The sequence below is a fragment of the Magnolia sinica genome, chromosome 12, assembly GCF_029962835.1.
Source record: "Magnolia sinica isolate HGM2019 chromosome 12, MsV1, whole genome shotgun sequence".
In the NCBI taxonomy this organism is placed as follows: Eukaryota; Viridiplantae; Streptophyta; class Magnoliopsida; order Magnoliales; family Magnoliaceae; genus Magnolia; species Magnolia sinica.
In genome coordinates this window covers 768,665-840,753 of record NC_080584.1, presented here as the reverse complement: position 1 = coordinate 840,753, position 72,089 = coordinate 768,665, and the positions used below count along the sequence as shown (strand labels likewise).

Sequence of the window (72,089 nt, the reverse complement as noted above, 5' to 3'; positions counted from 1 at the left end):
TGACCTTCTTGACACTTCATCCAAGAATCTTTGAAGTCCTCATCCTTGGCATACAGCTCCTTGAGATAGTCGAAGCCGACTACTTCGTTGTTCATTGTAACTAGTAGTGATGCACGACGGCTAAGTGCATCAGCCAGCTTGTTCTGCTGCCCTGACTTGTGCTTCAGAACGAACGTGAATTCCTGTAAAAACGCAACCCATCTAGCATGCACACGATTCACGTTAGTCTGACTATTAATAAACTTTAATGCTTGATGGTCAGTGTACAAAACAAACTCTCTTTGAATCAGATAATGCCGCCAATGTCGCAGCGCCTGAACAACTGCGTACAACTCAAGCTCATAAGTCGACCACTTCTTTCGGGCTTCGCTGAGCTTCTCGCTGTAGAAGGCTACCGGCCTGCCTTCCTGTGATAATACTCCTCCAATTCCGACGTATGAAGCGTCACACTCAACCTCAAACAATTTGTCGAAATTAGGAAGCACCAAGACCGGTGTTGTAGACAAACGATGCTTGATCTCATGAAAGCTCTTATCAGCTTTATCGGTCCACTGAAACGGGCCTTTTTTCATGCAATCTGTTATAGGCGCGACTATGGTGCTAAAATCTCGCACAAATCGACGATAAAAAGTCGCCAACCCATGAAAACTCCTCACCTCATGAATGTTTGTCGGGATCGGCCATTCCCTAATAGCTCGCACCTTTTCATCATCCACACGAATGCCTGTGGATGTAACAACAAATCCTAAAAACAACAGGCTGTCAGTTAAAAAACTACACTTCTTCAAGTTGAGATACAACTTGTTAATTTGTAGGACCTGTAGCACCTGCCTGAGATGTTTCCTGTGCTCCGCCTCATCTTGACTATATATCAATATGTCATCAAAATATACTACCACAAATCGGCCAGTGAATGGTTTTAGAACTTGATTCATTAAACGCATAAAAGTACTTGGTGCGTTCGATAGGCCGAAGGGCATGACCAGCCACTCATACAACCCTTCCTTGGTCTTGAATGCCGTTTTCCACTCATCACCGGGTCGAATACGAATCTGATGGTACCCGCTCCTTAGATCTAGTTTAGAGAACACCTTGGCCCCTTCTAACATATCGAGCATGTCGTCCAACCGTGGTATTGGAAACCGATATTTGATGGTAATTTTGTTGATTGCTCGGCTGTCGACACACATGCGCCAGCTTCCATCTCTCTTTGGCGTTAATAATGCTGGTACGGCACATGGGCTCATGCTCTCTTTCAAGAGACCCTTACGGATCAATTCCTCCACTTGCCCCTGAAGTATCTCACACTCCTTCGGACTCATCCGATAATGAGGGCGATTGGGCAGGCTAGCCCCAGGAACGAGGTCTATATGATCTTGGATGTCACTCATGGGGGGTAATCCATCAAGTAAATCTTCAGGCCAGACTTCTTTGAATTCGTTTAGTAATAGTCTTAAACTTGGAGGAATGTTCGAGGGTTTCGATTCCTCACCCTTCACCACTACGGCGTATAACTCGCCAGATTCCTTGAATTCCTCCATAAAATTTCGAATGGTCAAAATGGAACTCCCCTCCACTTTAGAGGCTTCAGGGTAATTCGATGGTGCCATAGAGGCAAGGATTATTTTTCGACTATCCTTAACGAATATGTAGACATTGTCTCGTCCCCGATGGGTCGCATCACGGTCCGACTGCCAGGGTCGACCGAGTAACATATGACAAGCTTCCATATCGACCACGTCACAAAGTATTTGATCCTTATAATTTTTGCCAATTGAAAACGAGATAGTGCATTGTTCAGTTACCTTGGTCTCATTCACCTTTTTTATCCAGCCAATAGAGTACGGGGAAGGATGCTTCATCGTTGGTAACCGCAACTTGTTCACCATTACTCTCGAGACGATATTTTCGCTACTACCACTGTCTATGATCACATCACAGACCTTTCCGTTGACGGTGCACCGAGTACGAAATATATTGTGTCGCTGTGGATGTAATTCCTTTCGTGGGGTATACAGTAATCGCCTCACAACTAGAAATTGGCCACGATCCTCGCCCGTCACTTCATCGCCACCTACTATTTCTTCAGTAGTTTGTTCATGTTCATCAAAGCGATGGTCTTCTTCTGCGGCCTCATCTTCAGTGCCCCCTTCGTTTATAGTCAAGTGCGCTGCGGGACGTTGAGGACAAGTGTTTGATAAGTGGCCTGGTTGGCCACAGCGGTAACAATTGTTCGACCTTGGCCGAGTATAAGGATTTGGAATCCTACTCGGACCTGCTGTTGTGGGTGCTGCACGTTGAGGTCTGGATGAGCTGCTCCCCATGTCACGGTTTGCGGTTGTAGGAAGTTGAGGTACTGGATCTTTTCCTCGTGGCAGCACTGGATCCTGCGTGGGACCCGTCATGGGGGGTCGATTTGAAGAATATGGACGAGCAGGAGCTCTTGCAAGTTGTGTTTCTGCCCTACCCGCCAATTGAACTGCTTCATCCACAGTCCCGACTGGGTACATCTGAACTCGGTCCTGAATTGTCGGTCGCAACCCACCTATAAATCGTGCCACCTTCTGTGATTCAGATTCTGATAGATCGTTTCGTGTAGCCAGCTGTTGGAATTCTTCAGTGTAATCTGTGACTGTTCGATTTCATTACCTGGAATTTTGATATTGCTGGAATAATATCTGCTCATAATCATCGGGGAGAAATCGAGATCGAAGAAGACGTCTCATCCGTGGCCATGATGAGATGGGCGCCTTGTTCTGGCGAGCTCGTGAGAGTTGTAATTGTTCCCACCATGCAAAAGCACCAGATTTTAATTTAAACGCTACCAATTTTACCCTTTTTTTATGATCTCGCACGTCCATGTAATCAAAATATCTCTACTTCGTCTACCAATCGAGAAAATCTTCTATACGTAATAAACCGTTAAAACTAGGAAGTTCACTTACCTCGATAGTCTCTTTCAAGGACGATCTAGATGATCACCTCCATGGATTGGTCGCCGAGCAAAACCCTCATTAAGGTCCTCGCCGCTAGAACTGAATCATCTGGTATAGCCCTACGGTTTGCCACCGGTAGTGCTCTACGAAAATCGGGATTGTGTCGTGCAACAGCAACCATGGGTGGTGGAGCCACCATGGGTGGTGGAGCACCGCCAGGCTCGGGGCGGAAGTAGCGCATTCGCAAGACGGTCGAGAGTTGCCTGCAGCCCTTGCATGGTCAATCGACTCTCCGGTGGAAAGCTTCCATTCTTTCCGAAAGATAACGAATCCTGGATCACCGTCCACAGATTTTGATTCATACCTTCGTTGTTTGCCATCGGCCCGAGGAAAATCCTCTCCGATACCAATTGACGCAGGGATGAACGTGATGAGGATAACTACCCGAATCCACGGAGCTTCTCTTGACTCCTCATAGAGACTTCTCGAATCCACGAGGAAAGAAAGCAGAAAATAGAAATAAATTCTAATAAATTCGAAATTGATTAATTGATTGATAAAAACGAGTTTACAACCCTTTAAATAGGGCTACCAAGCAATGGGAAAGAAATTAGAATCAAACTACAACTCAAACTCTTAGAATCCATGACTTACTATAAATAGTAAACTTACTATTTATAGACGGTCGTGATGTCTACTAGTGCGCAAGGTTTTCGGCCAAAAATAGTAAGTGTCCTATTTGGCTTCACCAAACCGTTCTCCTAATTATTCTAAGCTCTTTTCACGTTGGGCGCAACTCCTAAGGCCCGACGGATGAAGAGTTATAATCAAACTAAAACTTACTATTTATAGTAAAAACGAAATTAAAATAGGGAAACGACCGTCAATCCAGGGGTTTTTCGCAATTCCGGGCTGCGTAACCCGGCGTAGCTGGGTTGGTTGGCTTCAGTAGCTCGTTCTACCCCAAAATCATATATTTTACGTCAGATAACTCATTCCGGATTGCAAGATACGCCCGATTTAAGGTTCGATGGTCTGGATCACTTCTGTCGTCGACCGGGCCTTTTCTGATCCATCTTGGCCATGTAATTGTCTGCGACCCGCTCTACATCAAAAACATGGCTGCAGCTCTGTAGAACTTTTTCTGTTGTTGAATATCAAAGTTCTTGAGATTAAAGGGCGACTTGCTGGTGTTGTCAACCTGAATAAAGGCATGTCGATGCCGTCACGGCATGAGTGAAATGCATGCCAACATGCTGCAAAAAATTTTAAGAAGACTGGAAGCCCGGGAGATTAACCACATTTACAGGGAAGGAAATGTTATGGTGTGTAGTAAGGCCTATTATAGAGTCATGAACACCCTTATTAAAGGCACGGATGACAATCATTACACGGTCGTAATGACCACAACAGCTTTATATATATGAAAAATAAAAATAAAAATTAACGGTAACAGCCATTGCAACCTTCATATTAGCCCATTATGTCTTCCATGAAAGTTCTAACGGCTTTATAACTGCTTATTAAAGAGCTAATACTAGTGTCTCGGATTTTTTATTTTTTTAAAATAAATCATAACGCCAGTTATAAAAGCCGTTACACCTGCCACTGTAAACCTAAGAAGTCAGATTCCCTGCTTGCTACCAATAAAAATTTCCTGATTCCTGATTAGACCATGTTATCACCTCAGCACTGCTGCATTAAATGCGTGTGATGATGTGGCGCAGTTAAATTGCAACAATAGGATATTATCTATTTGTAGCAAGCAATGATCTGCATTACTACGTTACCGTTACGGCTTACTTTGGTAATGCAGCTGCTGATGCTGTAGCTAGTAGGCTTTAATTCCATATCTCTTGGACTTCTATCCTTCCCCTTTCATTTTAGATAGCTCATATATTGATGCTTTCGGGCATAGTCTATCTTTCACTCCTATTTTTCGTTGGCTTTTGGGCATAATCTATCTTTCACTCCTACTTATCGATGATGGCAACGACAAGAACGATGATGGTAATTACTCAATCAATCAAGGAACACATAATTCAAGAGCCGTGATGCGAATGATAACTGATTATTAATCTTATCTAACTAAACATGTAAAACCAACGACGAGAATTTGCAAAAGTTGATTACAAGGCTCAAATCTACACAGATCGATACAATTAATTACATGCAAAAAAGAAAAAAAATACAAAAACAAAAACAAAGAAGAAAAAAAGGCATAACGTAGAGAAAATTCTCGTTCCATCCAAATGCGAGGAAACTAGATTGCTTCCATCATGGATTGTTGGGTAGATTTCAAAATTCCATTACTTTGGCAACTGAGCCTGGATTATGGACTGGGGAAGTTATATAACTGGGTGCAACCTGGTCCATGGACGGAAAACGATCTCTCAACCTCTATCAAGAAGCCCGAAGCAGAACCTTTTGAAGACATTGCAATAGCTTCACATGCATCTCCTTTCTCTTCTTCCATGATCGTATCTAAGATCTTTGATACTCTCCGTCTAATGACACAGACGAATTTTGGTGGGGCCACCTCTGTAACGAACCTCGAAATGCAAGAACTCGCCATCACTACTGTGGGGAAGAGATAAAAGCAGAATGGAAGACGCAGAAAGATTGGCAATAGCCCAACAAAAAGGGAGAGGGGAATTGCAAATGGAGAATGAAAGCTAGAAAGCCCAAAAGGGTGATAGAAAAAGCTTAGTGTGTAGAACGGAAAGGAGCCCAATGCAAGTAGGTGGGTGAAAAGGAACGAAAGCAGGACACCCCAGAAGAGATTTTGAAAATCCCAATGATAAGAGGAGATTGAAATGAAGGAATTGAAATCTAGAAAGTATAAAAGGAGAAACGGAAAAAACCCCTAATAAGGAGAAGAGATTGAAAAGGGGAAGAACGGTAGAAAACCCTCAAAAGGAAGAGGGAAAATACCCAGAAGAGAGATGGATGGCTAACACCAAGTGCTACATGAGATTTATAGTGTTTCTGTTTTGGGTGGTGTTTGGTTGTCCTATTAAGAAATTTTACAAGGTTTCAACTGTATGGAGGCATCTTGCTTTTGGTAGTAAATGCTGGGATTGGCTTTTATTAAAGTCTAAAAGGTACGAGACACGTGTAGGATTCAAATGGGGCGACGTGGCCGGATTTGGGTGGAGCGATATCTTGTAGGATTGGGTTGGATGGGATGTTTTTGTCCTTGAAAAGACTACTGGATTTTGTAAGTTTATAGTACCATGTGAAAAAAAGAAAAAATTATCTTTAGAAAATTCGGTTATTTCCCGCGTCTTGAACTCCTTGTAAGATGGAAATCATGAGTTCACAACTCATCTGAGTCAACTTAGAACTCAATGAGTTGATTCAGTTCTATTGTTCTATTGAAATTTGTTATAACACTACGTAGATGCCTAAAAATGAGTTAAATCTTTTTAGTTAAAAGTTAATCTCTCATATGCAATTATTGTTAGCATGAATTCATTATATATTAGAGATGTTGATCTGTTATATATAATTACTGCTAAGAAAAATGAGATGAAGCAAAGAGGTTTTGGTAAAATGGAAGCCGTACATCATAGCTACCATGCGAGTCCTTGTCCATATCATTCGATGTAGGCGATTCAGGCCATTCATCAAGTAGCATACATTGTAAACTTACCTACACCAAAAGATCAGGCAAGCATAAAAACTCTAATTATTTAAATTTACTATGCATGTTTGACTCACCTGACGAACGTATAACTACCTTGATTCTTAGTACATGTCATGTTCATAATATAGCCTACCTAATGAATTATATAAATTAATAAAACTTGTGCCATTTAGTAGAATGAATTTTGTCAAACCCTTATAATTAATTATGCAAAATTTCAGGATGTCTACCACAAAATTCCTTGAGTTCTGATTTTAACAAATAATTTCTAGACTTTTATAAACCCCCATTGATCGCACTTCTTGGTGTGTGTTAAAAACCACAGGGAGCCTGGGAATGTGAGACAAGGTTGCCCGTTATCCTGTGGGCTGCATCACAAAAATAATGCGAAGTTAAACCATGCGAAGTTAAACAATTTTGGAGAGTATAGTTTCATTTATTTTTGTGTTGCAGCTCACATAATAATTGAATCAGATCATCTTCTTTTCTTTTTCTTTTTTTTCTTATTAATGTCTAAGCATCATGGTGCAACGTACTTGTTGGATGGGTGAGATGCCATGCACACCCCTTGCTGCCCGTCCTACTATGATTATCATTTTAGAAAAAATAGACGACATTTTGATCATTTTTCATCTTAAGTGGGTATCTATTAGGGTTTAGAAAAGTCAAGACATTGTCTGATAAAATGAAATTTATTGCAGAATTCTACCGAAAAATCCCTATTTCTTTATTTTTCGCTCTAAATTTGTTGACTATCTCGATTCGGCCGCTTTCCTATGCCGTATAGGATAATATGCAAATACATGCTGTTAAGTGTACACAACATAGTTGTATATACCTTTGATTGGCAACTTGCATGAGTAGAATGGCACTTCGCAGAGTCGACTCGGGGTAGGTTGTATGACTCGGTTCACCCAAATACATGCTGTTGAGTATATGCAATATATAGTTATGTAACTCATACAAGTAGGATGCCACTTCACCTAGTCGACTCGAAGTAGGTTGAGTCAAACTCAGTTCACCCGAGCATATGCCCCACTTAAGGAGGCTGTCAATGGGCCAAACTCGGGTCGAATCCGATAAATATACCCGACTCGGGTGAATCGTGAGTTGACTCAGGGCCAAATGAGTGAGTATACTAATTCATGTATGAAATGGTGAATTTTACTATTCTAGATCCACATGAATGGTGCGATTGAGCAAGACTATGGTGATAGTTGTCCACAGCTTTCAAAATGATGGTGTCCAATGGAATGGACGGATGATATATAACTAAGTCAGTTTAGATGGTGAGAATGTGGGCGTACATTGACATGGAGCATTGCCCTAAAATAAATCTGACCATCGTAGTCGTTGATTTCTGATCAGCGACAGTTTTATTCTGCATAGTCCATTTCAAATCAACGAATTGGATGGATGTGATTTCTGCTCATTGTGATCTTTGTATAGAGTTCTGCTCATGTTAGGGGACACAATTTGGACGGTCATGATTTGAATAAGTATATGCCACGTGAACACCAGATGAGATCACCACCATTTTAATATTGGTGGTGAACCATCACCGAATCTTTGAAAGGGATACGGTCACGCGCATGACCGTGCGCCTTCAAAGAGGCATTTTCTTCAGGTTGTCGGCACGTGCGTACACGCGACGAAAGCTTCTGTGGATGGCATCTGTTTACGTGGATCGCAAGACACCGTTGGCTGTGGGTTTTGTCTACTTAACTTTGCTAAGCTCACACGCGTGTAGAAAGTAGTTGTGCACACGCCACTACAGGTGCGAGAACGGATGTAAGATACGGCATCTTAGCCGTCCATCATCTAGGTCTCGTCTTGTTAGTGTTCTCACCCAAAGATAAGGATGATCGATTCAGCAGGTGGACCACAGACGTGAATTTCTTTATTTAGCTGTGGCCTATACGATGAATGGACCGACTTGATTCTTGGGAATTAATATCTATATACTCTTACCCCTTTGATGAATGGATTGGATTTAGTGTTGATGTGTCTTGGTAGAACGTGTAGCGTGTGAATGACCTGCCTCACACACGGGTGTGGACAGTTAGTTACCTACCGCCATCTTCGCCAAGAGAACTGGTGTTATAGAGCAGCTGTACCAGTAGTTGTGGTACAGTACCATCTTTTCCTCCAGCATGCCACGTTTCGGAAATCAATACCATGAAATCGATAGGTCAGGCTTATACGCTCACTGAAAGCGGATTGGCTGGTGTACCACACACCACCGATCTTGCTGATGTGCTGACGTCACCAAGTTCTGTGGGTCCCATCATGAGGTATGTGTTATATCCCAACCGTCCATCCATTTGGTGGGCTCGTAATAAGGCTTGAGACAAAAAATAAGACAGATCAAAAGATCAACTGGACCACACTGCAAAAAGCGGTGGGGGATTGAAAGTCTACCATTGAGACCTTTTTGGGGTCAAAGAAGTTTTGAATCAATATAATATTTGTTCCTCCTCTTCGTACAGGTGTGTGTGACCTTATAAAAAAATTGGATGGAAAATAATGATGAGTCGTAGGAATGTCTTAATGGTGAAAATTATCGTACCTACTTCTATATGTGATGTCGTCCACTTAAGCTTTGGATATAAATAATTTTTGGGTGCATGCTCTAAAATGATCTCTAAAAATGGATGAACGGTGTGGATATAATAAATACATCATTTTGGGCCCACGTAACTTTGATCTCCTTTGAACAGTTTGTACAACTCGGAGTTCCAGGAGCGACAGCGCTCGTCTTCGCACGACACGTACCCACACCAGTTAGATCGGTGGTGTGTGGCACACCAGCCAATCCGCTTCCGCGCTCCCTAGCTGGGACAACCCTGAAACCACCACCAGGTTGATTCTCATTGTGTGGCCCACCTGATAAGAGGATAATACTGATTTTTGTGCCATGTGATCTTCAAGGTGGGCCCTAGATATTTAACGGTATAGATGCCGTACATAAATGGTATCCTTGAGGGAAAGAAGGTATGGCACCATAAGTCATGGTATGTGCTTGTAGGTGGTCTTTACCATCAGATCATCCGACCCATGAAACATGTGAGCCCCAACATGTTGATAATCTGGACCGAGAAATGGGCGGTTCCTAAAGTTTTGGAACCGTACCTTTGTGGGGGCCACTGATGGGACAATTAGGATAATCTGGTCGGTTGATCTTGACATACGAACCATTTGGATTATCAAAAACGAGTCACTGAAATGCATAAACCATGACTAACGGTATCAGAATAATCCTCAAAATATCCTGCTGAGAAGGCTAGCTTGATCCCAATTGGAAAATCTTCACGTTGATTTGGTGGACCTACACAAACCCATTTGATGATAAGAAAAACTAAAAGGGCAATTGTCCGCCATTGTCTTTTTCTTTTCTTTTTTGTTTTTTTTTTAGGTACCACGTTACTACACGTAGGGGCGTACACTAACCGAGTACTCAACTCAAAAAAGCTCCATCCGGCTTAGTTCCAAACTAAGCTCGAGCTGAATCGGGTTGATTTTTTGAGGCCAGAAATATTTCGAACCCAACTTGAATCCATCCTAACTCGAATTAAACTCATTTTGAATAAGTTCGATGACACGGTTACTTTGATATTGATGTTGCTCACCAGTGTTTGATGAAATAACTCAACAAAGTGTGGATGGTGGCAAGGAATGTATGTATATAAAACAACTACTTTTTTTATTTTTTGATTTTTATGTTGTTTACAAATTGTTTGATGAAATACATGTAAAATCACTGCTGTTATTTTATGTATGGTGAGATTTTGAAGGTACAGTCCATGTCTTTGTGAAAATACTACACAAATGAACTCAACTCGATCTTGGCTCGAACTTGACTCGAATTGGCCCAATCTACTAACTGAACCGAGCCGAGCTAGCTAGTCAGGCTTGAGGACCAAGCCGATGGGGTTGACTCGTGCACACTTCTAACTACATGCCCCACTGTTAGTGCACACCCCAATATCAGTCACACCTTACCGAGAATCGATACCAAGACCTCAATGATGGCACAAGGTTATTTTCACTCAATCTACTAGAGCCATGGATCGGTGTGTTATGCCTGGTTTGTTAAGCTAGGGCTGATCTTACCACCATCTAATCACTTAAGATTAGATGGTGATGGGATAAAATTGGTGACCAATCTCTACATGGACTTTATTAGCCAATATATGTGGCCCACTTAATAAAGTATTATGTAAAGATTGAATGGGAATGACGTAATTGGAAGCTTTCCTACAGCGAACTCCCACTCTAGCTTTCCTATAGCGAACTCCCACTCTAGGTAGTGATCTTAGAGCTGACCAATAAAAGATGGAACACAGATAGAAATGGGCTACACTTGCAGCCATATTTACAAACCATTTGGAGCATGAACAGTGGTAATTAGTATATTTGGGACCAAAAAAACAAAAACCAAAAAAACATATTACTTTATTTCATATGGATTCTAATTAACATCAATTTATAAGTCATGGTCATCTCTAAGGGTGTAGACCGAGTTGAACCAAGTTGAGCTGGCCTCAGCTCGACTCGGCTCGGCTCGATCCTTGAGCCTGACTAGCCAATTCAGCTCGACTCGGCTCGGCTCGATCCTTGAGCCTGACTAGCCAACTCAGCTCAGCTCAGTTAGCATATTGGGCTAGTTCAAGCTGAGTTCAAGTCAAAATCGAGCCTCTGCGACATTTTCACAAAAACATGCAGTGCACTTTCAATTTCTCAATGTATGTAAAACAACAGTAGTTGTTTACAAGTATTTCATCAAACACCTTATAGGCAACATCAAAATCAAAGGAAAATGGTATTTGTTTCGTATACATACCTTCATTGCCACTAGTCGACACTTCGTTGAGTCATTTCATTAAACACTTGGTGAGCAACATCCATATCAAAGTAACTAAGTCACCCAACTAGTTTGATCCGAGTTCAATTCGCGTTGGGGTTTAATTCGAGTCAAGTCGACCTCAGGCAAGCTCGAACTCAACTGGAAATTTTTTCAAGCTCAAAAAATCAGCTCAACTCGGCTTGAACCTAACTTTGAACTGAGTCGATTCGAGCTTTTACGAGTCGAGTTGAGCGAGCTAACCAAGCTAACTCGGTTCGTGTACACCCCCAGTCATCTCTCTCACTTTCTCTTCTAAATATGGACCGCTAAATTCATTTTGGCAATTCTGATTACTGGATTAATTATGTTGAATTTTAATTACAAGCTGCCAATTATAACCAATAATTTGAAATCATATGGATTCTATACTAATTATAAATACATATCAAATGCAAGCTGTACTAAAGCATGTAATCAATAATAATTAAAGTAAATTAGAATCCAATTCTCTTTGCATTCCAAACGCATGGTGCTAAATACAAATTGTCAGCTTTCAACATATTTTAATTATTGGCTGCCAAACACAATAATTGATTCAAATTCATAGGATTTTCCATGCTAATCATCAATACCAATCAAATACAACCTACCAAAGCAGCCCATTCACCCTTAATGAAGGTTTGTTATGGGTGCTGGGATGATGATGTCGTCACATCGTCATGCACTCGTCCAAAATAGGCAACATGGTATGTAAGCTGGTCTGTCCAATCTAAACAGGGCTTTCTGTACAGACAGGTGGGGCCCATGAGTCAGTAATCCAGACCATTGGTATGTTGTGTCCCATCGTAATCAATAACACCCAAAAATATCCGAGACTGGATGGTTCCAATGACCATTCCATTATGTTTCTTTTCTTAACCGTATAACCATAGGAGACTGATCGCAAGGGATGAAACTACTGTCTTGCAATCGTTTTGATACAGAGCCCATATCCACAGCGTAATTCGAAAGATCAATGGTATGGATGACTCGAAAGTGGACCCCATTTGTCAAAATTGAAATATTTCTAGAAGAACGTGTAAAATGCAGACACACGCGGTCTTGTACCGTATAATTCGTCAATCCAAACCGACCTTTCTTGACTAATTAAGACACGTAAGGCTATCATGAGCCCTCGTGTTAAGGTGGACCCCACTTATAGTACGTCCACATCACCTTAACCTCTTATCCAGGGCATGGACACTGATCTCTCTCTCTCTCTTAGAAAAGGTAGGTTTGTCGTGATTGACCTTTGTTTTACGGCTTTCTTTTTCTCACATGTTCCATTCACAGCTCACCACCATTTGAAAATAGTGGTCAGTCGTCCACAATGCACATGGAATTGTTGTGCAAAAATCTGGACCGTTCAAATAGCTGACCAGAATGTGGATGACGTAGATCACACCAATCATGGTGATCAGTTGCTGATAACTCTCTTAGTTTACACGTTGAATTTCGGCCACTCATTACTTTCCATTGAACCATCAGTTTGATGGTCCACCAAGTGGACAGTTAGTTCTACTCAAATAGTAAGATTTTCTAGATATCTTACATCCACTATTGGAAGGTCCTGATCTCTACAAATGCACACGATCTGCACGGTAGTTGAGTCTCCATCATTTTAAGTATGGTGGTAAACGAGGACTATGCACTTTCAGTTATTTTTCTGTGCACTTTCGTGAGGAGATAAGGGCTGATTTGGTAGGTTGAATTTGATACGTGCGGATTGGAATCGTCGGTGGTATTTGGCAGCATATAATTAATATCTGCATCATTTGTATTTTGAAGGTTGTGTTTGGCAACGTGGAATTGGAATAAGATCGAATATGATTAATTCTATACTGTAGCAGGAGGAGGTAAGAGAGAGCACTATGAATTACATATCTATAGTAATCAAGAATCCATGTAAAAGAATTATATTTTCTTTCGGTGTATTTGATGTGAATTAAATGTTGGTACTCACGGAAGTACACAAGTAAAATCAACTAATCACAATCACATAGTCAAACCCAACAAGAAAGATATTTAAATTTTATTTGAAAAAACTTTTGAGAGAAAAAACCACAGTATAAAATGACAAGTAATACACTATAAAAGTAATATTATAAGAGATAAGTAAATTTTACCCATTTGAACAACCCTCAAATCTCTTGAAATTCCTATCTATGCCTTTAAACCTTTTAAAATACTTTAAAAAGCCCTGATTATCTCTAATCCTCGTCCTAATCCTAATTACATATGGTATATATACTACTGAATTGGAATAGGAAACAAATCGTGCAATTATATAAAACTATTATAGCCTTCGATGAGTCCTTCGATGGCATTGACAAACATCGAAGAGCACTCGATGAAATCAAATATGCTTCGATGCCATTGAATAACAACTTTCAAAACTGTCTAACAATCGACTATGATTTTTCTGAATTTTCTTGATGGGATTGAGCGGTTTGTCAATGGCATCAACAAACCCTATGTTACAGCCAAATTAAGACATCCGACAACATTAAATTTTAATTCACATCAAATATACTCTCTCAAATACACCAATTACCACCAATTCACACTACCAACACCTCTAATTACAAGCTCCTAAACCTAAGATAGTTTGTATTTGATATGCATTAGTAATTATAATGGAATCGATTTGATTTGGAATCATTTGTTGCGTTTGATAACTTGTAATTAGAATCATTAGATTGTGTTGATCAAGTTGTATTAAGAAGATAGAGTGAGAGAGATGATCATGACTAACAAATAAGTGGTAATCAAAGTCCAAGTGAAATGGAATGGCATGATTTTGTCGCCACAAACACACCAATTACCACCTATATATCCATGCTCCCAACGACACTTAAGGAGAAAATCTGCAAGAGTGAAGATCTGAGAGGCGATTCACTTGCACCCACTAGTCAATATACCAAATGTGTGAATCTTCCTAATAGCTTGTCCTGTGATGGAAACGTGAATTCTATCATGAAAGCATATGGTATATGCCTACTCATCGGGTGGGCCATGCATCCCAAGGAAAAATAAACCCTTCAAAAAAAAAAAAAAAAGGACCAAAACTACGCATCATGCATACCTACATAAGTACACGGAAACACACTCCATCTATGCATCCACATATTCATATATACATACATATGAACGTAGAGTATCCATAGGTGGTAGACTCTTGGGAGTTTCAACACCTGGTCAAGGGTTCAAGTATCCATAGGTGGTGAAATCCCACTACAGCGTGAGTGTGTATGTATGTGCATGTGTAACACACACACACACACACACACACACACACACACACACACACAGAAACATATGAACGTAGAGCAACATGTTCGCTAGCTATGTGGGGCAAACTATGATATTTGTGAGAAATCCACACACACACATGAACGTAGAGTAACATGTTCGCTTGCTATGTGGAGCACACTATGATATTTGTGAGAAATCCAACCCATGAATCTGAAATTGCAGGCTCATATTAGGACATGAGCTGAAAACTCAAGTGGGCCACGTAACAGAGAGTGGATATTGAATGCCTATCATCGAAACATTTGTGGGACCACGGAAGTTTTAAATCAATTTTGTATTTCAGTTCATCTTAGTGTGAATGACCTTATGGATGGTTTTGATTGCATATAATCATCATTGTGGACTCCTGTGAGATTTCAACTGTAGGCATTTCCCTCCCACCATTTTTAGGGCGTGTTTGGTTCGTGAAAGTGTTTGGTTCGTGAAATTGAATGGTATCGAGTTGTATTAGATGGGATTAACATTATTATTGCTCATTGATTGCATGTTGGGAAATACCAAGTATTGTAGCCATCCAATCCCATGTTTGGGATAAAAATTTTGCTATGGGAAAGGATGGGATTAAGTAAAATTATGTTTGGTGGACCATAGAATTATAATTAACAGACCAAATTCACAACGGATGTCATTTAGTTGTACACATATATAACCAGAATGTTAGGTGTAAACAGTATATATGGATGGACAAACATGGATAAACACATGCATCAATGTGGGGCCCACATGTGTAGTGGATTTCAAAATCCACTGAAATACTGCATGGGACTAAATGCAATTCCATGCCACCTAATCCCAACTTTTCCCGTTCTCTCTAAATGTTGGGATGAAATTTATACACAACCAAATGCAAATTTATCCCTCCTAATCCCATCTAATACCCCACACCAAACGCTCCCTTAGTCATGTGGTTCACTCGAGTTGCTGATCTACCTCATTTTTAGATTCCTGGCCGAAAATAACCCAGAGAAATGAATGTATCAGGTGAATTTTTCATAAACATCATGGTGACCTCACATAGCTTCCACCCAAAAGACTTCCTAGGGTCAAAGACAACTAGTGTCCTATGCAGTCTCACATGCAACTAGTTTGATGGTGTGCCTGATACACTTATCATGTAGGACCGGCTTATGGTGTGTGTCCATTGTTTTGGATGGTATGGCCCATGTGATGAATGCTTGTGACTGTTAGTTTTAAATAATGTTTGACATCTTTGCAGCAGGAATAAAGAAGTCATGGATCTAACCACAGAAAGTATATTTGGAGTGTGGTTCTAAAATTTATAGGCCAAAAGTCCACATTTCTCATACTATGGAAAAAAAGGTTTATTGTGTCCTAGATGCGGTTGGTTACAAATCAATTTAAATATAGATATTGACATGGGACAAGCATCACTTTAAAGATAGTAACAGGTAACCCACTTTAAGCCTATGTTTTAAATTTTTATTTTTTATTTTAAATTTTGCCTCAACCATATAACATTTGATTTTCCGTCCTACTTTATGAATGGCTCAGATCTCACATACGAATGTGCTACACATCTCCTCTTGGTAATTAACCCAGCCTTTCCCAAAATATTAAGATTTGTATGGTGTAGATTTCTCACAAACATTAGGGTGGCCTCACAAACATTAGGGTGGCCCCAAAGTTCTTATGAAAGAGCAAGGAATGCAATAGAACCATCTCTCCACATTTAGGGGTGTATACGAACCGAGCTAGCTCGACTCGACTCGATAAAGCTCGATTCGACTCGGTTCAAAGCTGAGTTTGAGCCGATTCAAGCTGATTTTTTGAGCTCGAAAATGAGTTTGAGCCGAGTTCGAGCAAGCCCTAGCTCGACTCTACTCGGATCGAATTTAGCTCGAATCAAACTTGGATCGAGCCAGTTCGGTGACTCGGTTACTTTGCCATTGATGTTGCTCACCAAGTGTTTGATAAAATGACTCAACGAACTCAACAAATACCCTTTTGTTTCTTGGTTTTTCTTAGTTTTTATGTTGCTTAGAAGGTGTTTGATAAAATACCTGTAAAACCATTGCTTCTGTCTCACATACAGAGGAATTTTGAAGGTGCAGTTCAAGTCTTTGTAGAAATGATTTAATGGCGAACTGACCGAACTGAGCCAAGCTGAATAGTTAGGCTCGAGGACCGAGCCAAGCCGAGTTAGAGCTGAGGTCGAGCTAGTGGCTGAGCCAAGTCGAGCTGAGGAGAGCTCGACTTGATGTACACCGTTATCCACAGTACACGTGGCAGGCAACCTATCAATGGCAACCTTCCATTTAACCACAACTACTATTGCTGGCCTACTTTTCAAAAATCAGACACATTAGACAATTCCATGAGGACATCTCTTCACTTTCATAAAATAAATGTTTACAGTTAGTTACTTATGTTTACCACCATTGATTGAAGGGCACATTGATCATGTGGCTAGAATCATCTGATAGATGTGATTTGGAAACCGTTTTCCATCTACAGCATGGAAAATTAAATGGACGGTTCTGATCGACACATTACCTTGCCATGTGTTCTGCAAAGAGATAGCTCTGACATAAAGCTTATGGGAACAGGAACCTATTTCCTAATATCAAAAAATAGTCCTTTGCCGTAAACCGTATGGGAGAGGGACCCTTCGAAACCCTCCAAAACCGAGCATTTAATTGGAAAACGGGGGAGAGCACGAGCACATGGCCCGTCACTTCACTGTAGCATATTCGTCTTGAGCACAATGTCCGTATTACCCTTCTCTATCAATGATTTACGAAAATGCCATAGGGATGGAAAGGCTTGCATCTGGTAGTTTCATGAGAAATGTTCCAGTCTTCCTGGTTGCATCAGTTCACTTGGACAAGTCCAATGGGTTGATTTGAACCACCCAATAAGTCGAGAGTACATTTCATGGGATACAAAGCAAACATGGTGTTGTTAAAAGTGTTGCTGTCAGTTCAATTAAATAAAATCACATGTGTAAATGAGAGCTTATATTAGGTTTTCTTTAAAATTAATTTGGTCTACTCAAAAGGTGGCAGCAATGTTAAAAATAGGTGAATGGGTTAGAAAGCTTCAACCAAGAATTTTAAAATTTGTTGGGGAACAATAGAACCAAACTCCGAATTAAAATCAAATATGCTAATGCTATACGCAACCAAGCATGTACAAGAACATACAATTTTAAATGAAAAACTCTATTAAATTTTTTTTTTTTTTTAAGGTAACAAAATGACAACATAACTAATTATAAGATATAAAATCACTCATTGATGCGAAACTCTTTAGAAAATTCTAAGCTTCTTTTCAAAGCCTTCTTAGAAATGTTTAAGCCCCCTTAATAATACTCTAATAGTGCATTACACCCATATATAGTGTTATACTTGGAATAAAAAAAACAAATCACGCAATTATAAGAAACTACGTGCGCTATCAATCTAAGCATCGATCAATTGAGCAACCCTCGAGTGATCGAACATGTTGATCGATGGCAATATGTTCAATTGTTTAAACATACTCAAAGGGTCAAGAGAGTTTACAAGTAAAAAAAAAAAAGTCGGTTGCTCGAACTTGTCCAGAACTATCCAGAGATCAATATGCATAATATGAGGTTCACTCGATTAATCGATCAATTCGGCTAATTGATCCAGTCTTTTATTTCATATACAGATTGTCTCTTGTTTCATATACAGATTGAAGACATTTAGACAACAAAATATTTATCTTACAAATTGTATTCCAACTAAATAATAGATCAACCTAATTGTTGGGCTAGGGCATCAATATAGTAAGTGGCACCTTTCTAATGGATGGATTGGATCTGAGACATGTGCCATGATGGTAAACATGTAGTATGTGCATGAGTTATATTGCGTACACTCGTATGGGCTTAACAAATTAACCTCATCTCTAGACAAGATGGACCAACTTCATGTACCATTGTGGGATCAATTGAGATGAGTGTGCAACATCCACTCCGTCCACTCATTTCACCATATCGTGTTAGGGTATGACTCAAAAAATAAGGTAGATCCAAGACTTAAATGGGCCACACCACATGAAATACTAGGGATTGAACATTTACCATTGGAACCTTCATGGGGCAATCGCTTTTCTCACGTAAACAAGATACAATTTCATAGAATTATTTACTAAGAATGAATTATGTAGTTGCTAAAATTCTAACAAATAGATGGATCAAATTGTTGATATACCTACTTTTGGGTGAAGTATCTTAACCGTTGGTGTTAAAGGACATTGACACGTGTCATGTTTGTGTGATAACCCATGAAATATGTGTTGGACCTAATGAGTTGTCTAAATCAATGCACCAGACTATATATCTAAGCGTCCAAAGCAACTAGGACCACTATAACTTAGCATTTCTCATATTTAATTAATTAGACCTGGCATCTACTTATGGTAATCTCAACCTCAAAAGCCTACCATATTTTTTTACATCCCATCCAAGCTGGTCATTGTGTTGCCCACACGTGCATGAACTGACAGCCCACAAATTAGGTGATCCTGTAACTTTGGCAAGACACACCACATGTTTTAGATGTTTTATGCATGATTTTACACAATTCATGATGATGTGGTCTACTTGAGTGTTGAATATAGCTAATTTTTTAGACATCCCATTTTCTAGATATTATGCATCTTATGCATGGTTTGGATGGCTGACGCGCATTGCAGTGGACCTGCGCACAGTCAACTCCATAGCATAGGCATTATTGGATTACTCTCCTTAATTACTTAATTTAATATTAAAAGCATCCTCAAAAACTACATACACAAAATCAATAGAAGAAAAAATAAAATTATAGAAGAAAATAGCCAAATAAAAATCTAGAATCCCCGAGAAAGGAAAAAAAAAACAAGAGTTAAAAAGATTCACTTAAGTCGAACTTATGTCCACACCCAGATCCATAGCTCAATTGGCAGAGTGAGTGGAGATACCTCGTTTCAACAAAGAGGTCTTGGTATCGATCCTAGCGGGGGTGGCTAACATAGAGTGTGTGTACTGACATGGGTGTGTACTAACAACCTAACCCAACAAAAAAAAAAAACTCGAACTTATGTCTATACTCACGTGGCAATAATACATAACTTTTTTTATTTATTAAAACAAGAGAATTTTGAAATATAATGCTTATCTCTCCCATGCATTCTTTATAACCTCTCTCTCTCTCCTTGTTATTCTCCTTAATTATATAAAAACATCCTTGAAGAGAGTACGTGCAAAATTCTAAGAAAACTAGGCTTTATATATACATACTTATGTATATACATGAGTACGTATGAGAGAGAAACTTCTCCTTATAGTATACGACACCCACCGCCTCAACAAAAAGCACACCATTGATTAATTATTCACATTATCCTACTATTTTTCTAGGACCGTTACGATGAAACTCATCAATCATAGTCAGGTGGGCCATAGTCGTGAAATGAGAGAACAACCCTCATCTCTCTCTCTCTCTCTCTCTCTCTCTCTCTCATGTAATCCCAGCTCCAATGGCACTTATTGTAATTTTACAGAAATTCAAGGTTAGTTTATAAGTAGCCTCTTCTATATAATTCCATGGCGTGTGGAAGAAATTTACCTAATCTTCTGCCCCTCTTGTTACATGAACATAGTTCAACTGAGCCTGGGCCTCCAAGAATGGCTGGAATCCAGATAGTTTCAGTTGCCATTGCGGCCTCGGCCTCAGCCCCACCCCCACCTCTCCAACCGTCAAGGCCTCCTTATCGTGCGATTGCACCGGCCCAAGTCATATGTGTCGGCAGGCGCCATATCATTATAACTCTGGCGACAATCATCGAAGAAGATGGTGCAGAATTCATAGGAAATCCTCACACATCTTCTCTAGTGTCATCATCTCCACCTTCATCTTATTAGGTTATCACATGTGGATGACTGAGAGTGTAACATGGTCCATATTATTTATTGGGCCATGGTCATGTTATAATAGTATCTTAGGATGTAGTTATCTCTTGTCCATGTGATTTACATGTGTGCCATGATCATCACGTTGTAATAGTATCTTAGGAAGAAGTTATCACGTGTGCATGTGATTTACACGTATGATTATGAGTTTTGTTGTTGTTTCCTTCTTTCTTTCTTCATTTTAGTGGAGCTGCTCTATTATGGTTGTTACTTGTTATGTTGTAACATGCGCTCTTATATCATGTCATGAGTTCAGTAAAATAACATTTTAATAGGGTGTGTTTGGTTGCACCAAATTTCACGAAATATCATTAACATAATGATATTTCGTGAAATTTGGTGCAACCAAACGCATACCAAATGAAGAGGAGGAAAGTACTAGTTTTACTGGATGGGAAAGAGGCCCAAGGTATAAGGACGTGCCTCAACATATGTACTGGAGAGGAGGGTTTTGATAGATTGTGGGCCCTGCGTTCTAGCTACCATGTGTGGCCTGGTTCCCACCTTTGGATGGCACATGTATCAGAGATCTGGGCCATTCATCAGGTTGTGTATACTGTAAACATTACCCTGGATGAAAAATTAATACTGGTTTGCTGACCAAGGAGATAACTCTTGTATGAGAAAAGTGGACGGCTGATGTAGGACATGGCACTGATACATTCCCAGCATGGTTGGACCAAAAGAAAGTGAATCACAAATTGGCCATAACTTTTTATCGAATTATTATTAGAGGGCTCACAACCTATCGATCTTTACTGCAATAGACCATTCATGGTGAACTGACCCACGAAGTGGGTCGTGTTTGTGTGTTTCGCCAAAAAAATGCAGGCTTTCAGCTCAAAAATAAAATTTTAAGGAAAAATTATTATTTTTAGTAATTCTGATTTTTATAATATATATATATATATATATATATATATATATATATATATATATATATATATATATATATAGAGTTTAAGATTTTTCTTTTTTTTAAAGAAATAACTCCTAATTATATTAGAACTCTTCTAACAAAAGTTTATTTAGAATTTTTATTTTTAAAAATTAGGCTTTAGAAGAGTTTTATTAGAATTAGAATTTTGATATTTTTGGTAATTACGAATTTTAGTTTAGTTTTTTTTTTTCTTTATTAATGGTGTAATAGAGACACATACGCCAATTATCAATGAAGTTATTTTAGATTTTTATTAGAATTTATCTCTTTTCCTCATGCATCCAAGGAATCTCTGTGAGAACAGCGAAACTGATCAATGGATACGGAGTAGTTATCATTGAGGAACATGGTGCTTGACCTGATCATCATGTCCATCCATGCATCGACAGCTAAAAAAGAGATAAATTAATTTCTAACTCAACTACATGCGTGTCTCACTTGATGGTTAGGATGTAACTTTCTTCACCTAAACATGGACTGTCCACTTTAACTTCATTTTAAGGACTATTTACTGAAAGTTTTGTTTCTTCAAACCTTGAAGATTTTTGAGCTAGCCATGTATGGTGTTAGATCCGCATTTTAGATTGCGGATAATTCATTCTTTGTACTTTTATCCGAAGATCATTTGTTGAAAATCAGTGGTTTAAAAAATAATAAAAAATGAAAATTCAAAATTTTCAAAATTTCAGATTTTCCCGCCAAAATACTTTTTTGAATTTTTAAGTTAAAAAGTGCGGTGTGTGTGCTTTGTCCCACATCGGGAATGAAAAGAAAAGTTTTGTGGTTTATATGAGATGTTGAGAAGGGTATTCTTACTTGGAGTTTTTTGGAGGAGATGAAACACAGGTTGTGTGTTCCAGTGCTTCGCACTGGAGAACACGCGCGCGCGCGCGTTCACGCTCGGGCTCGGGCTCGAGCAGGGGCGTGGGCGTCGGCGAGGGCGAGGGCATGGGCATGGGCAGTGAGGCAGTGTGGCAGTATTAGCGCTAGATGGCGCACTTTGCACGATCGCAATGCGATGGGTCTGGTCAGAGCCTTAGGGCGATGTGGATCTGAAATGTTGGAAATGAGCCTGGGTTTTATAGGTGACTGAGAACTGTCGGATCTTAAATCCGAAACGTCCAGCCGTTTCTTAAACGGATAGCTACCTTAAAAGCCACAACGGTCCGAAAACGGACGGGCCAGGATGATCAAACGGTCAAATCTACAGATCTAATGACCAGAAATGTCTGAGATTAATGGACAACGGCCATAAACATTTTTCAAATGTTCTGGACCATTGAATACCACACAGCAACGGGTCTAAACCTGAGGCCTATATAAACTGGACCATTCCAGTCCGATTTCATCATCTCAAAACACCATCTCTCCCATCAAATCAGATACAGTCCATAACTTCATATTAGAATACTGTTATCATCTCCATAGTCTAAGTCTGCCAGAATAAATCTACTACGTTAAAATTGTTCCATAGTGGACCTATCGTGATTGCTGCACACTGGATCCAGATAAGGCTTGTCTTATCCTGGAAGCAATTCGCTTGTAACCCATCAGCAGTTGATAAGGGGGCGAATCACGCTTTTAGGACAGCGTATTTTATACGTGATTCAGCCTAGTGATAATTTTTATTTATTCTATTTTTTATTTTCGGTGTATCCAAAAGAAGTTTTTCTAACAATCTTAAAGCGTGATTCTGGACACTGAAAGTGTTGCATCAATCAAACTGATGAACCAGGATTTGATCCGATTAGACCGATTCGATGGTTCAAATTTCACTAGATGGCAGGACAAGCTGAAATTCCTGCTGACCGCTCTAAAGATCTTTTACATCCTGGACCCGACTCTCCAACCTCTACCTGAAGTAAAGGACACTGACACTCCAAAATAGATCGCTGCTAGGATCAAGCGACAAGAAGATGAACTGCTGTGTCGTGGCCACATCCTCAATGCTCTCTCTAATCGATTATACGATTTGTACACGGGGACCACATCAACGAAAGAAATTTGGAGCGCACTGGAATACAAATACAAGGCTGAAGAGGAAGTACACAAAAATTTCTAATTGCCAGGTATTTCGACTTCACGATGGTAGACAATCTACCACTGCTTGCCCAAATCCAAGAACTGCAGCTTATTGTAAATAAAATAAAAGCCATAAAAATCAATCTTCCTGAATCCTTTCAAGTCGAAGCTATAATCGCAAAGTTGCCTCCGAGCTGGAAAGACTACAGGAAGAAACTACTGCATAAATCCGAAGAGTTCACCCTAGAACAAATCTAGAAGCATCTTCATATTGAAGAAGAATATCGTAACCGAGACAAAAAGGATGACGCTAATGGTGCATCCTCATCCAAGGTGAACGCAGTAGAAAAGACATCCCAAAATAATACCTATGAGAAAGCTGATTCCCTTAAACCTAACAAAGATCAAGAAAAATTCAAGAAAATCCAAAAGAAGAAAAACAGCAAACCTAAGGGAGCTTGCTATGTCTGCGGCAAGACCGGGCATTTCGCCCGAGTCTGTAGGGACCGAAAAAAGCCTAAAAAAGAGGCTAATGCAGTAGACGATGAAATCGTAGCCATGGTCACAGAAGTGAGCCTAGTTCAAGAGAAAATCCCTGGTTGGTGGTATGATACAGGTGCCATAGTCCATGTATGTAATGATCGATCTGCTTTCAAAACCTATGAAGATGAGACCAATGGTCAAGAGGTTCAAATGGAAAATAAAGGACGATCGAAAGTTGTAGGCAAAGGAACCGTGGAATTACTCTTTACCTTTGGAAAGAAGGTAATCCTGACTAACGTATTGCATGTCCCAGACATAAGAAGGAATCTTGTCTCAGGGGATCTCTTAAGGAAGCCTGGGATTATGGTTGTGTTTGAATCAGGCAACTGATCTTGTATAAAAATGAAAACTTTGTGGGTAAGGGATACGCTTGTAATGGGATGATCAAACTCTCTTTAAATGAAAAGAATTCTTCTGCTTACATGATTGAGTCTGTAATGCTATGACATGGTAGACTAACCCATATTGGCTACAGTACTATAAAACTCATGGCTAAGAACGGCCTAATATCATACAATGATAGTGACAAAGATAAATGTGAAGTATGCATATGGTCTAAAATAATCAAGAAACCATTCCCTAGCATTGAGAGATCATCTCAAATATTAGACCTAGTGCATACTGACATATGTGAACTAAATGGCATTCTTACCCATGGAGGTAAAAGGTACTTTATAACATTTATAGATGATTATTTGAGATATGTATATATATATATATATATATATATATATCTATTAAAATCAAAATATGAAGCATTTAATGCATTCAAGATCTATAAAGTTGAAGTAGAAAATCAATTAGATAAAAATATTAAAATCCTTCGTAGTGACCGAGGAGGAGAATATTTCTCTAATGAATTTTCTAACTATTGTGAAGAGCACGGCATAATACATTAGTACACAACACCTTATACACCACAACAAAATGGTGTAGCAGAGAAGAAATAGGACGTTAGTAGAAATGGTCAACTCGGTGTTAATACAAGCACAGTTGCCATTAATCCTATGGGGAGAAGCACTGTTAGCTGCATGTCATGTTTTAAACCGAATTCCATCTAAGAAAATCAAGACCTCTCCATACGAAATATGGAAAGGAAGAAAACCAAACATTGGGTATCTTAGTGTGTGGGGGTGTCTTGCATATTGCAGAACTCCAGAACCTAAAAGAACTAAATTAAGACCAAGAGCTATCAGTGCATCCTTGTAGGATATGCACAACATAGTAAGGCCTATAGACTTCTGGACTTAGACTTCAATGTAATCATAGAGTCTAGAGATGTAGAGTTCTTTGAGAATTCTGTATTCACGGAGAAAAAGAATGCTGAGATTCAATCTCCTAATAAAAATATAAAAGAAATACAAATAGAAGAGAAAACTCCTAGTGAACCTCGTAGGAGTCAAAGAGCAAGAGTAGAAAAGAGTCTTGATCCTGATCAAATAGACTCTCAACGACTCTCTTTTCATCTAGTTGAGGTTGATAAAGAGAAGGTGATTAGGAAAATACCTATGGTTTTGACTATAGAAGATGAACCTAAAACCTTTAGTGAAGCTATGTCTTCAAGAGACTCCGCTTTTTGGAAAGAAGTCATTAATGATGAAATAGATTCTATAATATCTAACCAAACATAGGAATTGGTAGATCTACCTCCAAGTTTTAAACCAATAGGTTGTAAGTGGATATTTAAGAAAAAATATCACACAGATGGTACAATTCAAACTTTTAAAGCAAGATTAGTTGCTAAGGGTTTTCGACAGAAAGAAGGAATTGATTATTTTGACACTTATTCACCAGTAGTCGAATAACATCGATTAGGATCTTATTCGCTCTTACATCCATACATCATCTTCATATCCATCAAATGGACGTGAAGACAGCATTCCTAAATGGTGATCTCGATGAGGAGGTTTACATGGAGCAACCAGAAGGGTTTGTTCTATCAGGAATGAAAGAAAAGTATGTAGACTTGTTAAGTCTTTGTATGGATTAAAGCAAGCACCAAAACATTGGCATGATAAATTTGATTCTAAAGTTCTGTCTTATGGTTTTGAACACAATATTACTAATAAATGCATATATTCAAAAGTATGTAATGATTATATTGTAATCATATGCTTGTATGTAGATGATATGTTAATAATCAATAATAAAATGAAAGGTGTAACTGAAACAAAAAAGTTTCTCTCTTCAGTTTTCAAAATAAAAGATCTTGGACATGTGAACACCATATTAGGTATGAAAGTTAAAAAACATAGTAGGGGTTTTGCATTATGCCAGTCTCATTATATTGAGAAAATAATAAACAAGTTTAATCACTTGAAAATTAAAGAGGCAAAGACCCCGTTTGATCAAAGTATCAAGTTAAAAGAAAACAGTGGAAGAGCAGTTGCACAACTAGAGTATGCTAGTTCTATAGGTAGTCTTATGTATGCAATGCAATGCACAAGACCGGATATAGCATATGATGTGAGTAAACTAAGTAGGTTTACAAGTAATCCAAGTGTTAAACATTGGAAAGTAATTAGTAAAGTTCTAGGTTATCTTAAAGAAACCAAAGAACTAGGGCTATTTTACTCAGAATTTTCAGCAGTGTTGGAAGGATATACCGATGCAAGTTGGATATCGAGTGCAGGGGACAACAAGTCCACAACAGGGTGGATATTCACTCTAGGAGATGCAGTTGTATCTTGGGGATCCAAGAAACAAACTTGCATAACGCACTCAACTATGGAATCTGAGTTCATAGCTTTAGCTGCTACAGGCAAAGAGGCTGAGTGGTTAAGGGATCTTCTTTTAGAAATTTCATTTTATACGAAGCCTATACCGGCTGTTTCACTTCATTGTGATAGTGAAGCTACTCTAGCAAGAGCTTATAGTGGTACCTATAATGGAAAGTCCAGGCACATAAGTTTGCGACATGATTATATATGACAATTGATTCAAGATGGAATCATTGCGATCTCATATGTAAAATCAAGTAATAACTTGGCTAATCCTTTTACTAAACCTCTAACTAGGGAGGTAGTAAGGACAACATCTAGAGGGATGGGGTTAAAACTCTTTACTTAAAGTTTCACTAGTGAAAGAAACCCAACCATAAATTAGAAAATGTCTAAATATTGGGTTTAATGGGTAACAACAATTCACTAATAAGTGAAAAGTTTTAGCACTAAATAAATTGATAACCTCATCCAAGATGATAGTGCTGGCCGTTATAAAGAGGGATGAGTATTGAACTCTTAATAAAATCTAGTCAAACAGGACAAGTGTTTTAAAAGGAAACACTGGAAGGATTTCACCTATGTGAACGTAAAAGTGGTGCTGCTTCTCATGAGATTAAAGTTATGTCGGGATCGTTCATGAAATAGGATAAGCACATGGCTATTAAAAGTGCTAAGCGAGATTATAAAGGAATACCTTACGCATAAGCTATTATGTGTGTAGTATTTTCGGTTATATCATAAAGGAATAACTAGTTCATTACTGCGGCAACCAGAAATTTTGAAATAACTTTAAAATGCTTACACTAAGGAAAGATTCAAATCGCAAGATATCTTTCTTTATACATAATAACTGTTATTATTCTGGCAGAGTTTTCATTATTTTAAAAACTAGTGGGGGATTATTGAAAATCAGTGGTTTAAAAAATAAAAATAAAAAAAAATTCAAATTTTTCAAAATTTCAGGATTTTCCCACCAAAATACTTTTTTGAATTTTTAAGTTAAAAAGTGCGGTGTGGGTGCTTTGTCCCACATCGAAAATGCAAAGAAAAGTTTTGTGGTTTATATGAGATGTTAAGAAAGGTATTCTTACTTGGAGCTTTTTGGAGGAGATGAAATACGGGTTTCGCACTGGAACACACGCACGCGCTCGCTCGGGCTCGGGCTCGGGCTCGGGCACGGGCACGGGAGAGAGCGAGGGCGTGGGCGTGGGCAGTGTGGCAGTATGGCAGTAGTGGCGCTAGATGGCGTACTTTGTACTTCACACGTGCGCATCGTGTCCCAGAGTGGTCACTCCCTCGCGACCTTACGCGAACCGGTGCGACCGGTCTGATCAGAGCCTTAGGGCGGTATGGATCTGAAATGTTGGAAATGAGCCTGGGTTTTATAGGTGACTGAGAACGGTCGGATCTTAAATCTGAAACGTCCGGTCGTTTCTTAAACAGATAGCTACCTTAAAAGCCACAACGGTTCGAAAACAGACGGGTCAGGATGATCCAACGGTCAGATCTACAAATCTAATAACCAGAAACGTCTGAGATTAATGGACAACGGCCAGAAACGTTTTTCAAACATTTTGAACCATTGAATACCACACAGCAACGGGTCTAAACCTAAGGCCTATATAAACTGGACCATTCCAGTCCAATTTCATCATCTCAACACACCATCTCTCCCATCAAATCAGATACAGTCCATAGCTTCATATTAGAATACTGTTATCATCTCCATAGTCTAAGTCTGCCAGAATAAATCTACTACGTTAAAATTGTTCCATAGTGGACCTATCGTGATTGCTGCATGCTGGATCTAGATAAGGCTTGTTTTATCCTGGAAGCAATTCGCCTGTAACCCATCAGCAGTTGATAAGGGGGCGAATCACGCTTTAAGGACAGCGTATTTTATACGTGATTCAGCCTAGTGATAATTTTTATTTATTCTATTTTTTATTTTCGGTGCATCCAAAAGAAGTTTTTCTAACATCATTATCGTTGTAGCTTTGTCCGGAGGACTCTGGGTTGTACTTCTTCAACTCATGATTTATTGGTGAAAGTTCAACGACTCACTATCTCCACATTTTGTTTGAAAGATGAATGGCAAGAAAAGTCACCTACAATTTAGGTGAGACCCATATGTGCCCTTAATGTTTTTTATTAGATCATAATGATGAATCAGCTCTTTAAAACACCACATGATTAGAAGAAAATATGGTAACTATAGAATGAGACAAAAAACAGGCAAATCCTAAGTGGAAATGGACCACACCACAACTAGTAGTGGGGATTGAATATAGCGACTATGGTTCACTTGAACTTTCAATCTTCCTTATTTTTAGGAACATGTATTGAAATGATATTGCAAAATGAATGAACAGTGTGGATATGACACATATTGATGAAATTACATCTAACTAAATCTAGCAGGAAAAGTACTTTACATTTTGGAAGTAGAGTGGAGAGGAGTATTTGCACATTGCCACTAACCTCTTTTACTTCCAAACTATTATAGTAATGATAATCATTACTCATTTACGACACATTAATGTTTTAATTGGTAAAAGTCTTTGTCCGAACACCACCTGTAAGTGAGTTACCAATAAAATCCTCATAACGCATAAACTTATTAATATCCAAATTAATGAAAATGCATGCGGTAATAAAAATAAAAATTCATGCAGTAATAATAATTGAAGGAGTTGTTAATTATCTTCAACACAAATTAGAGTCTATGGAGAATTTCATTACGTAGTGGAAATCAAAATTTTTATCTTGCCCTATTGAATATAAAGAAATCTCCATAGAATGCAAAAACAGTTACGGCCTCTTGGTATACACTTGAAAATTGGTTCATCTTATTTTAATTCATCTTCATGTGTCTTAGAGAACATGGTCTTTGGTTGTCAAAACTATTTTTAATCCTTACTAGAAAGATCTATGATTTTAATACTCAATTGTGATTAAATATTAAAATGTGATTAATGCATTTTTCTATGAAACGGTCCCTCAAATTGCAATTATGTTCAATGTTCCATTTTTAAAAAATACATTCAAGGTTTTTTTTTCCTCCTAATTTTGGAATTTTTAGGTTAAATTTTAATCATTCATAATTAATTAGATATCAAGTACATCTCAGCTTTGTAGAGATTCCTCTAATTCACCATTTATTTTGAGGCATGATCACATAGAACCCCTTATCAACATGTTGCATTTGTAAGAAATCTAAATTGTATTGAAGGTTGGCTCCTATATATATATATATATATATATATATATATATATATATATATAGAGAGAGAGAGAGAGAGAGAGAGAGAGAGAAACGCTCAACTACGCACCGGTTCGCACGTCATTTCGTGCGAACCTTCTTATCAACCGTCGAATTAGGCAAACGGTCTGGATGAAGGCGCTCTTAGCGCGAGTTTAAAAGAGCGAGTTTCCTTCTCTTGCACGCCTCTTCACCCTCTCCGAAGGATGCGGCGGAAGCCTTTTCACATGAAATTCCTCCGTTAGGATGCTAGATGGGTCCCACCAAGATGTTAGTGATAAATCCACCCCGTCCATACATTTTTAAAAATAATTTTATGATATGAACCCAAAACTGAGGTGGATCAAAATCTTAAGTGGGCCACACAATGTTGATTGAACTCTCACCATTAAAAACTTCCTGGGGCTACCAAAATTTTGGGTCAAGTTGATATTTGTATTTTTTTTTCCATCATCCAAGTCTTTATGACCTAATCTACAGGTTGGATGTCAAATAAATATCATGGTGGGCCCTAAAAATTATTTAACGGTGAGAATCATTATCACTGCTGCTTCTTATAGTGTGGTCCACTTGAGATTTGGATCTACCTCAGTTTTGGGATAATGACCTAAAATGATAAGGAAAAATGGATGGATGGGGTATATTTCTCAAAAACATTATGGTGGGCCCCACTTAGGTTTCAACGTGCAAATTTTATGCAAAATCCTTTCACATTGAGCTGGAAGCCTAAGTGGGACCCACTATGATGTTTTTAAGAAATCCAATCTATCCATCCATTTTATGAGATCATTTTAGGGCATGCATACAAAAATGAGCCGAATCCAATACTCAAGTGGGCCGAAAACGTGAAGATTGAACTTACACAGTTGAAATATTCGTTGGTCACGGAAGTTTTGAATAAGGATAATATTTGTGTTCTCAGCTAATCCTAGTAGGAATGACATTATGAATGGTATAGATGGCATGTAAATATCACTATAGACCAAAGGAGGTTTCAACGGTAGGAATTTCCCTAACCACATTTTCCTTTGGTATGGCTCACTTGAGCTTTGGATACTATTCATTTTAGTAAAATGTCCTAAAATGAACTCACAAAATAGATGGACGGGGAGGATTTTTTACAAACATTACAGTGGCCCCTACTTGGGTTCCCAGCGTAGGAACTTCTTTTGTAGGAAATCCACATCTAGTACCGATTAGGCTCGTTTGGCCAAGCGGATTGGAAGGGATTGGATGGTATTGGAAGTTAAATCCCGAAATTGGCCGGGCGTGCCAAATAGACTGGGTAATCTGATCCCGGGATATAGCAATCCCATGAATCTTAAGACAATCCACTGACAGCACCATCATTACCTTTAAATCCCATCCAATCCACCCTAATCCGTTCAAATTTGCCTAGGACGTGTTTAGTTCGAGGGATTGGAAGGGATGGGAAGGTTTAATACCGCGATTGGCTGGGCGTGCCAAACAGACTCGATATAGCAATCCCGGGATATTGCAATCCCATGGATCTTAAGACAATCCACTAACAACACCATCATTACCTTGAAATCCATGCTATCCACCCTAATACCATTCAATCCCTTCCTATCCACCCGGCCAAACGGGCCCTTAGCTACCGACAGGTTGAGTAACTAGACTCCCTAATGAAGTGACGTCGCCAAGTTGTGTGGGCCACACCATGATGTATGTTTTGTATCTACATCGCCCATCCATTTGGAGAGATCATATTAGGGCATGATCCAAAGAATGAGTCAGATCCAAAGATGTCACGCCCCGAACTCGGAAACCGGGCTCACAAAATTCCCGATCGCCGAATCCAGCACCGACAGCCTCTGTAGAACCCCATTCTCAGCTCTCGGCACCCATTCACCCGGTTCCGATCCTGGGATACTACAAGGAGGATTTATAATCATCAGTCTGATTCATAATGAGCATAACCCAAAAGCATAACCCACGAACAATAACCACAAGAACACCACCACAAAATCCACTATGATCAAAAACTTTTGAGTACAATGCGTCTGAAAGGGGAAAATATAAGATAATGCAGAAGATAGAAACTCCAAAGCTCGTCTGCACGCTCCTGCTGCTACTATGCTATGGCTGCGTCCTGGCGTCACCTGCATGCATCAATCGTGCATAAGCTTATAGGAAGCTTAGAGGGTGGTGTAAGTGTGTGTGCAATATAAGCGTGCTCAGAACGCAAGGTCAGAGTAATGCTGAATTATGGTGATGAGTACATGAATGCAATTAGTCGTACCAAGGCTATGCGGTGCAAGATATTAATGTTATCGGCCATAACACGGCCATGCGATGTGAGATGCAATTCAAGTATGCCAATCCTCATCATATATCAGTACAGTTCTCATTCTGGATAATCACTGGGGTTTAGTGCACTCTAAGAGGCACTGCCGCTCTCCAAGCCACACAGTCCAAATGAGCGTAAGAAACCTCACTATCTGTCTAGCCAATAGTCTGTCAATACCTATTTGGCACGTCGATAGCAGACCCATTCACGAGCTCGACAAACTCAGCCTAGTATTACCCCCTACCCTCGGGCGAGTAAGGCCACACCCCTTTCCAACCGACCACGACACAGTGGGAGACGCGGCCTCCTGGTATTTAACCCTCGTGCGCTCATATATCCACTCGGTCTCGACGTTGGAGTCATCCTTTGGTACCATCGGATTTAGGAATTTTCACCCAGGGACATATATGGCGCCCGCATGCTAGAACCAAATATTTTCGGTACCCAATCCTGCCATCCACGATGTGTCTGTGGAGGCTATGGCCCTGATGTCGCTAGGGCATACAGTAACTACAATCACACAAATGCAAGTGCATGAGTCACACTATCAGTCATGCAACAGTCCTGCGTGTACTATGCACTTATATGGGGTAACTCCGCCTATCAGGGAGCTCATAAACAGTCCGCCCGAAGGCATATGCTATGATCGGTCACTCCTCACATCAGGCATACATATGATGCGAATGATCATGAATCATGGACCTATACTAAACATATATAAAGAGATGGGCTCTGTGTATAACGGAGATGGGCCTAGACAGCCTACTTACCTCAAATAAGGGCCTATCCGTGGGCCTTAGGGAGAGTTATAATGCGGACATTTAACCAACATTATCCATTCAATGTAGACGTCAAACCATCATTGATCCCAAGGCGTAGCCCACTACAATATCAACACATATACCATGGTGGAATTACACTACATTGGGCCTTATGTACGTCCTATTGGGCCTTAACCCATGGGCCTCCAGTACATCAAATGGGCCTCATACATGGGTCTCGTATATACATATCAAGGTGGGCCTCAATGACGGGCCACAAAAGCATCAACATGGGCCTAGTCACATGGGCTTTACATACATCACAATGGGCCTCATAATATGGGCCCTATACAATCAAAGTGGGCCTCAACAAGGACCACCAATACATCAAGGTGGGCCTCAACAGACCACCCACAAACACACTAAGATGGGCCTTATCACACGGCCTTAAAATATTTTCCAAAATGATTGGATGGTTGGATGAAACATATGCATCATGGTAGGACCCACATAATGGAGGGTGTGGATCACAATATATACTTAAGTGGGTCCCAAGTGGGGCCTACCATAATGTTTATTTTCCACCCAACCCAGGACCCAACCTAAGGTTTATTTTCCACCCAACTGATTATAAGGCCACGGGGACCTTGGGTAGGGCCCATTGTAATATTTATTTGCAATCCAATCTATTCATAAGGTCACGTGGACCTTGGGGAGGGCCCACTGTAATATTTATTCACCACCCAACCTATTTTTAAGGTCACGTGGATCGGGGCAGGGGCCCACCGTGATATTTATCCGTCACCCGATCTGTTTGCAAGGTCACGTGGACCAGGGCCCACGACAATGTCCATTTGTCATTCAAACGGCTGATGAGGCCACCCAAACCTGGGGCCCACCGTGATGTGGTCCACAGATCCAGCCCGCCCATTATGCATGTCCCACTTGGCTGACCGTTCAGACTAAGTTTCAAATGCATCCAAATTTCAGGTAGGCCCCACCAACTAACTTTGTATGTTTAAGCATGTCTTTACATGATTTTAAATGGTGTAGCCCACCGGAGTTCCGTATACAGTTGATCTTTGGGGTGGTCACAGGGTCCGAGGGGACCCATCAAATGCACGGTGTTGATTGTTGAAACGCATCAAGGTGAGGCCCACAGCGGGGGCCGTGATGACCAGCCCGCCCGCTCGTCCGTCAAGCGCAGGCGCTGCCTACGTCTGTAGCAGCAGCAGCTTTAGCGCCTGCTTGCTTGATATTTTTTTTTGAAAAATTTGTTTTCCCATGATTTTTCACAGGTGGGGCCCGCATCAGCAAGATCCACTCCAGCCATGGGTCCCTATGGCTCGATACAGCCTATCAAGACCAATATTGAATGGGTTTTTGACGTACAGCAACGTCAGGGTGTATATCAATGGTAGAGAACTTGTTCGCTATGCTATGGCCCACCATAAGTTCAGATTGAGATCATTTTTCGGCTCAATGCCTTAAATGATCTGTGGAAGGGGATGGACGGCTTGGATTGCATAAAAACATCAAGGTGGGGCCTGCATGAGTGGCCCACCTCTCCCTTCTCTTTGGCTAGCTTGGTAGTACACTCCCATGTCAGTTAACACTTCACTGTTTGCCAATGTCCAACGTCCCCTGGACGTTGGACGACTTCTATAAACACATCTTTGTGGTGGGTCCCACGTGGACGTGGCCCACCAACATATATACGTATACATATAATATATATCTTATATATTATATATATATATATAATACATATTATATTATATATATTATATCTATATTATATAAAATATAACATATGGAAGGAAGGATGTATTGGGCCCATCCAAACAGTGGATGGTGTGGATCATCACCTGCAATAGGGTGGGCCACACCGTCTGATGTAGATGGACGGGTAGAAATAACACATATTGGTGGGATCCACACCATCACAAAGAAAGAGAGAGAGAGAGAGATAGACAGAGATATACGGTGAGATAGAGGAACCCCGCCAATATGGGCCCTCTTGATTAAATCACATACATCCAAATGGGTCCCACCAACAAGTGGGCCCTAAAATTTAAAACAATGGTAAATCACCCACCTTATCTTCCTTCTTCTTAGTCCCTTAGACTCCAATGCTCCTTAGCTTCCCTTTTAATGGAGGTTGATGGGAGATTGATGATATGGATGAGAGATGAGAGGGTGGGCCACACTTGCGGTTTGGGAGAGAGGAAGCTTGGACATGGGATGCTTGAGTTGCTTGGGAGATTTTGAGAAATGAGAGAGAAAATGAGAGGATGGGAGTGATATGGATGGGTGAGGTGTGATGGGTGATGGGTGATGTAAGGAAAGGTATGGGTTGGGTTGAAATTTTAGAAAAGAGGAATGGGTGAAGAGAGAGAGAGAGTTGACTTTGTGGAGAAAGAGGGATGGGTTGTTGTACTTGGGTAAGGTGTGACTTGACTTGTACTTGACATTGATTGATTGATTGGACATATCGTAGAGATTCCCTTGATATTAACAATGCGCGGCGTTTCTTCGAAACAAACGCTGGCCTACATCTCCTAGCCTGAGTATTGGTTCGGTGCGTAAGTCACGGCGTTGGAACCGCGGCGACGACGCGATCGCTATGATACAAGTTTCGGATCGAGCCGACGTCGGTGCACGGGACCTGGCTTAGGATCGCGCGCAAACGTCGGATAAGGTGCAAAGGTTGCCGAAATTTGACCGGAAGGACCGCGGAAGCCAACGGAACGGTACGAACTAGGACACGAGTCTTACAAAAGATCTAGAGGATCCCACCACAGAAAATAGTGGGGAGAGTGACGCCCACCATTAAAAAGTTCTTAGGGCCATAAAAGTTTTCGTCAAGCTAATATTTGTGTTTTCCCTTCTTTCATGTATGTGTTAACACATGAACAGATTTGATCTTAAATAAAAACCATGGTGGACCTTTTGAAGGTTTCAATGATGGGCGTCACTCTCACCACTGTTTTCTATGGTCGGGTCTACCCCGACCTTGGATCTACCTCATTCTTTGGACCATATCCTAAAATGATCTCTCCAAATGTATGTACGGTGGGGATACAACATATACATCATGGTGGGGCCCACGGAACTTGGTGATGTCACTTCAGTAGCGAGTCTATCTACTCAACCTCTGTCAGTATCCAATTCATCTACTCAACCTCTGTTGGTATCCAATCCCTCTCAGCTACTCAACCTCTGAATCCAATCCACATCTTCTTATGATGCACACACTTTGTTAAGTCCGCTATAAATCTAGGTGGGGCCCACCATGATGTTTTTGAGAAATCTATCCCGTTCATCCATTTTTTGAGCTCATTTTAGGACTTAAGACTAAAAGTGAGCGGCATACTGTACTCAATTGAGCTGTACCGAAGGAAAAGGGGTAGGTAAATTCCTACCATTGAAACCTCCTTGGGGTCTACAGTGATATTTACATGCCATATATACCATTCATAACGCCATTCCTACTAAGATTAGCTGAAAACACAAATATTATCCTGATTCAAAACTTCTGTGACTTACGAATATTTCAACTGTGTAAGTTCAATCTTCACGTTTTTGGCCCACTTGAGTATTGGATTCGGCTCATTTTTGTATGCATGTCCTAAAATGATCTCATAAAATGGATGGACGGATTGGATTTCTTAAAAACATCACAGTGGGTCCTACTTAGGTTTCCAACGTAATGTGAAAGGCTTTCGCAGAAAATTGGCAGCACAATTTTTTCAAGTGCGAATTTCCTATGAAAGCCTTTTACGTGCTGAAACCTAAGTGGGGCCCACCATAATTTTTTGAGAAATCGACCCCGTCCATCCATTTTTCCTTATCATTTCAGGGCATTATCTTAAAATTGAGGCAGATCCAAATCTCATATGGACCACACCAAAGGAAGCAACGGTGATAATGATTCTCACCGTTAAATATTTTTTTGGGCCAACCATGATATTTATTTGACATCCAACCTATAGATTAGGTCATAAAGACCTGGATGATGGAAAAAAAGCACATATCAGCTTGATCTAAAAATTTGGTAGCCCCAGGAAGTTTTTAATGGTGAGAGTTCAATCAACACTGTGTGGCCCACTTGAGATTTTGATCAATCTCAGTTTTGGGTTCATACCATAAAATTATTTTTAAAAATGTATTGACAGTGTGAATTTATTATTAACATCTTGGTAGGACCCACCTAGCATCTCAACGGAAGAATTTCATATGAAAAGGATTCCGCCACTTCTTTTGGAGAGGGTGAAGAGGCGTGGGAGAGAATGAAACTCGCTCTTTTAAGCTCGCGCTAAGAGCAACTTCATCCAAACTGTTTGCCGGATCTGATAGTTGATAGGAAGGTTCGCACGTAATTGTGCATATCTGAGCGTTCCTCTATCTCACCTGCGAACCAGTTCGTACGTACTACATACGAACTTTTTTGAGAACCCATCATACGTGATGTGGATCTGAAATCTGAACCGTTAATGTGAAGCAGCACCTCGTGAAACCTCCCGGGGCCAAGTTTTACTTCGATCAAAAACTTTGATGGGCCATGAAAAATGAAAACAGTTTCCTCCCTTGATTTTCATTTCTCTTTGCTATGGCCCACCAGAACTTTAGATCAGGGTGAAAATTTGTCATAGGGTGTTTCATGGGATTCCGCATCACATGGACCATTCAAATTAGACACCCATGACACGTGTGCAAACGTGCGCACGTGCGTAGGTGCGCAGGGGAGCATGACTCTCTCTCTCTCTCTCTCTCTCTCTCTCTCTCTCTCTCTCTCTCTCTCTCTCTCTATATATATATATATATATATAATAGAGCTCTCTCTCTCTCTCTCTCTCTATATATATATATATAATAGAGCTCTCTCTCTCTCTCTCTCTCTCTCTCTCTCTCTCTCTCTCTCTCTCTCTCTCTCTCTCTCTCTCTCTCTCTCTCTCTCTCTCTCTATATATATATATATATATATATATATATATATAATAGAGACCATGTGTCAAAATCTTTAATATATAATTATTGTTAATTAAATGAGATGAACCCATTTTTAAGTGGCAACTAAACAGGACCTTAATTATTATTTTATAAGATTTTGAGTTTTTGCCCACCTGACCGTTAGACCAGCCTGAATTGTGTCACAATCTAAGTTATGTTCATTACGTGGGCCCTGTGCTACAGATGCCACGATCTTAGAACCGGTGGCTGGTCCTCGCATATGAATGAACTGCACTAGCACATCAAATGTGGACCACCTGTCGGTTTCTCGTAACCATCCATTTATTTGTACCTATTCAGTGGCGTATGGATGCCGCGATCTACTAAAAATTGGTGGCTGTTCCTCGCATATAGATGGGGTACACTAGTACAAATGTGGACCACCTGTCAGTGTGTCTCTTAATCATCCATTTCTTTCGCACCCATGCCATAAATGTGCAGCATTTGGCTTGACCTGCCCGTGACTATTCCTTTTACCACGGAGCCTACCTAGCCTCTTTTGTTTTTTTGTAAAACACTCACTCACACAACGGTGGTATTTCACCACAATGGGTACCCAAATTCATGACCTCCTAGCTCCTGTGACCCTACTAACAAAGCATGAGAAAGGACCCAAGTCTACCTAATTGCTTGAATATAGCTTTACCAAACTTTTCTGGTTCACCCTCATATTTCCCACTTGACTGACTGTTGCTAAGCCGTGAATGTAACAGTTTACTAGCACAATCGCTCAAATATGCCATAGGGTATAATGGGGTTCGAGTCCTTGCTTTAATAGTAGGCTCTTAGGAGTTTCAACATGAGGTCTTGGGTTCGAGTTCCCATAAGTGGTGAAATCCCCCTAACGCCTGAGTGCAGGGGTGGGTGCGTGGATATGTGGGGTGTGTGTTAAAAATGTTCATATCCTAGAAATATGCCATTATGATTCGTGATCAGGCAATCCCCGCATCTTGAATGTAGCCCATTACTTTTAAGTGTCTATTTCTTTGTACATGTGACCCACTTGATCAATGACCATATGAACAATGGAGTGATAAATGGGAGTCCAGCAATTTTCAGCCTAAGCCTAGTCGGGTCGAACCCAAGGTTCTCATAGCATATCTTGGCCCATGGAATTTTCCTCATTTGGCATATTGTCACCTCAGAAGAGTACCCTAATTTCCTGAAGCAAGCATCTAGACCTACCACAAGGTTCAATCTAACTACTAACGTTTTGGAGCATTGGATTATTGATGTTATCATTCATTGATGGAACACTCGCCTATGGAGTAATCCCATGGATTATTTCCCACCATTCGTTTTATAATACCAGCTAGGCTTAATAGGAGAGTATAAGGACGCCACCCTGGCGTGGTTGGAGTGTTCCCTTTCCCGCATCTACGATGTTATTTCAACCACTAGTTAAGGGTCATTTAGATGCCCCATTAGAGCGGGCATTTGAGGCCTAAACACCATTTTGATCCAAGCGCATCGTGCACTTTTGTAAACCTTGTGTCATCCCTCACTTCACGGCAAAAACCAATCTAAGTAGACCAAAAAAAGCAGGCTTGAAACCCCCCTTGAGAAAGCGCATCGAAATGAGCCCTTCTAGTTAGCTCAAGGTGGAGGGAACGGAAAGCTAATTTTCTACTCTCTCCTCCCGTCCATTAAAAGGACGTTACTGGTTGGAAGGTTAAGGTCACATGCCATGATTTAAATTAGTTTTCAACATTTCTAAAGATAACTTTTGTTTTGAAAACCTCTTCTTCTTTTTTCTCTTTTCTTTTTTTTTTTTTTATAGTGTGAATCGGTTTATTTTTTTTTTAGTGTGAATCAAAAGTGGAGTTAGGTCCTAGCTCTTGCTCCGGTGGTAGACTGTTACGAGTTTCAACAACTGGTCAAGGGTTCGAGTACCCATAGGTGGTGAAATCCCTCTAAGGCGTGAGTGTGTGTGTGTTATTAAAATAATAATAATAATAATAATAATAATAATAAATAAAATTGGAAAGTGGCATTGAAATATGGTTTATATAAGACCTTTCCTCCTATGTATTGGACAGTTGCTTAAACTTGGGACTCTATGTAAATGGCGGTCTAAGTGAGAAGCGTTGGCATTTAGAGCAAAGGTGAAGTAGTACTTCTTTGCCTAGTACATCCAGGGGAATAGATGCCCAGTGCGCATGTTTTAAATACTTAGTAAGCCAACTTTCATGATTCTGTTAAGAGACCATGTGAGGGTCCCATCATGATGTTTATATGGAATCCTCACCACCCATGCATATCATATATGGTGGTGCGCCCCAGACAAGTAAGGTGGGGTGTCCCACCAAAGGCAAAAATGGAGGACAGTGGGGAGAGAGGATGGCTACCGTAGGAGATGGCATATGGTCGCTACCAAGTTTTGTATATGCCATCAGACAATTCATCAGGTGCAAACCACCACAATTAAGGGGCAAACCAAACTGCAAGCCACTTGAAAACACACGAAATATCAGTGGTTTTGGGTGTGTGATTGTACATCATTGCTCCCTGTGGTGTGTCCCCCCCTGAATTCGGGATAAGGATTATTCTTGGGATGCACTGTGAACGTAGAGGTGGCTGGCACACCATAAGCACTGTTCATTTTCCATTCATGTATCACATGTGGGTCCCACAATGCTCAAACGCACAGTTGCTTGCCAGCTTAAGCTCGAACATCAACCCAAGGTCACCTTTCTTAATTAGAGAGGAGGAAATGGCTAATGCTCTCAAATGGGTTGGCCGCACCACAGATGCCAGAGATAATAAAATCATGCTGTTAGAAGCAAACACAGAAAATAAAAAACATCACAAATATTAAGATCCCATAACTATTATTTTTGTATAATAAAGCTTGATTGAAGTCCACATGATCAACTGTCCTGATGCTAATGACGCTATTGAAAATTTATCATCTAAGCATCACTGCCTTCAAAATGATATTTCCAGGCAATGATAATAACTAAAACTCACATGAGGAGTGTTTTGTAATGCTGGGGCAACAACAATCCCTGCCCCTTGATGCACAAACACAAACTAGAAATTGAAGTCTTCTACCCTTGTGTCCACAGTCATAAGCTATGTCAGACAGAGGAAGAGAATACACGTACCAAATGCCTACAAAAAAAATCCAAGGAAAACAGAGATTTTCCTATGATCTTTTTTTTTAAGGGACACTAGGTGTTGTGGAAGAATGTGTAAGCTATACCCGTGTTTAACATAGGGACCTGATCAGGGAGGAGAATTACATGCGCGAGATGAGAAGGGGGACGGACACGGATGTAGAGTCATCACCCATGACCGGATGGAACAGATCCAGCTCACCATACCGTTCCAACACGCGCATCCTGCAGTCCTCAGCAGCCATCAGACCAGTCGAGAAGGCACCGTGCACAGTTCCTGGGTAGCTCATGCTCGTCGCCTCACCTGCAAAGAAGAGATTGTCTACAGGGATACGTAGCCTCTCGTACAGATTGTGAGGCTTTCCGACGGAATCATAGCTGTAGGAGCCGAGCGAATTCACATCCGATCCCCAATGGGAGACGAGATGCTGAATCTGCAAAGAAAGAGAAAGCTGTGGTTACCACCAAGTCTAAACTAGCGAGTTTTCCAGGATGGTTGCACAAGGGAGAACCACGGCACAGCTATTAAGACCATTGATATGATCTGATCCACATGGATGGGCCATGACCCAAGTATCTCAATCATGAGATACTTCAAATTTCTCCTTTTAGTAGCTTACAGAAAAATGGTACAGACGAAAATATACAATAACAGTCTATGATCAACAGAAATTGGCAAAAGATTGGATTGATAGCATCTATAGAAACAAGCGTATTGTGTTTTATAGAGATGATGCAAAGATTAAAAAAAATGCATAAAGGCGTGGTGGAACTGCATCAAACTATCACAAAAACTAATATGGACAGTTCTGAAATTGTACCAGGCCAGATGAGAGTGCCAGAAAGGAGAAAGCAACGTACTGGTTCACAGGCATCAGGGAGAATCCGCTTGAGTTGCAGAAAGGCAAAATTAGCAGCAGCTTCATCAGACATCTTCCCGATGTCATGGGCAAGACGCCCAGCAGGCATGTAAACTAGGACTGGGTGGCCAGTCGCCTTGTGAAGGTTCAGGAAATAGCTGCATCCATAAGAAGTGGGTGAAACTACTCCCAGGAACTCGACATTGGGCCAGAAGACCTTGTCGAAGTGCAGCGCGATCTTGTTCTCGGTTCCAACACCAAGGTCCGCAATCGCAGCTTCCTTCCACTCTGGAAGTCTGGGCTCAAACTTTATAGAGTTGGACTTCAGAACCCCGAGTGGGACTGCAACCACAGCTGCATCCGCTGTGAATGTCTTCCCATTTTCGACCGTGATTTTGACTCCATTATAACGGCGGACAATCTTTGTCACCCTGAAGGCCATAATCCAGATAAGAGAGTACTCATGCATGTCACATACAAGACATACCCCGCACCATAAGGCTGTGATGATAGATTAACAAAAATCCATACCTATGACTGAGACGGATGTCGAGCCCTTTGGCCAGAGTATTTATAACAGGGAGATAACCCCGGACCATTAGCCCATGACCACCGGAGAGCAGTTCTTCCTGCATTTTTTACATTGAAGGATTAATTTAATGGCAGGATGCATCATTCTTACAAGCTATTATAACCCATATCACCCAGGACAATGAAATATTTATCAGCATCAAACCATCTAATGGAACGTCCGCTACAATTGAGTGATAGATACATCATCAGTGTGTACAACACGCACACATAATCATAAAATTTAAACCAAAATTAGGCAAAATACAGTAGATGCAAGAAAACCTCAGCTAGATAAATAGGAACATAGAACTATAGACCATCCATCCACCTATGCAACTAGTTCGCCCATCATTACGGTGGAAATGAGTTGTACTAGACACAAAGTGCAAAGTACTAATATAGACCATCAATACACTCCAACCACCATCATTGGCAACCTTGCAGCAACCAAACCAGCTGGATGATCCTAACCATCCAACCCACGGCCCTTTTATAACAATCTGTTATACAGAATGGTGATCGAATGGTTAAGATGAAGAGAAGCAATGCATGGCAGTATCCAACAGGCAGACAATCTATTTAGGTGATTGACCATATTTTGTAATAACTTATATGAACCATACACCTTTGAAGCCAGTAAGGATCATCTGATTGGTAATGTTTTTGCCAGATGACCAATAAAGAGCGTGTCTGATCAGATGGACAGTCCAGATCCAGGATTAGATCTTCCTTATCACCAATACAACTCATTTGGAACAAACTGCCACACAAACTAGTCAAATGGGATCATTCCACACTTCGTGTTTGAAATTCCCAAAATCAAGAAGAGACAAAAAATAAAATAAAATTGCATTGAGATTTTCCCCCCAATAAAATGAGCTTTTTGTTCTCAGATAAAAAGATTTTGATAAATAGGAATGACATACCTGATCCCAGCATTTCAGTGAGATGGTATCCGCATCTGCAGCAAACCAGCCCTCCATTCTACACAAGTACCATTGGAGTACCTTGTGAGCAAGTCCTTCTTGCCTGCAAACAAAACCCATTTTTATCAAAATACAGAATCTTCAATGCTTTGAAAAACCAGCAACCACCATAGGCCAAGGAATGAAGGTATAGTTTCTACAGAACCTTAAATCTGGACGCCTCTCCAGAACAATAGAGATGGCCTGAAGTATAGACATGTCTTCACTATTTTCCTGCCTTACCTTCTCTGTCTGGAATCATCAGTTTGCAACCAGTTTAGCAAAATTATCAACAAAAGCAATTTAGAAAATGTAGTATCCATGGTACACTCTCGAATACCGCTCAAAGGCAAGACAAGAAAAACATACCTCTTGCAAAATACTCTCAAATGCCTGGCCAACCTTTGTGACCAGTTCTTGAGGGACTTGGTGCCCATCCGTATCAAATAGTGCATAACTGGAAAAGAAGCAATGCCAAAAGAAAAGCTATAATAAGTATTTTCTCAATTTCTTCACATTTTTATATATGTTCCTTGCCATCCCCATCACTTAAGCATGAACAGTTGGGTAAATGTCCAGATAGCGATAGTGACCCCAGAAAAACTCTACATGCTGACAAATCCATATTGTTAAGTACTAATATTAAAATGAGTAGCTCAAGTTTTCTTCTTCTTCTTCTTCTTCCTCTAAAATAAAAAATAAAAATAGGGAAGCAATATCTACACCCTCTATTTTTTTTTTATATAAATTACCCCCTCTCTTTTTTTATATTACAACCTTTCTTTCTACATTCCATATCCAGTACTTTGGTACCATTTTGATACCGATAGTAGAAAAAACTGGTGCATGATCTGTCAGGGAAAAATAGAATGTAGATATCATTTACCGAAAATTATAATGTAGAAATAAGCAAAGAAAGCTTAGTATAGTTTCCAAAGGAAAAGCCAGTAGATTGTGCTCGCACAAAACTCAACAAAAATCATGGAGCATTAAGTTAAAAAGAAGAAAACAGAGCACCCTAAGAGCAGCGGATATTCAAATTACCTTTCCAAATCGTGGTCATACAACACAGAGTTATCACCACTAGTACGGTAGAGCGGAAGTCCCAGTCTGCCAATCAATGGTGCCAAAGGATTCTCCTTACAGACCCCATGCAACCTGAAGCATAGTTGATGAATACAACACATTAAAATATGTTGTTGAGTAGCCTTGCATTTTACCATAAAAGGGTAGTGGAGCAAAGTTAATGTAAAAGGCTAATGTAACAGAGGAGAAAGTCAAAGAACAATAACAAGAAGCATACCATGATGCACCCATGTCAACGGGAAAACCAAATGAATAATCAGTGTACACTCGGCCACCAAGTCTATCCCGAGACTCTAACAGAACAACCTAAAAGTGACACATCATATCAGATGACGCAATGATATGAACAACAAGATAATAGAAGGGCATCATATACAGACAAGCACCAAAGTAACTTAGAGGTGAATGATACAGTTCTAGAAAAGGAAATTGAGTTACCTGAAAAGACGCATCATGAAGAGCACGAGCAGCTGCAATGCCAGCAAAGCCACCACCAATGACAATGACAGAAGGAGAGAGGGGTTTTCTCTCAACTTCTGAATAGCAAGAAGCTACAAAATGCAATTAAAGTCAGCATTCAGTTGTTCAAACCCTTAGACATGGATGCATGCCTTTTGCAATACACGCCATCACAAATGCATTCGGAACTGATTTCACACATTCATAAGGAAATATATACATGAATGGTAACTCTAAGAGTTCAAATTTCCAATAAATTTGGCTTTCCAGCTAAAATCTTAAGAAGAAGAAAATTTCAAATTTCCTCTAAGAGTACCATATTTCTATTATTGTTGCAGATCAGTTAAGTACTAATATACACATGAATGATAACTCTAAGAGTTCAAATTTCCTCGGAGTACTATAGGTACCAGCTACAAATCTTGATTTTCCAATCATTCCTATCTAAAAGCCTACTCCTTGGTCAGTTCCCACCATGACCAGGTCTACAAATTGCTGCAGATTGGTTATGGGAAATGCCCTACCTTGATCAACATTCTAAACAAGAATTTTCATAGTAGCTTGACAGAAGTTTCATGACCAGACCAAGGTTTAAAAAGAGGGTCTGTCTTTTGACTCACAAAGGGACCTAAACCAGTATGACTCACCCCGTATCGGTTCATTTCAGTTCTGTTTCAGTTTCGTGACTTGTTTCATTTCAGACTGAAACCGATACGACTCAAATGACACCAAGTCATATCAGATGACTTTTTTTTAACCCATGTGACCAGCTGACCACTTGACATCGACACTTTGTTACGATCACTGCTAGGAGTTTAATAATGCTGCAGAATATATATCCATTTTTACATTATCACTTAAAATTTATAAAAGTCTAACAGTATCAACTTTGCCAGTGTTACCCTGTCTAAAGCTGTTATATGTGACATGTCTTAGTTGCAAATATATAAAATATATGTTCACAATCACACTCTCCACAGACAAGCATGAATGCATCTGTTTATTCACGTTAGCTTCATATAGATAAACTGTCATTATGTAAGGCAAAAACTTCTTGATGTTAAAGTAAACAGTATTAAAAGGTTCCAAAACTTGACTTGGTCTGACTGCGAGGGCAGACTTCTCTGAAACCTGAGGTGAATTGGCCATGGACATTATTTTACTCAAAGCTCAAACCAATCCGTTTTTCTTGATTAAGTTACATCTACGTTCAACCAATCAAGCTGAGCAACAAATGTTAGGCCTGGCAGAAAGGTAGATTTGAGCTAGGTTGAGGTCAACCTTGTGAGAACTTCCCATGAGATCAAGCTCTGTGAGATCCACCGTGATGCACATTGGACACCCACACCGTGCATTTGGTGGGTCCCCTCTATGTTATGGGATGTCTCAAAAATCAGCCATATCTGAAACTTAGGTAGGCCACACAATTTGAAACCATGTAAAATCATGAATAAAACATCTAAAAGCACTTGGTGGAGAACACCTGAGTTTTGGAATGGCCTGAAATTTGGTGTGACCCCTCATCTCAAGTGGGACACACACAACGGATGGGTTAGACATCTGAACCACGTCTCCATGGGCCCTATAAACAATCAAGAAGGTTTCAATGGATGAGCATCCACTCTCAACTGTTGTCTATGGTGTGGCCCACTTAAATCATGGATTGGCCTGATTTTTAGGCCCATGGCCCACCATGGAAGGTTGCATCTCATTGATGGTGTGGATGTCCGACACATTACAATGGTTACACACACACACACAGAGAGACCCGCCTGGATCTGACCCTATCCAATTCTAAGTGGGTATGGGCCATTGTCAGGGTCCGGGCCAGGGTCCAGGATATTGATGCAACCCCATCTCAACAATGCCCAATTTTTAACCAGGTCCAAAATGTGAACACCATCTCATAAACTCGGGTCGGGTCCTCAGGTACCTGTAGGTCCAGGTACCCAATGACAGCCCTAATTAGGGTAATCCCAGCCTTTTACTGGCCATAAGGAAACCAATCCCGATGGCACCCAGAGTAGCCTGGCCATGTCCAAGGTCGAGTCATCACTGTGTCTGAGTCAAGACTCAGAAATGTATGAAGCCAATTCTGACTCAATCAATAACGAGTCGGACTCAGTAACGAGTCTGACTCAGAAAATGATGAGTCTGACTCAGTAAACTCGGAGCCTGGCTCACCAAGGTCCCGATCAAAGTCTAGTTTCCAGACCAGTTTCTCTAGTATATGCAAATACGTATCTACATTTGCTAGAGGTAGGAGTATGTATATACGTACTTGCGTGCGTGAACATGCAACTATGAGAATCTCTAACTTATATATTTCCAATTTTCAACAGAGAATTTCAGCGCATGCATGCATGCACATTCATGCATGCATATGTTGAGATGTGCATGCATCCATACATGCATATCAATTAATTGCCTCCACCACCATGTTCTCGAACATTCCACAAAATATACACCACACATTATAAAAGGTGCGCACGATAAGGAAAAAAAACGCCTTAAAAAAACATTTAAAAAAAAAAAAAAAAAAAAAAAAAAAGCCATAAGATTAAAATTTAAAAAGAAAATTGAGGAATAACCATTTTCAAGCGGAGAAAACCATCCGAACCGATTACCATAAAAAATCAAAAATCAAAATTATAAAAATAGAGAATTTCCGCACCTCTCTTCAACTGACGATCAATTCCATTCCGAGACTCCATGCTGACGTCGTGTCGCGATCCTTACCGTTGAGATCTTCTCGAAATTAAAAAGGGAAGGAGGCAATTGAGGGGAATAATGAAGGACGAAGATCAAAAGGCACGTGATGAAATGGTTCGAATTCGCAGAAGAAAACCCTAGATTGACGGAACAGCTCATGCGTATAAGCAGAGCAAACGGACGGAAAGATCGAGACGAGGTGAAATTCTCGCCGGGAATCGGCCGATTTGACCGGAAGTATGTCAGTTTCGCCGGAAATATCCGATATCTGCCATGGAATTGAAGAGAAAAAATGGATTTTTGAAAGGGTTTGGGGAAATTCTAGGGTTTCTCTTTGTAGATCTGCTTTGAGGGAAAGAAAACGAAGGAAAGAAGAATACGGAAGAGAGAGGGCGTAGTTCTGAAATCTGATGAGCTGTTTTGGTCCGGTTTTTCCTGGCTTTTGGGCTGCCCTTTAAAGGAGATGGACGGGGTATTTTGGTAATTTCAAGGAATATCGTCGGTTTTACGTTTTTACCCTCAAAGGAATAAGAGTCGTCAAAAGATCAGAATTTTGGTTATATCCGGCCCGAAAGCCTGGCCCAAATAGTTCAAAATCGGGAACGAGACGCACACCTGGCCCGGCCCGTTGGCAGCCCTTTTAAGGAACGAATCGAGCTACGGTACGTCGCGGAGGTGCTACTCGGTTGGCATGTGTATGACCCACCGTGATTATTTTATACCATCTAATCCATTCGTATAATGTATTATATCAGGATTAAATATATAAGAAAAAATTCACAGGATTATAAGGCTCAGATGGGTGATGAAAGGATGTTTTTGGTAGTTATGGCCCATCTGAGTATTGCATCACCTTGATTTTTGAAATAAAAGATAAAATAAAGTTATTCTACCTGATGGACGGTGTGGATTTTAATTACAATAAGAATTTTCTAGCAAATGTTTTCCGAGTAAGTACGTAAGCTAGGTACACATGCATTTTTCTTAAGGAATGGCTTTTCCCCTTTTAAGGAAAACATGACGCCTTGACGGTCTGGCTGAGTTTGAATGACACGCTTGCAGTTAAAAGAGGGAGCGGATTCGGTGTGTCCGTGGCTGTGGGCCACAATGATGTATGTATTTAATATCCACGCCGTCCATCCATTTTTCTGGATAATTTTAGGGCTTGAGACAAAAAATGAATAAGATCCAAATCTCTTGTGGACCACACCACAGGAAACATCTGTGATTAGATGTCCACCAATAAAATTTTTCTAGGCCATTGTAATGTTTATTTGCCATCAAACCTGCTAATAATGTCACACATACCCAAATGAAAATTCAAAACTTTTGTTTATGCATCGAGTGACCACATTTTCACGGGGGATCCGATTAGGTGAGACCCAGATACATGGAGGTGGGTGGGACCCTCACTGGGGGGGCTAACAGTGATGTATGTGCTTAAATCCACACGATCCAACTGGTTTGAAAGTTAATTTCAAGGCATTGCTCCAAAAATGATGTAAATCCAAATCTTATGTGGACTATACTACACAAAATAGTAGTGATTGGATCCCCATCATTAAAACCATCGTGGGGCCACTGGAATGTTTATTTTCTATCCAACCTATTGATAAGGTCACAAAAATATGAATGAAAACATCACACACATATCAGCTTGATCTAAAACTTTTGTAGCCCACATGAAGTTTTTAATAGTTAATAGCTGGTGTTTCTTTATCATAGTTAGAGATTTGGATTGCTTCATTTTTTATACTGTACTTTAAAACGACTTTTCAATTCGGATGGATAGTGTGATGTAGTCACATGCATCATAGTGAGCTCCACAATCAAGGGCCGTACCCACCTCAATAGATTAAGGGTCTCAGCTAATCTACTCTTAATATCATGTGGTGTGGTTCATTTGAGATTTAGATTTGTTTTATTTTTGGGCTCATATGCTAAAATTAGCTACCAAAATCAATGTACAGTGTGCATATAAAACACATATATCATGATGGACCTCCACCCATAATTTCCCAAATCCACGTAATAGTAGTTTTCTAGATCCACCTTCAAAGACTGCATGGTGTTGGAATTTAATGGGATTTTATTGAGCCACGTTCTCATTATTATAGATGGAGCCCACACAAAGCATACTGAGGGCCATTTCACAACACCTATTTCTAATCAAATCTCATCACATTCCAGCACCTTGTGATGACGAGGTCACCATGCAATTATGTTGGCACTTAAAAAAATTTACATGTAGCATAAATTTAAAATTTGTATACTTACCATATATTTATTCAAAAGCTTTTATAATCACATGTGCTTTTGTCGATTAATAAATCAAAGTATGTTTTTAAAATATTTTAAAATATTTATATTTTAAAATAATATGCATATATATAGCTGAATGCTTGGTTGCACGCTTACCATACGATGATGTGACTATCAAATCTAAATGGTCCACGTGAAGCAGCACTCCGTGAACCCCCGTCTTTGATTTACATATCTCTTTGCCATAGACCACCAGAATTTTATATCATGGTTCAATTTTAACCCTTGGGGTTCCATGGGATTCCACATCACATTAGCCGTTTGGATTAGACACTCATAGCACATGTGCAAAAGTGCACACATGCATAGGTGTGCGGGTCAGCATGACTCTCTCTCTCTCTCTGTATATATATATACAGAGAGAGAGATGTATGTGTGTTGTACTATCGTTTTTAAATGACAGAATCACCCTTCACTTAAACCCTTACCCACCAACCGCCCTTCAAAATGCAACCTTACCCAATCCTCTCCCTTTCTCCCCTCCCACTCTCTCCCCCCTTGCATATATCTTTAGAGGTTGCTCTTGTGCCTTCAATTCTAATAAGCAATGCCTATAGATTGGTAATCCCGACCATTGATCTATTATGTCCCGTCATATAAGTGGACCATGCCTCAAAATTCTCTTTGAAATGGCAATTGTAGCTTTTTAATTGTTGGTGTCCATTTATAGATAGACAGTTGTCCACATTCAACTGAGAGACGGCTGGGATTCCAATCTGAGAGGTTTTTGGAGTGTGATTCATCCATGGTGGGAGAGAACATGTGAATGGTCTAGATTACTGAACCATGGCCCCATTTGTCAGAAAATTGTGCAAAGATGGGCCATGTATCATCCAAAATCCTTTCTTTATTTGGGTATTGGTACAGGCATGAAGATAGGTGGCACCTGCTTTTTGCAGGGAAATAGAAGGGAACGTAGGAGTTAGTTGATACATTGTGAGAGCATGATTTTCCATACACCCGCACACTTAAACATACACGTGGGACATATGTGTTTGAATCCACATCAGTCTAATAGTGGGGCTTGTTGCAGATGGGGCATATCTTGAATATTATCCTGAATGGATGATCTCTACTTCCTAATAAATGGCCATCAAATGGATGGTTGAAATAAGAGTAGTTATGGTCCCCTTACAAAAATAAATTTTAGTTAATTTGAGACTAAGATAATGCAATAGTATCCAATTTTTGGTATTCTTTAATGTATAAGTGGACCCATGATTTGGATGGTTCAACTTGAGACACATGTTTGTTGTCGGAGAGGCCCAGTGCTGACATTTTTTTGGGCCCACAGCAATGTCTTCTGTGACATCCACTCTGCTATCAATTTGGCTAAGTCAACAACTCAAAAAGCATACTAAATATACACTTAGGTGGGCCACCCCACAAAGAACTGTGGGGGTTGAAATATGGGTGCACATAGTTTGGTTCGGTCTACTTTTGGAGTGAAATTGGAACCAAACTGTTTCTAGCGGTTCTAGGAAAACTAGAATAGGAACAGACCATTTGCACCTCATGATAGAATTGGAATTGGATGGTAAAAAACCGGTCTAGTTCGATTTTATGGTTCAAGGCTTCTTATAATCCAACCCAATTGCATGGTTTATTTTTATAATTCAAGCCCAAGTTTCTCTATTGAAAATTTTCACAGTGAGTAATCTTATCATGGTTTATTTTTATGACCTTTACGTGTTCTTAAAATGATTTTTCTATCTATGCATGTTCGGTGTTGTGATCCATTCGATGAATGGCATAGTTTTTATCTTTAAAAAAAATAAAATTTAAATATTTATTGACCAAGCGGCTCAATTTCAGGTTCAATTCTATTTTCCGGTTCAATTTTACATAATCCCAAATTAAGAGTTGAATCGAACAAACTGGTTCTTTGAATTTTGGAACCGGAACCGGTGCACATTGGAACCAGACCAAACCATGTGGTCTTGTCGATTCCGGTCGGCTTTACCAGTTTTACCGGTTCGTATGCACCCCTACATTGAAAATATCCATTGTTGATAGCTTCTTAAGGCCATCACAAGATCTTTTGTGACATCCACCCCGTCCAATATCAGTTCTGGGATGAGTCCAAATGTCATCTAATATGCACCTCAAGTGGGGCCACACCAAAAGAAACGTAGGATGGGAAACCATTTTGCAATCCCACTATTCCTTCAGTGTGGCGCACCTGAATTTTAAATGTACCTAAATGTAAGCCTAACGACCTACATGGACCACCAAAACTGATGGATGTCAACAAGGGTATCAATGGGGCCCACCGAACCTTACATCCCAACCAATCTTCTGCCATGTCAAGTAATAAGGTAGAACAGTAAATCGTTTGAAAACGGTGGTAAAATAAACTTTTTACGAGTTTCATTAGCCCCATCCTTGAGCCAAAGTCAATATAGATGGTTTTTCAACTTTATCTAAAAAACACACATGGGTATTTGAAAATATGTTAATTTATAATACACCGAAAATAAGCGGTTATATTGGTAAAAAGAAAAGAAAAGTTTTATTCAACTGTTCTAATTATAGTTGGCATTTTGGTTGCATCCAGCAGCTCAAGGATATTTATTTGATGGTTGAAAATGAAATTGGATAGTCTTATTTTAAGAGACAAGTGTCCACCAGTTAAATCCACCAATATCCAACGGTTGGGATTGTTCAACTGGTAACTCCAGGACTCTGATCAAAGATTAGTTTTGAGTTGCTACAATCAATTTATGAGCAATTGTCTAACATCGTAGGCTCCAAGGTATCTTATAACTCTCCTTCTTCTTTCCTTATGAGGCATAGGATACAAACCATTAATGTGTTGGCCCCTCCAAAGATTGGCCATGCCCTGAAATCTCCACAATGAGATAATTATATCATGTAGGGATGGATGTGAGGTTGTCATGTGTTAAGGGTCAAGGTTGTTATGCATTCACTAAAAAAATAAAAAATGAAACACAGGCTACGGACTATATCTATAGCGAAAGATTGTTTTATTTCGTAGACATCGTTTTTTGAAGGTCGATGTTCTCATTTATTAAGGGTCAAGATTGTCATGCATTCACTATCAAAATAAAATAAATGTTATGGACTAGATCCATAGCGAAAGAATATTTTAATACGTAATTATTGGTGTCGTAATCATTACTTTTGAAAGATTGAGGTTGAGAAAAGGCTACGAACTAAATCTAGTCCATAATGAAAAAATATTTTAGTCCGTGGCTTTTGCTTTTGAAATGTCAAAGTTGTTATATGTTAAGGGTCTAGGTTACTGCGTGTCAACATCGACCCTTCACACATGACAAGTTATACCTTTGACACATGACAACTATGACCTAAGCCCTTAACATATGATAACCTATACCTTTAACACATCACAACCACGATCAAAACTCTTAACACATGGTAACCTAAACTTTTAATATATGACAACTTAGACTTTTTACACATGACAACCCGTATCAAAATCCTTAACACATGACAACTTAGACCTTAACACAGATAACTTAGATAATTAATTAATGACAACCACTTCAACCAAGTTAATACATTACAAAATTCAAATTATATCTCTTTCATTGTCTTCTACATGACAACCACAACCATCCATATCTATCTAAAATTCCTTTCGACAATCACTTAACTCCACGATAACGATAACGACGACTATCTCTCTCTATTTACAGCTAAAAGTGACTTCTATCTTTAAGTAAATGTTATTTTATAAAAAATAAAATAAAATTTTTATTTAAAATATCTTCCACCATCTTCTATTTATAAGAAATATGGTTATTGGGGCAAAAAATAACACTTTTGTATAGTCTTAAGAGTTGTTGGTGGTACCTATACGCTAGAGAAATTGATGACGGCAATATGGGCAAAAATACCATCAAAAGGGGCTGTAGTAATTCCTTAAAAGACATGTTTAAAGAGAAAGAAAAAACCTAAAAAAAAACAACCGAGAAAAAAATTGAATTTAAAACAACATAAAAAGGGCAAAAACAGAAATTCGATTAAGGGAACAAATTCCAAAGCAAGGATTTTTAAGTACACTAATTATTTGAAAATGATCAAAACACCAGCTAAAGATTACATGCGAGAATACAAATTTTCCGGCAATTTTGCAATACCATGAGACTAGTATGCTCAAAATCTTGATTTTCCATTACATTTATACCATCCGTAATATACCCCACAATTTCGATGGTCTGTGCAGCCCTAATTGAGAACATATACACAACATCATAGGCCCACCACTATAAAATCAAGGGACAGCCCTACAAAAACCTCCGGATTCAAGTGGTGGCTACAATATGGCAGTGGGATCCTCCGACTTCAACGGTGGTGCGAACCTGACGTACCGGTAGGATGCCATATATAGACCCCCGGTGGGCCCCACTCGGGGTATCTCTGTCCTTTCGAGTTCAACGGCTGGTCATGTTCACCATCTTGTGGGACCCATTCGCAAAAACAAAATACGAAGTCAAAAAGTGCCATTCTGTGTAAGCGATTGGACAGTATTATATTCACGGATGCAAGTGCACTCGCTGGTATGGATGGACAGGATCGGATGCACACGTGCCAAGAAGTCAAACGTGTATGAGATCAAGGCAATTCGTCACTAGACAATACTGTGGCCAACACTTAGATAAAAAAAAAAAAAAAAACCAACTTCAGATTCATCGTCGGGCCACACTCATACAATGAAAATAGACGGTTAGAAAACATATAAGTATTCAATGTAAACAATCGGTTTTCCTGATCTGTAGACCAGTCTGATTTTTTGTCCATAACATCTTTTCATCACGCCCCACCTGATTGATGGTCTGGATATTGTACATACGTGCTGTGTTGGCTAGCATGCCGTGGAGTACCATTGCATCTGATGCGAGAGAGTCGACATAACATTTTTTTGATAGATTTCATAAGCGTGCTGAGCAGGTACAATGTATGCTAAGAAACCATGCAATACTCAGAAAGAAAATGTTTAAATAAATAAATATTTGTGATATTATAAATATATAAAAACGACTATAACTAACACTAAAATTATAAAATTCTACAAGTTTAAATAAATGCGAATTTTATGAAAAATCGCTGAAGAAATCTCATTTTACCAAACAATGCCTCCCTTCGTTCAAAGTTTCAAACGTTCAAATAGGTCCGTTTGAGAGGTGAAACTGCGAAAATGCATTCATTTTTAAACGGCATTTTAGGGTCTTAGTATTACATCCATACCGTCCAATAGTTGTACCCTACCAGGATGATGATACCAACAAAAGAAATCCAAAAAGATCCAGTGAAGTTTGGAAATTGTTCATATTGCGTGGCCCACCTGAGGTTTTTATCATGCATAATAGAATATATATGTTATGGGTGGAATTGAGCCACTGTTTATCATAACAGCTCTACTCCATTTAGGGCCTGTTTAGCCGGACCGATCCTATGGTATTAAAAGGGATGGGATCTCCATATCCTGAGATATGCATGACAAGACAAATAGACACAGTGAACTTATCTTAGGATATAAGCAATTCTGTTGATCTTAAAACAAATCCACTTACATCATCATCATTATCTTAAAATTGATCTCATCCTTTGGTTAGACAAACTGGAAGATAAAATCCTAGAATATGCCGGCCTAATGAACTTGTCCCGGGATATAGCAATCTCAAAGATTTTAAACCAATCCACCATCATTACATTTGTAATCTAGTCCACTGTCGCGCGTCCGATCATTTGCTCCGTTTAGGTTTATGTTTTGCATGTTACTTCACAATTTAGTCCACCCTCGCGTACAATCACTTAAAATCTTTCAAAGCTTGGATGAAACTTCACGTCAGCGCATTATGGGAAGGGTAGGCTGCACCCTAACATATGATCAGAGAACCTACTCATTGTTCCCTGTAGTGTGAACCATCGGACATGCACTGTCCCCTGTGGTGTGGACCATCTGACTTGCACGCGAGATTGATTTTTGTACCCATAATCTAACTTTTTGGGATACACCTGATGGACGGAGTAGATGTCACATGGGAAAACAAGGGCCCACAAATCTCAGGGCGCCTCTTGTGGAGAATAAAAAATAGGGTAGCACCCAAATCAAATTGCATGTTGGTAGGACCCATGCATCACGGTCCACCGATCAAAGATCAGATGGTTATAAATAACCATGCACCGGAATTTGGGTGCTGATCATGTCGCATGGAAAGTCGTTTCTCACATAGTTACCAATATAATTTAATAAAGCCAGATTACATGCAACTGATCATCCCTTTCAACGTTAATCACGTGCAGGACATCCAAGGTGGGTCCCACAGTAAAGATCACCTGGCCCCAAAATCATTAGGTGGGCCACCCTATATTGAAACAATGGACGGTTAATAGGGACTTCCTGCCGACATTTTTGATTTGACGTATGTTGGCGTCAGCCTTAGTAGGGACCGGCCTAGGACGCTTGTATACCTAGCTACCCTACCTAACTTTCTCTAAAGTCTGGAAATGATTTAACAAGCATGAAATCTGCACCGTCCATCTTGTGTACTATCCCTTGTTTGGTGGTGGTACCAAAAAAGTTAACCTGATGCAACTCCCAGGTGGGCCACCTAGTCAAACTTTTACAAAAAATACTTTTGTAATATGGTACACCTAAGTTTTATAACATTGGGATTTTTAGTTAAGTTTTTTTATTCTTATAAGACACATGAGATGAATGGATTGGATGACATATAAATATTACATAGGCCCTACACAAAATCAAAGGGGGTGGGTGTCCCATCCCAACTTTATTCTATGACGTGGGCTACCTAATTTTGGATGATTGTGATTTACGGGGGTATGCGGATTGTTGGGCGAACGTGGTGGGATTTGATGGAGAGCGCATTAGGTGCGGCTCTGGACTCACCCACGAAGTGCGGCCCTTGTAGTGGGGCCCATCTTGATTTATATTTTATATCCACACCGTCTATCTGTTTTTCCAGGTGATTTTAAGTCATGAGCCCAAAAATGAAGCAGATTCCATTCTCAGGTAGACCATATCATAGGAAACAGTGGTCATTGACCATTAATGGTCCACAAAGGTTTTGGATCAAGCTGATATTCATAGTTGTTTTTTTTTTTTTTTTTTTTCCAGGACGGCGTGACCTTATCAAGGTGTTGGATGGTGGGCCATTTGGAAGTGTTTAATGGGATGGAAATCGTCATTTATTTTTAGACTCATGCCTTGAAATAATCTGAAAATATTGACGAAGAGGACGCATACATCAAGTTGGACCCATGGTAAGGGCTGCACAATGAGGCCACGGCCCCAGCTTATGCTCAACGGATTTGATGGGCTACATATCTCTGTAAGAGATGGCTATTCACCCGACAACTTTCAACTATGCTTTACGTGAGCTCCATCGCAATCAAATCCCGTCGGGTCGGGCTGCGCATTAGACCACGTGAACCCCTGCTATTTTGCAAAAGCCTTCTTAAAAGGAAAGCTAACTTGGGGCACTGTAACGGTTGTGAGATGTCTATCTATTCATTAGGCTGGATCATGTTATGACATTAGCTATTAAAAAAAAAATGAGACATACAACTCAACTTGACCACACGATGTAAAAAAGTGAGGGCTTGCAGCGACACATAAGTTTTGGATTAAACTAATATTTCTGTTATTTCAGTTCATCCAAGTAGAAATGATTTTATGAATGGTATGAATGGCATGATAGACAGCACAAAAGTTTCAACCGTAAGCATATCCCCATCCACTTTTTTCAATCAGGGATCTCATGAAAGTTCCATACACCTAGCGATTAGCATGGACACAGATTGCATTGTGACCTGTCACCATGGAATCATGTGGTGACCTGACTTGGTAGGATTTAATTGGGCCTTCTGCCACTATCATAGGTGTGGTCTACATAAAGTAGGTATGAAAGTTATTGGTCAAGTACATACTCAACTCCTCCAATTGCATTTGGCTCAATTAAATCCTACCACATCAAGTCACAAGTCATAATGGACATTCGTATAAAAAATGCTTTTGTTTCTAATTTTAGCACCAATTGATTTTATTGATGGCCCCACCATGCAATAATTCAGTGTATGCTACAGCTCCTTTTTTCGATTATTATACACTAGATACAAGATTACAGAAGTACTTTAGGACTAAGCATGTGGGGGAGAGAGAGAGAGAGAGAGAGAGAGAGAGAGAGAGAGAGAGAGAAGCATCAATTTGGACCTTGTTGAAATTGGGTGTCTCTAATCTATGTTGAAATGGGGGTCATCGTTCGATTGACATCCCATGTCGATTGATTGAAAATTTTCAAATGTTTTAGTTTCTTACCAGACACTTTCGAATATGAGGCTCAATTAACTGAGAGTTGCTCGAACAATGTTGATTAGTTGAAACTTAGATTGATGGTGCACGTGATTTTTATAGTAGATCATTTGTAGCTTTGTGCCGTAGTTTTTTTTTTTTTTTTTGCAAGGGTTTTTTTCACATGAAATCATGCATTTTATGTATTGTTTTGTTTGTGTTTGTCTTTCACTTGTTTGATTAGAATTCGGAGTTTACTTATATAGCTCTCAATTAACCCTCTATTCACCCGCCCTAACACGGATGGTTGATTGCTCAAGAGCTTTATACATTAGATGATTCTATCCATCACTTAATTTTACAAAATATTATTTGACCATTGATTATTGTTGTTTTCTACGTTCTCTTTGAGTACTGATTAGCTGATTGTATGTGAATAAAATCAACTAAAAAGTATGTTTTACAAAACATAAGCCATCCATTCCAGGCCTAATGAATTGATGGACTTTGTTATGGAGAAATCTGGACAGGGTCAAATAGGGTCGGCCCGAGCCATTTGAACCAATTAATAGGGCCTTGGAAAGAGAACATCATGTCAGGCGCGAGCGGATATTTGGACTATGACCCTAGGTCGAGTAAGACGAGTTCTCGTCCTCGTCCTCATCCTCATCTGAAGAAGGTTGGCTGAGCCGAGCTCTCGTCCTCGTCCTTGTCTTTATCTAACAAGCTACGGTCCCGGATCGACCGATTCATCCTCGACCTAGAAGCCGAGAGCTAAGCCTTGAATAAGCATACCTAACAGACTCCCGACCTCGATGACTCGACTATGAATTCCAACTATAGGTACTCAACCGTATACTTGGATAGGACGAGATCCGAGCCCGGATGAAGATACTCCGAGTACCAAGCTAGGAAACCAATACTTCGAATGTGGGCGTGACCGAAGATCAAGCCTGGAGATACACTCCATTAAAGCATGATGCGCTACACGATCCAAAGATTGTGGAATATCTCCATGATTGCAATATCCGCTTGATTGAGTAGAGCATGCCGAGATTGACGAACACGATCCACCTGACCCACAGGTATAAATACTAAGGGACCCCATTTCAACAAGTACACAATATCTCGTACTATCTCTATATAGTACGCAACTTAGACCCAGATTCCCTAGCTTGACTTAGGCATCGGAGGGTCCCTTATTTAAGCCAGGGTCTCCTTTGCTCAACCTTTCTGTGCAGGAGCAGAATCAGTTCGAGGTTTGCGGCATTGAGTGGAGGATGGTCCAGATTTTGACCTTAATAGACTTAATTGATGTCTTTTCTTTATAAGATTATAAACATAATGAATCATCCAAACACCATCTCTTGGTAATGCATTAATTATTTATACAATATATTCTTGGCTATCTACCACGTTCCAATTCTTCCTACTCGGTTGCATTATCTTTCACCATTTTCCCTAACAAACCATGCCACTAAGCCATATAAAAAGTGGATGTTCACCCTATCATTTTGTAAGCTCATCTTTAGATGAACCCAAAAATAAAGTGGATCTAAAGAAATAAATGTTAATGTACCATCACAACTATCTCCAAATGGATAAAAAGTTGAAGCACTTAAGAGCAATTCAAATCCATCAAATCCATTAATAGATTGTCGTCGGCTTTTAATTGCTATAAATTGATTCAACTATGTTTCTGTTTAGAAGCACTTGTGATGATACGTTAAGGGATATTTGTTATCGCAATTACATATGTAAAATATGGATAAATTGTTAATAATTATTTTTGAAGAGTAATTGTTTAGGAGGAAAATACTTGAGTAATTACATTAGAAAAACAACACCATAAAGTATGAAATCGAACATCGTAATTTCAAAATTCATGGGTCCCATGGTGATGTATGTATGTGATCTATGCCGTTCATCCATTTTACTATCTTATTATCGAGCATGAGCTGATTGGAAGCTCATGTGGATCCGCACCATAGAAAATAAGGGGGTTAATGACATCCACCATTTAAAATCAAAATCTCCATAGGGCCCATACACTAATATGTATGAAGGCTATACACATATTAGCTTGATACAAAACTTTCATGTTAGGTGTTCAATTCCCACCATTTCCTATGATGTGGTCTACTTGAGCTTCAAATCTGTTTCATTTTTGGGCTCATACCCTAAGATGAGCTGGCGGAACAAATGGGCATAGTAAATACCTCATGATGGGCCCCATGATTTTTATACGCGAAAATTATACGAATTCAATTATCAAGAAACTCTGCAAACAAGCTCACTATCAAAGTCAACCTAGAGACTTATGCAGTAATTATATGGGTAAATAATCATTACCTATTTACTAATAATTATATGTATGTAAATGAAAAAACAAATACTCCCTAATGAGAAATGCTTATTATTAAATCTTTTTTAGTGTCTACTTTGATGTTTATATGCCATCTAAACTGTTCATTAGGTCATTCCATTGAGTTGAGCTAAAAAAAATAAAAAACAAAATTATTAATAAAAAACAAAACTTTTGTTGCCACATGATAGGCATTCAATCCTCGCTAACTTTTGTTGTGGGGCGCACTTAATTTTTAGACCTACCTTATTTTTTGTCCCATCTTCTAACATGAGTTGGTAAGACAGATGAACAAGGTTGATTTCTTACAAACATCACGGTAAGCCTGAGCATTTCTCAAGCAACATGGCCGTACAAATGGATTGTAGGTGAAATGGATGTACGAGGAAAAGGCAAATACAAGGAAGAAAAATCAAATACAACAACTACTGCACGCTTTGTACTTTTTCTTACTTCCATTTCGTGTTACATGCGTAATCTTTATAAGGAAAACGTGGCTGTTCGTTCACGACCTTGCTTACCTACTCCGACGGATAATAATAAAGATGAGGTTTTGATAATTCCACACGCGTGTGTAGCCATACATACTCACATGCGCCCACACGTGTACTTACGAAACACGTGCATGAGAGCTGAGCTTTACATAAATTTGGAAGCCATCCGTAGGACTGATATTTTGGGCCACAGCTTACATTTTTTTATGGCCATTCATTTATTTTGATTTCTTGTGACCCACCTGAGATGTGAAGTGGTCTTATGCTTATTTCATAAAATCTAAACAGTGTAGATCACCTGATGGAAAGCTCACGTCTCACACCGTGACGCATGTACCCGTGTGTACTGCACGTGTGTGGAACTACCAAATCTCCATATATAACAAAGGTTTCTTAAGGACATTTACACGACACGTGTGAGTATCATGCGCATGTGTGAGATCCAAGCTGCACACTCAGGTTGGTTCCTCTGTGTAAGAACACTAATCCAAAATTGAGGCTCGTCCACTCATCAGGTGGCCCACAATGAAAAAATAAAGGTTGGTCTCTTAGATAAATTTGGCAGAGTTGTTTTTAGCCGTCCATTAATAAGTAGACTGGGCTGATTTTTTTTTTTGGGCCAGGGCATCTACATGGCTGGCACGATGGACGGTCTGATTAACGCGTGTAGGCTTAACAGAGCTCGTGATAAATAACATAGCAAAATGGAATAAAAATTTAGAGTGGGGCCCACCAAAATCACAACTTGCGTAAAGATAAAAGTATATGCGAGATATTGACTGTCCACTTGTGAATTTAGGGCAAGATGCGGGTACACGTGTATGTATGAGTGGAGCACTTCAGACTATTATTAAAAGGAAAGTATTAGGTGCACTCACACGTAACTTAGTTGTCTCGCATGCTAATTTCATGATTGTGGCACAAATGTATAGGATCTAGACCGTTCATCTGCTGAGCCCTACTTTGGATGGGCCAAGTCACCGGCTTGGATCATCCTAGATGACAAATGTATGATTTTGATGATCAGTAAATGAACGGTTAGGAAGAAGTCCCAGTGGTCAACATTCTACGCATGAAAATACTTTAATCAACGGATAGGATCATCTGATCTTGTTATTTTTGGAGTGTGATCGATCCCTGCCATGGCCCATCAAACGAATGGTCTGTACCGGCCGGTGTGTGCCATGTGTACGGAGATAAGAGTCTTTAGTTACCAAACGATCACCTGCAACGGTTATTTCAAAAAAAATATCACCTACAACTGGTTGTACGCTATAACCCTTTCTGATGGCTTTGGGATTTTGTTTCCAATTTTGCCCTTGTAAGTATGATATTTTAATCACACGTACGACTACTGGCAGATGCACACGTGTAGGACATCCACGAGTGCAAAATTGGGCCCCACCGGAAAATCTCCTATTCCAAAAATGGTCCTTCTACTCTTTGGTGGGCCACACCTGTATAATGGGTCAGACTGTTGTCTGTCCATTTATTTTTCATGTTGTGGCCAGCCTGAGGAGTGGATCGACTTGATCTTTTGTGCCTGTCGATGTCCGGGGTAGAGCCCACCGTTTGCATGGCTCAGATGGGCTACGCTGGTAGAAAGATTAGTTCTAGAGTTGTACACGAGTTGAACCGAGGCAAGATTGGCACAGCTCGGCTCGACCCAGTCAGTAACTAACTCCGGCCCGAACTCGGCTTAGCTCGGTACTTGGCTTTACTCAATTAGCAGCTCGAGTCTCCGCAGCATTTTATCAAACATGTAAAGCACACTTTCAATTTTTCACGAAATGCAAAACAGTAACAATAATATACATGTATTTCATCAAACACTAGGTGGGGAACATCAAAATCATGATTTGATGGCAGTTTTATAACCTAAATTTTATTTTATTTTTTATTTTTTTTTTTGTATTTATTCTTTCCTCGCAACTAATCGGTCGTCCTGCCGAGAATGTATGCACCTGAAAGCGTACTTTATTGAGTCATTTCATTAAACATTTGGCCAACAACATCAATATCAAAATAACTGAGTTACCGGGTCAATTTGATCTGAGTCAAGCTTTTCTGAGTTGAGTTGAGTGAGTTAACCGAGCTAACTCGGTTCTGGTAGGGCAGTAATTAGTTCGCAGAAGTCAATAAAGAAGAACACCTTATGAATACAAGGGATTTGCACATGTAGTTCATCTGATATCACACCTAGAAGAAGACTCTCCCTCAATAATCTGAACCGTTCATTCGGTGGGGTCCACTCTAAATGGCCCATGGTGCAAAATCCAATTAATTGGTTGTTCCAGTTGGCCTATTGTGGTCTGCAAATGTTGAAACTTGGTGTTCAATGAGATAAAATTCATTAATTTTGTGGTTATGATTGTCCTACTGTGGTGGGCCATCCATCGTGAGGTACAATGGTAAATAATTTCAATATTGACAGTCGTCCAATATATGGTGGTGACGTCATTCCAAGAATAGAAAGTCCAGACCCGTCACTACTGCACTCCAATATCATGCATTCCACGCTTACATGGCTATCATGACCATGAGAAACATGGTGCGTATGGAAGCTAATTACATACTTAGTAAGCTCCGTGGGGCCCACTGATATGTATGTGCCTTATTCTCACTCTCCATCCGTTTTATCAGCTCATTTTTTGGAATGAATCCAAAATTGAAACATATGCAAAGCTAAAGTGGACCACACTACATGAAATAGTTTGAATTGAACGCCTACCGTTAAATACTTGTTGGGGGCCACAGAAGTTTTGGATCAAGCTGATATTTGTTTTTTCCCTTAGTCCATGCATGTGTGATCTTATGAACATGTTGAATGACTAAACAAAACTCACTGTGGGGCCCTAAAAAGGTTTCAACGGTGGATGTCATTATCCCCACTATATTCATGTGGTGTGATCCGCTTGAGCTTTGGATATATATGGTTTGATTTTGGGCTCATGCCCTAAAATGAGCTAAAAAAATGGATGGACGGAGTGGATACGATGGGCCCCGCAGAGTTTACTGAGTGAGCAATCAGTTTCTGCTGCGTGTAGCCTTACTCTTTTATGATTGGATTATTACATCAAAGTGGGGTCCACTGTATGATCATACACTTGCACCCAACAGCTCATTTATCCAAACCATAAATCAGTGATGGTCCACATACCAGTTATTACAATCTAGGGTAAGTCCTACGGGCTACTCAACTGATATTAACCGTGGATTTCATCAACGGTTCTTCTTTCATATACGTAGCAATCGCTCGCTGATCATCGAGTGGGTCATATCTTAGATGACCGATACTGCAAAATTCACTCTGATTGAGCAATCCTGACCATTTTATTAGAAAACATTTATGGAAAGGAAATGAATATTGGTCTGGTCATACAAAAAATCCACCAAAATTCTCTCAATTGTACATTATTTTCTCAAAGATCCCTCAATCCAAGGGTATGGTTGATCGATGGGCATTAAGACCCACCCCAGGTAGGTCTTACTGATGATCGGTTCAGATCTTAAACACTTTTTTCATAATGTAGATACCCGTGTGCATGTGAGCGAGTGTGTGTATATATATATATATCTACACACACACACACTATGAGGTCGACCTCATGGGAAGTAGTTGTGTGGGCCCCACCGTGATGTGTGTCGAACATCAATACAGTGCATTTGATGGGTCCCTTTTAGGTTAAGGGATATCCCAAAAATCAGCCATATGAGAAACTTGGGTGGACTATACCATTTAAAACTATGTGAATACATTCCTAAAACATATAAAATCACTTGGTGAGCTCACCTGAGTTTTGGATGTGGCTAAATGATTATGAATGTTTTAATGGGAGGATAACCCTATCAACTGTTGTATGTGGTGTGGCCCACCCAAGTCATGGATTGACCATTTTTAAGCCCCTAAGCACCTTGCATCTAAATGATGGCATAGATGTTCGACACATTGTCACGGTGGGGCCAAACAGCTGGACCTCATGGGAAGCTCATATATATATATATATATATATATAGCTGAATGCTCAGCTGCATGTCAGTTAGCACTGCTTATAATACTTTATGTGACTCCAAAATACGAATGGTACACATGAAGCAACACGTCATGGAACTCCTTGTTTCTTTTTTTTTGAGAACTCGTCACACACCACGTGACTCCAAAATATAAACTGTACACGTGAAGCAGCACCTCATGAAACCCCCCGGGCCAATTTGATTTGCACATACATATATATACACACATACAAACCTAATAAGTTATCTATCCACCAAAGAGACATCTACTGTTTGGAATCATTTTTCCATTTGCTTTGATTCTCATCACATGCAACAAACAAACCACGTTGAGCAGAGAAAAGAGTGAAATACCAAAGCTTCAATGGCTAGGATCTTCCGATTTGGAGATTCGTGGTCATGGTCCATCCATGCTGTCATAAGCAAATAACATTAATTTTTAAATTTTATTTCAAGTACTTAGTTTTAAATAACACTAAAAAGTTCCTTCGCTTCGAAGCTGGGTGGGATCTACCGTATATTTTGGACGGTGGATTTCTCGCAAACATTACAGTGGGCCCCACCTAACTTATGAGTGCAGGAACTTTTCACAAAAGGATTTTACGGACAATCGGCGTCCACTGTTGAGTTGGATGCTATTCACTTTCCATAAGAAAATGACCTCATATGCAGCCAAGGCTTTTTAAAAGAACATTGTCACATGTAGTGAAAGCTCCCTTACATAAGAGAGTGGCATAAGGGAACATATGTGAAATTTTTGTATGGACAATACATACGAATGAAGATCCAAGCCATTCATTAGATAAAGTATATTGGACATGTCCTTAGAATAATCAGGCAAGTATGAAAAATGCTTGTTGTTGGAAAAAAATTCATCAGCTCCAAATTCAACATACATGTATTGTCGAGATATATATGTCTCTATCCATTGCAGATCTTTCGGCATTACTATCGTCTCTTAATAAAGAAAATTAAAGATATGTAATATGATACACTGCAAAAAGGTGTATTGAGAAGCCAAACACCCTAGCTATTTATAAGGCTCGGGTACCCAACTTCAGAATTTGGCATTGCACGTATCTAAGATGTCTGACCATTATAGGGCCACCATCTTAAATTTCTTGTTTTGTAGTTAGGATTTCATGACCCTACTTTCACCAACTGAAAAGAAAAGGAAAAAAGAAGTTACACCCATTAAATTAGGAGCTTTGATTATGTGGTGGCCTTTGTATCGTGTAGTTTGGTGGTGTTGGCACGTGGCATAATTTGATTAAGTCATGTGCTGCTATTAGAGATGTAGCCCATAAAAAATATGTTTGAAAGTTATGAGGTTGATTATGTACTCAACCGCACACATCTTTAATAGCGAGGCCATTACAATACCAACAAGCCATGTGACATGTTGGGGTCACAAGGCAATCCGCATTCATGAATTAGGAGACGGGAAAAAACCTACCGTGAGTGTTGATTGGTCCACCTGAACAAGGGCTAGTCAACAATCATTTTGATTACTTTTCTCATGTGCATATGTTTATACTTTTCTTATGTGCACAGGTTTTTCTCAAACCTTCTTCACTCACGCAAGAGTGGATAAATAATAAGATAATAAAGAAAACGGAGAGATCTCACTGATTATGAGGACATAAAAGTATTAAGACGTCAACTACGAAGTAGATCGCCTCTACGAGCAGAACTTTCCTTCCACAAGCTTCCTCTCTCTCTTTTCTCTCTCTCTCACCTTTGATAACCTTAAAACCCTTTAGAAACCCTTTGCATAGCTTCTGAAAACCCTCTTGCATTACTCTATAATAACCCTAGGACCCCTATTTATAGTTTAGGCAACTCTCTTTCGCACATCTTACTAAACCACCTTAAATTTACGCAGTCTGCACTAAATCCAGACTGAATCTGCGTTACTCGCGACTAGTCGAGCGGCCCACTCGACCGGTCGAGCCTAATTCTCGACTGGTCGAGTACCACGGAATTCCAAAACAAATAACTCGCTGGACTACTTTGAGGTCGAACAGCTCACTCGACCGGTCGAGCAGTGCCCTCAACTAATCGAGCAGTGCGGTAATGCCAAGATTTGTGGCATCCGATCCGCACCACATCTCCTCTGAACTAAGGAGGAAAACCCTACCAAATCTCCCCCATTTCTGACTCAAGAGGAATTCGCCTTCTTTAAATTATCTAGGTTTCTACAAACCTCAAACTTGCCCTTAAACAAACTCTTAGTCATCATGTCTAATCTATTATCGTCCGTGTAGACCTTCTCAAGCTGTAACACTCTCTATTCCAAAGTATCCCTAATCCAGTGATACCGAATTTCTATATGCTTCGACTTGGAGTGTTGACTTGAATTCTTGCTTAAGTGTATAGCACTTTGAACATTACAATAGGCCACATGCTGCTCCTGCCTCAGGCTAAGTTTGATTGCTTGCCTCCAAGTGCAGAGGTTCGTAAGTAATATCCTGTGAATACAGGGTCGATCCCACAGGGAGACGAATTACGAGAAGGAGAAAATCAAATGCAAAATCAATTAAGTAATAAAAACTAAACTAATGATTTGATTTTGGAATTTTTGAATGGATGTAATTCAATTGAATTAAAACAACACCTAAACTTTAAAGTTCCATACATAGGTTAATGTTCCAAAATCATGATGATTTGGATAACATAACTAGGATCTGAGCACTATGGTTAGCTTAATCAAAAAATAAAACAGTTTAAATATTTTAATAAATGATATAAAAGATTAGAAAATCATTAATTTGCACCATTGACATATATTCTCAAGTGCCAGTGATTTTAAGTATTCAGTATCCATGAGATAATGAAAATCAAAGAAATATAGCAGGTTGAGAACCTCTCATATCTAGGAAATCTAATTGATCTAGGGTAAGCTTATCCATCAATATAGATCTCATATGATGGAAACATATGGATCTCACAAGATGATAAAAATAAAACCTAAACAATAGATAACATGCATATACCATTCTTCTCATCATTAAAAACAATCAATCTACAAAACTTAAAGAATTATTAAACCCATATGCTTCCCTTCTAGCTTGGGCTAGAGGGAACTTAGAAAAATATAACTAGAATAGAGAAAGAAAGCAATAAGAAAGAATTAAATGCAAATAGAAAAGATCTAAAATAAAAAAATAAAAAAATAACTTATAAAACTGAAAACCATTTAAAACCCTAAATATTGCTCTTGATGCTTTTAATGATGCTTAGAAATGCCCTAGGAAACCCTATTTATAAGTGGGGAATTCTAATTTTCCTACAAAGTTGGAAAACTCTAGAAACCACCTGAAATTTACGCAGTTTTTCAAAATAAACTTCTCACTGCACAGTGTGTTTAAATAGATTTTTCGCTGCGCATTTTTCTAAAATAGACTTCAGAGCTTTAGAATACACCTTTTCAGGATGATTTCAAGATTCTTCACTTCAAATCTTCGATTCTTTTCATTTCTCACTTGGTTTTCTTGAATCTTTGACATGTGAATTCTTCAATTTTGGTCTCCTAAGATCCATCCCTTGCCTTGGTAATTCTTGAGCATCAAATCCATGCTTTTTAGCACACTTTTTCAATCCAAGCTCTTTAATTCACCTTGCAACACATACATGAATAAAATAGAACATTAAGCTGATTCATGTTCATAAAACTAAGATGTAAATGAAAAAAATTATGTAATATTTGAGTCTCAACAAAGTTCCTATAGGAACTTCTTCATCAAAAGCATCTCTTTACATGCCTCTGTGACTGCAATGTACTCGACCTCTGTCGTCGACAATGCTACAGCCTTCTGTAGCTTGCTCTGCCAAGAGACTGCTCCCCCTGCAAATGTGAACATGAACCCCAATGTAGACTTCCTGGAGTCTATGTCACTTGCTATATCTGCATCTGTGTAGCCCTCTAACACAGGTTTTTTGTCACCATAGCAAAAGCTCAACCTGGATGAGTTCTTAGATACCACAGTATCCATTTCACCGCTGTCCAATGTTCTTTACCAGAATTGGTAAGATACCGGCTGACAACACTAACCGCATATACTATGTTTGGGCGCATACACATCATAACATATATCAAACTTCCTACTGCTGACGTGTAGGGTATCTTCTGCATCTCATCCACATCTGTTTTCGTCTTGGGACACTGCCTATCGCTTAATCTGAAGTGACCATCCAGTAGAGTACTGACCGGTTTCGCTGCATTCATATTGAACCGTTCTAGGACTTTCTCAATATACCGCTCTTGTGACAATCAAAGCTTTCTCTTGCTTCTGTCACGAGTTATCTCCATTCCTAGGATCTGTTTAGTCGGGCCCAAGTCTTTCATAACAAACGATTTACTCAACTCTTATTTCACCTTGTTAATCTTCTTGATATCTTTACCCATGATGAGCATGTCATCAACATATAATAGCAGAACTAAGAAATCACCATCTGGGAACTTGCGTGTGAACAAACAGTGGTCTGACTCCGTTCTGTCATATACATGCTTTAACATGAACAAGTCGAACTTCTTGTACCATTGCCTTGGAGCTTGTTTCAGCTCATACAAGCTCTTCCTTAGCCTACACACCATATGCTCTTTGCTCTTGGCTTCGAACCCCTCTAGTTGGTGCATGTAGATCTCTTCGTCCAGGTCACCATGGAGAAAAACAGTTTTAACATCTAACTGCTCTATCTCTATATCTATGCTAGCTGTCAATCCAAGCAACACCTGTATGGATGTCATCTTCACCACTAGAGAATATCTCATCGAAGTCTATACATTTTCTCTGACCGAACCCTTTCACTACAAGTCTGGCCTTGAACCTCGTTTGTGAATTATTCTCCTCAATCTTCTTTCTGAACACCCATTTGTTGCTCAAAGCTTTCTTACCCACAGGCAATTTCATTATATCATAGGTGTGGTTCTTATGAAAGAATTTCATCTCCTCTTGCATAGCTTTCAACCACTCCCCCTTATGCTCGTCGGCTAGGGCCTTAGAATAATCTTTTGGCTCTCTTCTATCAGTGAGCATAATGTACTAATGCCGCGAGTATCTCTTGGATGGTTGTTTGTCCCTAAATGACCTCCTTACATGTGACTCAATAGATGGATCAGGTGGGGGCTGCTCTCCCGGTCCATCTTTTGTAGGAATTCCCTCGTCCTCTGAACCTTGTTGTAATTCCCTATCATTAGGCACCACGGGAGGAATAACCGGATTCATATCCTCTAGCTCTCTTGAACTAGGTTGCGTCTTTTCTAGCTTACAAATGTCTTTTATACATTGATCTTCAAAGAAAACCACATCTCTACTCCTGATGAGCTTCTTCTCGGTCGGATCCCACAATCTGTAGCTGAACTTTTTATCACCGTACCCCAAAAACCCACATTGTCTAATCTTCATATCAAGCTTAGACCTCTCGTCCTTTGGTACGTGAACGGATGCTCTACATCCAAATACCCTGAGATGATTGTACGATGGATCTTATCCAGTCCACACCTTATCGGGTACTTCTCCATTCAATGGGGCTAATAGAGACCTGTTTATCAAATACACTATCATGTGCATTGCTTCTCCCTAAAACATCTTAGGCAACTTCGCATGGGATAACATGCATCTGATTCTCTCTACAATGGTGAGATTCATTCATTCAGCCACACCATTATGTTGGGGGGTCTTGGGAGCCGCCTGTTCATGCCGTATATTAAGGGACTTACAATACTCATGAAAGTCACCGATGTATTCACCACCATTGTCAGTGCGGATGCACTTCAATGATCTACTTGTCTCTCTCTCGACCATAGTATAAAACAATTTAAACACATCAAAGACCTCGTCCTTGAATTTCAAAGCATAAACTCAAACCCTCCTAGATGCATTATCTATAAAAGTGACAAAATACAATACCCCACCCAAGATTTTTGTCCTACAGGACCACAAACATCAGAATAAACTAAATCTAATGCATGCAATTTATTAACATGAGAAACAGATTTAACAAATGAAACTTTATGCTGTTTCTCTGATAAACAATCAATACAGGTTTTGAGAGGTATACCTGTCATGTCTGCAAGGAGACGCTTTTTTGCTAGTAATTGAAGCCATTTTTCACTCATGTGGCCTAGATGCCTGTGCCACATGTCAATAGCTAAATCTTTTACTACGTTCAACCCACTATTGCACACACTAGCACTTGCCTTTTAAAGGGTGTAACACTTCTTTTCTCTAGCCATGATCAATGAACCCTTGGTGAGCTTCCAGTGCCCACCAACAAATTGGCTTTCATAGCCATCATTATCCAACCTTCCCGTCAACGTCAAGTTGAGACGAAGGTCTGGAATGTACCTCACTTCCCTAAGAATCAATGCGCAGCCTATATTGGTCTTCACACAAATATCACCGACCCCTAGAATCTTCGATATGCCAGAATTCTCCTTATTCATAGTCCCAAAATTACCTGACTTGTAGCTTATGAAGAAATCCCTGCGTGGAGTCGCATGAAACGAGGCTCCTGAGTT

At 39.7% G+C, this 72,089-nt stretch overlaps 1 protein-coding gene across 1 annotated transcript; it reads right to left on the bottom strand.

Moving 5' to 3' along the window:
• Window positions 1–41,112: 41,112 nt before the first annotated feature.
• On the bottom strand, window positions 41,113–48,511 carry LOC131220731 (polyamine oxidase 2-like). Its single transcript, XM_058215545.1, has 10 exons — window positions 48,035–48,511; window positions 45,340–45,452; window positions 45,119–45,207; window positions 44,860–44,973; window positions 44,185–44,272; window positions 43,982–44,067; window positions 43,777–43,879; window positions 42,809–42,906; window positions 42,279–42,708; window positions 41,113–41,851 (listed from the first exon to the last, which is right to left on the bottom strand). The coding sequence occupies exons 1-10, from the start codon at window positions 48,072–48,074 to the stop codon at window positions 41,540–41,542; spliced, it is 1,473 nt and encodes a 490-aa protein (XP_058071528.1). The 5' UTR covers window positions 48,075–48,511; the 3' UTR covers window positions 41,113–41,539.
• Between the last annotated feature and the right edge of the window lie 23,578 nt (window positions 48,512–72,089).

What these genes read in the sequence shown, in the direction of transcription:
- LOC131220731 (XM_058215545.1), bottom strand. Translation starts at nt 48,074, where the DNA reads ATGGAGTCTCGGAATGGAATTGATCGTCAGTTGAAGAGAG. An exon ending in GAGAGGCGTCCAGATTTAAG is followed by an intron (nt 43,880 to 43,981) that starts GTTCTGTAGAAA and finishes TTTTGTTTGCAG; the next exon opens with GCAAGAAGGACTTGCTCACA. An exon ending in TCCCTGATGCCTGTGAACCA is followed by an intron (nt 41,852 to 42,278) that starts GTACGTTGCTTT and finishes CTTTCTTTGCAG; the next exon opens with ATTCAGCATCTCGTCTCCCA.